The sequence below is a fragment of the Balaenoptera musculus genome, chromosome X (genome assembly GCF_009873245.2).
Source record: "Balaenoptera musculus isolate JJ_BM4_2016_0621 chromosome X, mBalMus1.pri.v3, whole genome shotgun sequence".
In the NCBI taxonomy this organism is placed as follows: Eukaryota; Metazoa; Chordata; class Mammalia; order Artiodactyla; family Balaenopteridae; genus Balaenoptera; species Balaenoptera musculus.
The window spans coordinates 38389669-38461757 of record NC_045806.1 but is presented as its reverse complement, the minus strand read 5'-3'; the positions used below and the strand labels follow the sequence as shown (position 1 = coordinate 38461757).

General features: G+C 41.3%; 1 protein-coding gene across 2 annotated transcripts; it reads left to right on the top strand.

Annotated features, from left to right (window-relative positions):
* Positions 1–41167: 41167 nt before the first annotated feature.
* On the top strand, positions 41168–68733 carry LOC118888668 (norrin cystine knot growth factor NDP). 2 transcript variants are annotated; one of them, XM_036839990.1, is made up of 4 exons: positions 41168–41374; positions 48213–48305; positions 55467–55836; positions 67471–68733. In XM_036839990.1, the coding sequence occupies exons 3-4, from the start codon at positions 55675–55677 to the stop codon at positions 67696–67698; spliced, it is 390 nt and encodes a 129-aa protein (XP_036695885.1). In that variant the 5' UTR covers positions 41168–41374; positions 48213–48305; positions 55467–55674; the 3' UTR covers positions 67699–68733. The 2 variants fall into 2 exon arrangements, with proteins under 2 accessions (XP_036695885.1, XP_036695884.1); XM_036839989.1 differs by lacking the exon at positions 48213–48305.
* Positions 68734–72089: the final 3356 nt, after the last annotated feature.

The window sequence follows — 72089 nt, the reverse complement described above, 5'->3', positions numbered from 1 at the left end:
AATTGTCTGCCCACACTCTGCCCACTTTTCAGGTTTAAATACAAGGCGACATTTGGTATGCATTTCCTGTAATAAAGAAACATGTGATGATTATTCCCAAGATGTTATTTTTAAGACTGTTGTTAACTTTGGTCTGTCTTTGGTTTCTCAGTTAAGGAAAAAGCAACTTGACTCAAAGCATCTTTGATTCAAGCTGGGCAACCCCAGCAGAGCAAATCTCCTGAAAAAACGTGAATGAGGACACATCCCCCGCACCCATTTTGTAGACAGTGAGGTATAAAATAAGCTGGTGACTCCTGGGAGAGATCAAAGCTTACAATGCCATGTACAACATTGGGAATGCAACTAACACATGAGGCTCTCTGTTTCTATAACAGTCATAAATAAATATATAGTTATTTGAATATACCATTTCGAGGATAGGCAGGCACCTGCAGCCTTGGTTTTTCTTGCTTTTTATTTTTATTTTTTTCTTGGTTTCTACTTTTAGTATTAAAAAAATAACTTGAAAATCAATCACGTTGAAAGGTAATAGCTATTTTTTTCTCTCAATATGAAGGAAGGAAAGACAACACAGACTGAAGCCATTAATTGAAAGAATAAGACAATGTTTGCATTTAAATTGGGAAGGGGTTTGTAATAGAAAAGAAGTCTACGGTCATGGAGTCGGAACATAGTTGAGCCTGATTCATGCTTAGGTCTTCTGTCTTGTGCCCAATGCTTGTCTTAAGAGATGGGTGCCAAAATAAGCAACGAGAAGGGTTCAAGTAGAGGCTAACACTCCCTGGGGAATGCTAAGAAATGCCCTGCAGTCTCATTCCCATTAGTAGTGAGGTGGTGCCTAAAGGGTGAAGAAAGACCTGGGCTCACTGCAATTTCCAGGAAGGCTTTGAATCTATGAAAATGATTGCAATCCATTTACTCAGCCCTGGAGTGGACATTCCCAGATAAGTGTGTTGGAGATTAAGTGCAGTTTATTTAAGAAGGTATCTGGCCAAGGTTAAGAGTGAGGCAGGGCCTCTTTAAATCTGTATTGTATCTATAAAATCCAGCCAATGTTCATAATTAGTGTTAGGTTGAACCATATGAAAATGCTGATGGAGATGTCATATGGTTCAACTTAATACTTAAACATTTCTACTTGCTATTTTCGCAAAAGGATACCTTTATGCTGAAAAGGGAAATGTATTTGGATTGTACTCTGTTTCTGCTCCCCCTGTGTTAATTGTGCTGGCAGTAAGGTGAGTAGTTTTTCTCATACAGTCTTATCCTAAGTCTCATATGGTTCTGTGTCACCCTTTCAAGCCATTCTGGTATGTAATGATCAGTTGTAGGATATATCGCAAATAATTTATTGTTAATAATAGCTAAAGTGCTGACATTTGTGGATTTTTAACTTTTTTATTTTTAATAAAATAAACCAGAATTAATGTTATGCCTATAATGATGATACTCTCAACCAATTGCACAACAGGCTTTCTTGAGTGGAGGAGAAAAGGCTACCCGCGGAGTGATGCCCATGGGAGAGAGTCGCACATGTGACCCTCATATGATAAGAGTTATGGCAGAAAAATCTTGGAAACAGTAAGATGCTTGCCCCGGTGGTACAGTGTCAGAGATATAAGTATGATGGTGGTTTGCATTAAGAAGATAGAGATGGGAATGGAGCAAAGAGGCTTGGATTGAAGTCTCTAGAGGTAGACTCTGACATAAGGATTTGTGTGCAAGTGGATTTTTCAGGAAACTCCCAGAAGATGTCAGTAAGGAAGTGGAGGAAATAGGACAGTGGAGAAGCCAAGCGTGGTGGGTTTGTGGGCAAAGTCCCATGGAGAACAGCCGCCCTTGATCCTGTGGGGAGCTCTGACGAGTAGGTTATACCTCAAAGTCGGCTCAGCTCAGGGCAGAGAGGCTGTACTTTCATACTCCCATACCTGTTAGTCTTTGGCTAAGGTCTGGTTGGGCAGGGTGTGGGTTGAAGCTGGGAGGGATGGAAACTCCTAGACACTTCCAGCTGTCGTATTTGGGCAAAGCCCTTCAGTAGCTGGAGGATAGTCCTTTGAAGAAGAGTCACAAGGCCATTATTGGCAAAAGCACAGCACAGCCAGTAGATAGGCACATGGGCATAAGAAAAAGGGCTTGAGGGGATCTCTGATCACCCATAGTGTCTGCTACACATCTGAATTCAGAAATACACCATAAAGAAAAAGGAAAAGGGCACAGCTCTAAGCAGTGTTCTACAATGCCCAGGGTGCTACAGAACTTGTGCTGTGTCAATCATGTCCTCACAGAAAAACAAATATTTTCAGTCAATCCACTTTGCTCCACTGCCATCACTACCTCCTTAATGCAAGCCACTGTCATCTCTCACCCTACCTGGCTGCCAGGCAGCCTACCTGGCTGTTAGGCATCTACTCTTGCCCCCTATGTTCATTCTCTACATGATAGACGTGGTGATTTTAAAAAATACAGTGGTGATGCCTGGGGATGAGAGTGAGTTGAGTTTGAGACATTTTAATCAGCCCATAATCATCACTAAACCTGCCCCCTCTCCACATCCTTTGGTAGACACAGTGGACGTTTTCTCAACTTTATGCAGCGGTATGCAGCTTTATGGCACCTCTCATCTCCCCCCTGCCCACCAACCCTCCTCACCTCCCTCCAAATAACTCCCCTCGGAAGCATCTTACCACTTTCAAATTCTTTCCATGTAGAAATTCTGGAACCACCAAAGTTAAAATGTAAATCTGGTCGTGTGGCTCCCCTACTTAGACCACCTCAGCTGGCTCCTGTCCCTCCAAGGGGTGTTTTTTCCCTTCCACTAATGTGCCAAACTCCCTCTCACCCGACTGTCTCTGCCTTTGCTATTTCCTCTGCCCTGAACTCTCATCCTCTTTCTCCGATTTGGTTTCACCTCAAATGTCCCCTCCTCAGAGAGGTAGTTCTCCATAATCCTTTGACCACTACCTCTGTCCAGCCCCCTTCGAACATGTTACACCATTTGATTTGCTTCACAGAACTTACTGCTAGCTTGCCCATGGATTCGTTGTTTATTGTCTGTCCCCCTGGCTAGAGTGTAAGCTCCAGGGGGCCTTGTCTGCACAAGGTCTGTAGACCTCTATAGTAGCGCCTGGCACAGCTATAATAGGTGCTCACTAAATACTTGCTAAATCTGAAGTCAGGCTACCAAAGAAGCATTTGTTTCTAGGCCTGGGCAAAGATTTCACAAGCTTTATCATCAAATCTGTGAGAAATCATTTTTACCGCAGCATTTCAGATGCAGGTAGATAAAGAAGGATGAGTCCTTCTTAGAAGTCTTTTGACAAAGGTAACTGGACATAATTGGATGCACCAACTTCCACACACCCTACTGGTCTGAGCCTACCTAGAGAATGGTGTTTATTTCCAATGGTCATGCTTTATAATAGGAAAGGTGTCCACAGTCATGTAGCTGAGTAGAGTCAGCCAACAGGCTGTAGCTGCCGCATCTTTAGAATCCACTGCCACATTCACACTCTGGCATGACTGAGCACAGCAGGGGTACTTCAGTTGGGCCGTTTCAGCCTAACATGGGGCATCTCTTACAGGAAAACTTTATTCTAACTCTCTCCATCTGCTGAGACTTTCTCAGAGCTGCGCTGCAGTCTGTGGCTCCTGCTACCCAATATTCCTTCCTTCCCGCTCTCCCTTCATAGGTATAAAACCCGCCTCTTGGTCTAAGCCTCTCCCCACCTACTCCTGTTCCCTTTCCCTTTTTGCTTTCACACAAATTTCCCTCAATAAATCTCTTGCACATCGACTCTTACCTGAGCAGCTGATTCCTGAAGGACTCAAACTGTCATAGATAGCCTAAATCTCATGGAAATATTCCTGCATATGGAATCATCTGTAGAGCTGAAAATATCCATTCGCTTTCTTTTGCTGCATCAATGAAAGTACACTAATATTAAGATCCTTGAAAATCATGGGTCCTAAACCCATTTTTTTCTCCTCTCTGGGATCCCAGTACGGTAGAATTGCTCTAAATTAATTCAGTGAGAATCAATGATTGTTTGGCCAATAGAAAAAGTTGGTTCAATCTGGGAATCCTAAAAATGATTTGTACATTTCTGAAGCTTTTTATTTTAACTCAAAACATATAAATTTGCATCAATCCCCCAATCCTTTGATGAAGGACCAAGGCTTTTTCTTGAGTGTCTCTCTCCTTGCACAAACCACATTCTTCTTTAATCTCCACTTGTTTCTTTAAAGTGAAGCAGGAACTAAAAGATACCTGTCATGCAATCAGAGTGCAAAACTTTTTCGTATTTTCCTTAAATTTCTACAGTTATATAAAAAAATCACGTTGCCTTAAGAATCTGAAGAGACTCCACCTTTGCAACTTTCTTTTTATGCTCATATTTAATCAAATTTTCATGTTTTTAACCAAATCACAGAAATATAATATCCTGACATGAATAGGATGGGCAAGAACCATCACTGAATCTTGGTATGAATCAACTCCATGGGTGGGACCAAAAGTGTGGGATAGTGCTGGGCTCAAGGCTGAGGCAGCAATGAGTGTCTTCTATAGATGAAACAGAGAGCATTGCTTAATTTGGAAAGTTCACTAAGGAGTGGTCGATCAAGAGAACTTTTACTAAATGATGCTTGATATAAAATGCTTTAAATTATTAATGGGGAATTCCCTGGCGGTCCAGTGGTTAGGACTCTGCGCTTTCATTGCCGAGGGTGTGGGTTCAATCCCTGGTTGGGGAACTAAGATCCTGCAAGCCACGTGGCCTGACCAAAAAAAAAAATTATTAATGATATTACTTCTGTAGTTCCTTTGGCTCCCTGAGCTGCCTCCATTAGAGGCGGACAGTGATTGATGCTGAGTCTATGGTACTAGAACATTCTTTTACACTAGTTAGTCTTGTTCTTTTTTGGCTCATGAATTCTGTTGGAAATCTGATGAGTTATAGATCCTCTTCTAAGAAAGATGTACATTCACACACACACATACAAAATTGTAGATGGGGTTTTGTCCCTGAATCTCATTTGAAAACTCCTTACTCATAAATTCCATATGCTATAGACTGAATGTTTTTGTACCACCACCACCCCCAATTCATATGTGGAAAACCTAATCCTCCATATGATAGTACTTTGAGATGGGGCCTTTGGGAAGTGATTAGGTCATGAGGGTGGAGCCCTCATGAATGAGATTAGTGCTCTTATAAAAGAGACTCCAGACGGCTCCCTTGCCCCTTTTGCCATGTGAGGGCACAGTGAGATGGTGCTGTCTGTGAGGAAGCAGGCCCTCAACAGATACCAAATCTTCTGGTGTCTTGATCTTGGACTCTTCAGCTTCCAGAACTGTGAGAAATAAACGTTCGTTGCTTATAAGCCATCCGGTTTATGACATTTTCGTTATAGTAGCCCAAACAGATTAAGACACCATATTGCATTATTAAAACATACAGAATAAAATAGGCAGTACACTAGCTTGTCATTTTCTAGCCGGGGAAATAAAGCATGGACTGTATTTGCCTGATAAGATTGATTCATCGTAAATGTCACTGTCTAACTCTTGGAAAAAGACACACCCACATGCACACTCACATTTGCTTAGTTCCCACAGAGAGTGGCAAGAGTCATGCCAATCTGATTCATCTTTCAGGAAGGAAGAGGGAAGTGCAGTGTAAAGCCACAAGCAAGGCCGCAGAGAAGACTTGGTCCTGGAGAGCAGCAGAGGTTGGGGCCATCCAAGGGCAGAGCAGTGGTTGTCAGTTGAGTAAGACTGTGTCACTGAACCCCAGATGGACACAGCCTAACAGGGCCTTGGAGATCATCCAGGCCAGCTCATTCCATAACTCAGTCCCATCAGATGCAGACTGTTACAGAGTTACAAGCAAGAGACCATTCTCTCAAATCTACTATCAACTCTAGGAGGAGCAAGAATTGCTTTCCTGGCCTTGATTAGCATGCAGGTAGTTGGCGCCAAGTGTCTTCCTCCTTGTCCTGAAGATAAAACTTGAAGGCATCATGGTTAGTGCCTACAAGTTAGTGATAAAAGCTGCGTGGGAACTCAGCCCTTCTCCTTCTCTTTCCATGTTCTTGCTACCAAATCCCACTGCTCCAGGCCTTGAGGATGCTTTTGCAGTTTAGCTAATCTTATTAAAATGATTTGAATGTAAAAACATTTCAAGGACATTCTCATTCCATCCCCACTCTCCTCACTTGTTCCTCTGTTCAGGAACAGCTTTGAGGCCTCAGGCATAACTTCCCAAATCACAAATGACATTACTGCTTCTATTTCGCAGGCCTGACAGATCAATCTGAATGATGTTGAGTTCCATTTCATAAGAGCCGCTACTAACTTTGTACAGAGTGCCAAAACCCCAAAGTCAAGTGGTTAACACTTGCAATCAAGTACAAGGCAGCTTAAAAGTGGTTAGGATTGCCTCCTTCTTTTGCTATCTTTTTCTAGGGCATTGAAGTGTGACTCATTCATTTATAGACTAACTTAAAATGAACAAGCGATTATGTACAAAGTGAGGTGATAATTGGTAGAAAGCTTCTTTCTCAAGTACCAATCCTTGAGCTGAATAAAGACCTGATTTAGGAGTAGGCATAGAGGAAGCCCAGTGGTAGAAGGAAAGCAGACTTTTATTTGTGCTTTTGGCCACAATGGAAGGAGGATAAAAATGGGGGTTGTGGTAGGTAGAATAATGCCTCTCCCAAAGATGTCCATGTCCTAATTCCTAGAACCTGTGAATATGTTATGTTAGATGACAAAGGGGAATTAAGGTTGCAGATAGAATAAAGGTTGCTAATCGGCTGATCTTAAAGTGGAAAGATTATTCTGGTTGGCCCAATGTAATCACAAGGGTCCTTAAAAGTGGAAGAAGTGGGAGGGAGACACAAGAGGGAGGGATATGGCGATATATGTATACGTATAGCTGATTCACTTTGTTATACAGCAGGAACTAACACACCATTGTAAAGCAATTATACTCCAATAAAGATGTTAAAAAAAAAGTGGAAGAGGGAGGCAGAAGGGGAGAGTCAGAGGGAGATGTGACCATGGAAGAGGTCTGAGTGATGTGATGTGAGAAGGACCTGATCTGTAGTTGCCGGAGGAAGGGGCCATAGACCTAGGAATGTGGGTGGCCTCTAGAAGCGAGAAAAGACAAGGGAATATATTTTTGCCCTAGAACCTCTAGAATGAATGCAGGGCTGGTCACATCTTGATTTTAGCCGTGAGACCCATGTCAGACTTCTAGCCTATAGAACTGTAAGAAGAAATTTGTGTTGTTTTAAGTCACTAAGTTTGTGGTAATTTGTTACAGCCGCAGTTAGAAAAGTAACGTGGAAGTGATGAAAGTAAGGGTGAAGGAGATGTTCCTGTTTTAAGTATGTTTCAGGCAGGCTGCTGCCCCCAAGAGAACTGAGGAGGATATACCAAGAGTTGAGGGCCCACAGGCAAGGGTGGCTATGAGGCTAGAAAACTGGGAGGAGAGACGCAGAAGGAGCTTGGGATAGGGGGCAACCCTTGGAGATTCAAGGACCCTAATCAGGAGTGACCTCCAATGACCAGGGAACAGCTAAATAGATATGGAAACCAGCAGATATAATGATTCTTATGTGCTACTAATTCACTTCTTTCTCTCACTTTGGTTAAGAATCAACATGCAAAGTAGAAATAGCCCTGACCTTAATATTCTCTTGCCAAAGAGTTACACAAGAAACAATATACTTTTACAAGCATAAAAACACGAACTGAGGAGTACCAGTTACACAGGGTGGAAGAGATGGTTAGTTGTCCCCCATATTTGTTTTTCTCTTCTTCCATCCTAATACAGTTTTTAAGCTGGCACAGGGTGACCCAGGCTTACTTGCTTAGGGGTACAGCCGTGTGACTAAGTTGTAGCCAATGGCATGTGAATTGGTGTGACAAGTGGACACTTGTAAAAAGAAGAGTTGTACCTGTCACTTTTCCTCCTGTCCACTGGCTGAAACGAGGATGTGGTGGCGAGTTGTCTTGGACCCTTCAATGAGGGCAACACCTGGAAATGGTGAGGCAACGAGACAGAAGAAACCTGGACCCTGACGGCTTCTCACAGAGAGCCCCCTATGTACTTAGGTTTTATATGAGAGAGAAATAAAATTGTCTCTTGTTGGATCCACTATTATTGTGGGTCTCAGTTTCCATGCCCTAAACAATACCGAATATTTCCCCAGATAAGTTGGGTTGAGGTTCTTTCAAGTCAAAATCACTGTGATTCTCTCTGCTTTGCCCAGAGGTAACTTAGACTTTCATAGGCTCTGACTTGACAAAAGAGTTTTGCCACTGTTAGTTTTCTATGGCTGTTGTAACAAATTACCACAAGTAGTGGCTTAAAGCAACACACATAAATTACCTTACAGTTATGTAGGTTAGACATCCGACTTGGGTCTTACTGGGTTAAATCAAGATGTTGGCAGAGATGTATTCCTCTCTGGAGGCTATAGAGGAGACTGTGTCCTTGCCTTGCCAGCATTTAGAAGCCATCCACTTTCTTTGGCTTGTGGAACCCTTCCTCTACTTTCAAAGCCAGCAATGTCAGGCTAAATCCCTCCAATGCTTCCATCTCTCTTCTGCCTCCCTCTTTGCTTCGAAGGATTCTTGCGATTACATTAAGCCAACTTATCAATCCAGGATCATCTCTCCACCTGAAGGTCAGCTGATTAGCAACCTTAATTCCATTTGTAGCTTTAATTTCTCTTTGCCATGTGACCCACGATATTTAGTTTCTGATGATTAGGTCATGGACATCTTTGGCAGACCGTTATTCTGCCCATCTCGGTCTTTTTTCTTTTTTCTTCTGTGCATTCTCCAACCTCCAAAAATTCTGTTTTATGTATATATATGTATGTTCATATGTATATACATACATCTATTTGCTTCCTCTGTCCAATGAGAGGGTCTAGAAGCAATGACACTGTAGTAGCAATTGAGTATACCTTGCATGAGAGCTTTGGTTTCTATCTCCAAAAAAGAAATCTGGACCCCTTGAAGAAATAGGTGATTCCAGGGTGGAGCAGAGAAAGTACAAGATGAGTCTGGAACATCTTATTATGCCAGAAAGTAACAAAGTGCTCAAAGAGCTGTGGAGACAGGTCAAGAGGACATAAGAACTACCTGGAAAGGCCTACCATTAGCTAATCTGAGACAATTTGAGCTTAAAATAAACAATGATAATAAAGGCTTATAAACCATTAAATAAAATAAGAATCCATGTGTCCATGTGTCTAGGAAAAACTCTCTGTTTTCCTTCATTCTCACACTGAATATTTCTGACACCAGATGTGTGAGGGTTTTCCCACACTGACCAATTCTCTGACATCAGCTGGGTGCCCTAAAATTCAATTCAGTTCTGACCCTAATCAGAGTTAGTACAGACCCCGCAGGTTAAGGGCTCAGTTCCACAAGACTGCCCCCCACTCCAGATGCCAATTGATAGTCCCACCTCGTCACCTGTACTTCTGACTAACCAGCTACAAAGCAGAGGTTTCCATGACCCCTTCTCGGGTTTGATAACTTGCTAGATTGGCTCAGAGAATTCAGGAAAACTGTTTACTTACTACTGCCAATTTGTTACAAAGGATATTTTAAAGGATGAAAAGAGCAGCCAGATGAAAAGATACATAGAGTGAGGTCCAGAAGGGTCCCAAGCACAGAAGCTTCTGTGCCTGCGGAGTTGAGGTATGCCACTCTCCTAGCACATGAAAGTGTTCACCCACCTGGAAGCTCTCCTGACTCCATACTTTTGGAGTTTTTATGGAGGCTTCATCTCATAGGCATGATAGATCATTAACTCAATCTCCAGCCCCTCTCACCTTCCCAGAAGATGGAGGGTGGGGTTGGAAGTCCCAAGCATCTAATCATGGCTTGGTTTTTCTGGTAACCTGTCCCTATCCTGAACCCAAAGCAATCTACAGATTTAATGCAATCCCTGTCAAAATGCCCATGACATTTTTCACAGAACTAGAGCAAATAATCCTAAAATTCACATGGAACCACAAAATGCCCCAAAATGCCAAAGCAATCTTGAGAAAAAAGAACAGTGTTGGAGGTATAACCCTCCCAGACTTCAGACTATACTACAAAGCTGCAGTAATCAAAACAGTGTGGTGCTGGCCCAACAACAGACACAGATCAATGGAACAGAATAGAGAGTCCAGATATAAACCCACACACCTATGGTCCATTAATCTATGACAAAGGAGGCAAGAATATACAGTGGAGAAAAGACATTCTCTTTGACAAGTCGTACTGGGGAAAACTGGACAGCCACATGTAAAACAATGAGATTAGAATATTTCCTCACACTATATAAAAAAATTAACTCAAAATGGTTTAAAGACCTAACTGCAAGAATGGAAACCATAAAACTCCTATAATAGAACATAGGCAGAACATTCTTTGACATAAATCATAGCAATATTTTTTTGTATCAGCCTCCTAAGGCAAAAGAAATAAAAGCAAAAATAAACAAATGGGACCTAGTTAAACTTACAAGCTTTTGCATGGCAAAGGAAATCATCAACAAAAGGAAAAGATAACCTATGGAATGGGACAAAATATTTGCAAATGATGCCACTGACAAGGGGTTAATATCCAAAATATTCAAACAGCTCATATAGAACTCAATATTAAAAAACCAAACAACCCAATCAGAAAATGGGCAAAAGACCTGAATAGATATCTTTTCCAAAGAAGACATACAGATGTTTAACAGACAAATGAAAAAATGCTCAACATTGCTAATTATTAAAGAAACACAAATCAAAACAACAGTGAGCTATTATCTCACACCTGTCAGAATGGCTGTCACTAAAAAGTCTACAAGTAAGAAATGTTGGTGAGAATGTGGAGAAAAGGGAACCCTTGTACACTTGGTGGGAGTGTAAATTGGTGCAGCCATGATGGAAAATGATATGGAGGTTCCTCAAAAGACTAAAAATAGAGCTACCATATGATCCAGCAATTCCACTCCTGGGTATCTATCCATAAAAACTGAAAACGCTAATTTGAAAAGTACATGCACCCCAATGTTCATAGCAGCACTATTTATAATAGCAAAGACATGGAAGCAACCTAAGTGCCCATCAACAGACGAATGGATAAAGAAGATGAGGCACATATATATACAATGGAATGGTACTCAGCCATAAAAAGAAGAGTAAAATAATGCCATTTGCAGCAACATGGATGGAACTAGAGAATATTATGCTTAGTGAAATAAGTCAGATAAAGACAAATACTGTATGATGTCACTTATATGTGGAATCTAAAAAATAATACAAATAAATGTATATGCAAAACAGAAACAGACTCACAGATAAAGAAAACAAACTTGTGGTTACCAAAGGGGAGAGGGAAAGCGGGGAGAGACAAATTAGGGGTATGGGATTAAGAGATACAAACTACTATGTATAAAATAGATAAGCAACAAGAATATACTGTATAACACAGGTAATTACAGCCATTATCTTGTAGTAACTTATAATGCAATGTAATCTGCAAAAATACTGAATCACTATGCTGTACACCTGCAACTAATATTGTAAATCAACTATACTTCAATTTTTTAAAAAAGAATGCAGCAGAATAATATTCATAGCGGCATTATTCACAATAGCCAAAGGGAGGAAAGAGATGTCCATCAATGAATAAATAGATAAACAAAATGTGGTATATACATGCAATGGAATATTATTCAGCCTTACAAAGGAATGAAATTCTGACACATGCCGCCACATAGATGAACCCTGAAGACGTTATGCTGAGTGAAATAAGCCAGTCACAAAGGACAAATACTGTATGATTCCACTTATGAGGTACCTAGAATAGTCAAATTCATAGAAACAGAAAGTAGAATGGTGGTTGCCAGGGGCTGTGGGAGGGGATAATAGGGAGTTAGTGTTTAATGCGTAGCGTTTCAATTTGGAAAAAGTTCTGGAGATGGATGGTTGTGATGACTGCAGAACACTGTGAATGTACTTAATGCTAATGTACTTAATGCAATGTACTTAACTATATACTTAAAAATGGTTAACATGGTAAATTTTATGTTACGCATATTTTATCACAATAATTAAAAAATAAGTAAAAGGAATAAAAGAGCCTTTCTCACTGAAGCCCTCAGTGGCTGGTCAAGAGCTTAGCATCCAACAAGACCGGAGGCACAAGAGGTGCTCAGGGAATCTGTGTTAGGTGCACAAGTCAGTGGTGTCACAATATGTCTATTCTCGTTTGTATTTCAAAGGAACAATCATTTCCTGAATTAGCAAACATTTTGTACTATTTACAATGCTCCCTCTTTCGTAATTTTGGACATTTGAGGATGATGTGCAAAGCTTATTGGACAGAACATTCTAATTGTAATTGTGATTGCAATAGTGGCCCTGAATAAACCACGCCTCCCTGTACTCTTGCCTTGTGTAGTCCCTTTCACATTGACCCTGGGCTTCAGCATATGACTTGCTTTGGTCAGGAGGATATTGTCAAGCTCTACACAGGCAGAGGCTTGATAAATGGTTGCACACTGAGGCTTTTCTACTTGGAAAGCTCGCTCTAAGAGCCAACCGACCACCATGTAAGAAGTCTGACTATCCTGAGATCACTATGCTTTCAGGAAGCTGGCCATGTGGAGCAGCCAAGGTACTCACTGTGTTAAACAAAATAATGGCCCCTGAGGAGGTCCAGGTCCTAATCTTTGGAACCCGGGAATATGTTAAACTACGTGTAATGTTACATGTTATGTTCCATGTTAATGTCATACAGCCTATCCGCTGTGCTGGTAAGAACAAAATGTATACATGTGTAACAGGCTGTAAAATATGAATAGAGTAATATTACTGAGTTTTCATATGAATTAAGTGCTCTTGTATGTGCATTAAAAACTGGTATTGCGCAGTATAAAGATAAATGGTGAAATTCATATCAGTAATTTAAATTTTAATTTTTTGTGACAGATCTTTTGATGGCAAGTAGCAGAAAATTACATAAACTATCTTAGGTTTAAAAAAAATGCATGAGGAGGATTTATTATAACAATACAGAGGCATCTCAGAAACCAAGAAACCAAGGCAGAGTACAGGAGGCCCTTGAACCAGGACCTGAAAAGCCATCAGAAGCACAGCAGGGCTCCTCCATCCCTCCAGGGCCACATGCTCTCTTAAACCTGCTTCATTTTATCTGCTTTGTCTCTGTCTCTGTCTCTGTCTCTCTTTCTCTCTCTCTCTCCCTCTCCAGGATGACTTTCTCTGCTTTTTCAGACATTCTGGGTCAAATAGGATAGTCCTAGCCCAACCTTTTCTTCGTTTGCAGTCTTAGCTCCCAGTACAATGGCCAGTACCTCTGAGTCTCAATTCTAAATTCCTTGGAGAAAGAAAGTGGTCCAGGTGGGTCAATTATGCAGCCCTGGTCCAATCAGCAGTGGCCAGGAGGGCAGGCTCAGCTAGAATAAACATGGCCAATAGGGCTAGTGTGTGTATGTGGGGGGGGGGAGGGAGGGGGCACCTACATGTGTGGCTGTGTGCGCATGCATGAGCATGATGGCATTTTGAGGCAGGCAGATACGCTAGAGATGTTCCTATAACCCAGCTCGTCTAGGCGATAGGAATCTATTTGTTCCTGGGGCTGTAACTTTGAAGAAAGTCAGAAGAGCAGGGCAGGTGGTCCCAGATGCCAAAGCCAGGAATTCTGGGAGTATAGAGCCAGATACTTGTCCAGGGAAAGCCTGAGTCAGAGCATGGGCTCCTGGGATGCTGCTTCCTGGAACTCTCATACGCCACCCACTCACTCTCAGCTCGGGGAAGTCCAGACCAGTGGGACATCTGGGGCATGGGCATTCAGGAAGCTGAATGTGTGGTGTGGGTGGTGAAGAAACAGACAGCCTGTCTGTGTTTAATCTGTCTCTAGACAACATGCTCTTCTTTGTTTCTCCACCTTTCCTAACGCATGTCTCCATTTGAGGAATCAAAACTCCCACGCCTTTTTAATTGTGATTACATCTTCAAAGTGAATTAATTATTGTGATTCAAATCAAATCTGTAATGAGTATATGGATCATTCATTTCTAAATAAACATCCCTCCAGGAGATTTTGAAGCATCTCTTTGGGAGAATGGAACGCTCTGTCCCCTGCCCCACACCAACTGTATCCCACCCCTGGTTGAGAATAACTGATTTCAATCATAAAATAGTCAATTCCATTCCACAGGCATTCTTATTCGTGGTAATTATTATTAAATCAACACTTTTGGGATCTAAGAAATGGCCTTAGGGTGAAGATTCATGGGGATACATTTCCTTGCAATGAAGAGATAGCTTTGAGCCATTTCATTTTATTAAATTGCCCTTGTATTGGACATTTTTATATCTGCTGTTAAAAAGTCAGCTATTTGAGATATGCCCACACTCTGTGTCATATTTTCTGATGTATATATAAAATGCAGTTTGTGCAAATGAATAAAATCTCAAATTATATGGCTAGCTGATCTATTTATGGCTGGGATAATAAGTTTTCCTAGTACGGTACTCCCGCCTACAAACCAAGTGGTAGTCAAGAGCGTCATTGTCTTTATTATTCTAACATCTCATCATTTATTTAGAATTGGGTTTATTAAGGCCACCTATTATTGCCTTGAGTATTATCAAAAGACTTCAGAAATCATGTTATTTCAGCTTGAAGGCTAAGTGGTCTTCAGCAAATACTGAGAAAAAGTTGTTGTGTAAAAATCTTTTTCCTAGAACAATTAAAACAAGAATGCGTTGGGGTGTTCTCTTCTTGCAAAGGTCTAGAGTATTATTTCCCAAAACGGGTTCTGTGTGGTGTTATCAGATATGATGCAGAGAGCAGGGAATGAGGGTCTTTGTTCAAGCAAACACTAAGAGCTTTACCGCAGGACAATTCAGAGACTTTAATACACTAATGCAGAGAAGGATAGCCAAGAAGAGGACACACGTGCACTGCTTCAAAACAAATTGGATCACGGAAGTCCTTTTTGAGGACCATGCTGGGAAACTCTAATTCCATGAGATATAAGTTTGAAGAAGCTCATCTATTGTATGGTGGCTTTTTCAATAATTGAGGTGAAATTCACGTAACATAAACCATTTTCAACCGAACAATTCAGTGGCATTTAGTACATTTACATTGTTGTGCCACCACCACTTTCATCTAGCTCCAAAACATTTTCAACATTCCCCAAAGAAAACCCTGTACCCATTAAGCAACCTTTCCCTATTCCCGCCTCCCCCAAGCCTCTGGCAACAACCAATCTGTTATTTCTACAGGTTTAATATGGTGGTTTTATTTTTTAATAGACTTTATTTTTAAAAGAGGTTTTAGGTTCACAGCAAAATTGAACAGAAGGAACAGAGAGAGTTCCCATACACCCCCTGTCCCCACACACGCACAACTATCAACATCCTCCACCAAGTGGTACCTTTGTCACAATCATATGTCGGCTTTTTAATGGGATTTTTTTTAATTTATTTTTTTGTTTGTTTTTTTAAAAAATTTTGTTGTAGTATAGTTGAATTACAATGTGGTGTTAATTTCTGCTGTACAGCAAAGTGACTTGGTTATACATATATTTATTCTTTTTCATATTCTTTTCCATTATGGTTTATCACAGGATATTGAATATAGTTCCCTGTGCTATACAGTAGGACCTTGTTGTTTATCCATCTTATATATAATAGTTTGCATCTGCTAATCCCAAACTCCCAATCCATCCCTCCCCCCTCCCACAAGCCTGTTCTCTATGTCTGTTAGTTTGTTTCTGATTTGTAGGTAGGTTCATATGTGTTGTATTTTAGGTTCCATATCTAAATGATATCATATGGTATTTGTCTTTCTCTTCCTGACTTACTTCGCTTAGTATAATAATCTCTAGGTCCATCCATGTTGCTGCAATTAATGGGATATTTTAAATGGTTCTTTAAAGCCTTGTTTTCACAGCTCAGATATTTTTATCAGCAGATATGCATGACAGATTTCTACAGAATTGTACTATAGTTCCACTTTTAATGCTATTGTCCTCTATTCCGCTAATGATGACTACCTGAGCTTTTTTTCCCTACTCATCTGCATCAAAAATTCTAATTCATGACTGTGAAGATGAACTGAAAAGATATTTCCTTACAGGTACTCAGATAACCCTTTGTTGTTGGGTCCCTTCATCTCTCCAAGGTTGGCATTATGGCTTCCATAAAAGTAGAAGACTAAGCATATGCTACACCTCCTCACCTCCCTGAAACAAGAAGTCTGCTTTTTGAGTAGAATAATGAATGGGTTGTAAGAAAAAGGGAGAACATCCAATTTTAAAATGTAGTCCTCTTTATCTTTGTGTGAAATGCAAAACTTCAGGCCGTTGTTGTTTTCATCTTAAAATAGCCACTAACTGAAAATTTCAAATTATTTAATTGATCATTCAGCCATTCAAAGGTTATTTGGCAGCCATCACCAAGTCTTCTAGATGCTTTCTAGGAAAACAAACAAAATAAAATTTTAAAGAAGATACCTGTCTTAGTTTGAGAGATGTTGCATAGTAGTTAGTAAAGTTCTTTAGGCTTGATTAAGCCCAAGTACCCAAAACATGCAACTTGTATTGATTTACTGTAGTTTTCCAAACCTCTTTTCTATAACTGCTCTCTCTAGCTTTCACCCTGCTTGGTAAAAGAAACTCAACTGTAGTTAGTTTTGCATAAATTTAGTCAATCGAGGGTTTTCTTGATCATTTCAAAGCTTTCCCTCTCTGTCCTTGTCTTTGGCGTAGTAGCTAAGTTCCAACAGGCTCAGTAGGAGGCCAGGTTGGGGGAAAGAACTTCAGCAGAGGAACCAGTGTGGGCCTGCTCCTACTGGTCTCTGCACATCATTGGCATTTGCACTCACTGGCACCTGCCCAGATATTTCCATCTGGCCTCTGGTCAATGGTGTCTGCTGGTCACTTGTCTTCATCTTTATCCAAACTGGGAATACTGAAGTTCCACCATTATTCTCTCAGCTACCCCTACCCTTGGGAAAACCTAGCATGGCTTCTTGTGCCATGCTGGAGTGCATGGGGTCCCCCAGGTCTCCCTTAGGTCCTTCTGCCTGGACCTCTCAACCTTCAAGAGCCACTGTCACTTGTCTATCCTCACTCCACAGAGGAGGGCTTGGGGAACCTCCTTGCAAGAGTTTACTCCAACTGGAAGGGGAGTGCCCGTTCCCATACTCATCTCTCACTCCCTGCAAAAGCCCCTCCTCCGATCTGAATCTCTTTGCTTTGCCCAGTCCAGGTCATTGTGATCTCTTCTCCAGGCTGGTCCTACCGTCCGTCCACTTCTTTTGTTTAGCATAGACTTTGTGCCCTGAGATGCCTTGGCTTTTAAAACAGAAAAAGACCATACTCTTGGAAGTCAAATCTTTTGCTCTCAAACCATTGTCTCTGCCACAAGTTTCAAAAGCTGATTTTTAAATTAAAACCCAAAACTGAGTACATTTTGCCCCTTTACTCTGCTCTAACAATTCATTCTTTCCTGAGTTGATGATGCCTGTCACTGGAAGGGCAAGGGGAAGGACCCTCAGATCGTATTTCAAATTGGTAACTTGTTTCTCTCTCTGTGTCTCAGCAGAGTGTGTTTCTCTCTCTAAGAAGAGTGTAAAGATTAACTAAAATATAAGGCTACATTACAAAAGATGTCACAGAGCCGTATTTGGTTATTGACCAAAATGGTATAAATACTGTGCAGTCAGTGGCAGGTCAAATCAATATGGGATGGTCTCAGGGGTTTTCAAAGAGGAGAGGAGGATTGATTGGTTTGTGATATGTAAATCAGTGGAAAGGAACATCTAGTGGATTCCATGTTGAACCACAGAAATGGAAATATACAAAATGTGGTGTTACAGAAGCTGGGGGAGAAGATTTCAAAGAGGAAATGGTCAACTGTATTAAAAGCTATAGGGGAGTAAAAGAAAATACTTATTGAGAAAAGGCAATGGTGTTAGTTGGAAAGTTCCCATGCACTGGTGTTGGAAGGGCATCCAGTAACATTCCCTGATATTTCAAAGTTATTGAATTCTCAACAGAGCTGGATATATGGAGATTGTAGTAATGGACAAAGAAGGGCAAGACATGTTGGAGTCATGTTGGAAAATGGTCCCTGACCCAGAAGACTGCCAGAGCCCACTTCCACTGGTCCCTGGGGCTCTGTACCCATAATCACATACCCCGGCGGGGAAGGGATCTATTTGACTTATAATAAGCATGCAAATGAAAAGAAAGGAGTAATAATATTAGTGTCTGAATACAAACTGGCAAGGTAGTATGTGTAAAATCAACCTTACTTTAATCTATGCTTATAACTGGGAGTTCTATCAGCTGTGCTCAACCATTATTTATTTATTAGTATTCTAGATGGGCTCTCAAAGCCATATGTCTGCAGCAGAAATGCACAAAAGGATTAGCAGAGAACCAAGCTGCAGTATTAAATTTTAAATTGCATGGCATATTCATAATATTCTTGGATCTCCTTTTTTTCTTTTTAAAGAATTCCTTTCTGTTCAACTTATTTGAAAAGAAAAATGACTTTCACTAGATTATTTTAAAATGAGCTTTGGTTTAACTAGAATGAATATCTTGAAGCCATTTTAGTCTTGTCTTTGTACTGTACATAAAGTGAATACAGAAATCTGCTCAAAATCATGAGTTTGAAAAATCTATAGCTTTAAAGGGCCAATCTATTTTAATTTACTTACTGAATGATCAGCTGGATATGTGATGGAACCGTAAATAACATCCATTTTGAAGTAACTACATGGTGGACATTTTCTGCTAACCAAATAAGCATTTTGGGGACTTAGTGATAAGAATAAAATCTTGCTCTGAGTCAGGACACTATTAGAGCTGAGTTAAGTGCCTGCCTGCCCAAGAGCTGGATAACAGCTCCATGGGGTGATTGGGAGTTAGACCTCATGGCAAAATGAGGCGGTGTGTCCTCAGTGACAGAAAGAGGAGTGTGAAAAAAAAAAAAAAGAAAGAGGAGGAGTGTGTAATTGAATGAGTGAACTCGAATGATTGATGGATGACTGTGGAGACATGAAGAGAATGAAATTTATTTAGAGAAGTTCTCAGGTACAAACTTCCATCTACACATGACCATGGGGGTCATAGTCTTTCTGCTTACTTTCCCTATGCTAAGCGCTGACTTGGCGGCCACACTCCTTCATACATTTCACCAAGATCAGGCAGTGACCTAGAAGTTTGAGAGGCATCAGGAAGTTTCAGGAAGGGGAAAAGAGTCTGAAAAGTACAGAGAATGAGTATCATGAAGCACACCTTTACCAAAATAAAGTATGAATTCTGAAAGTTTTTTCTATTCTCATCACCAGGCTTTCTGGATTCATGTATCTGTGATTGAAGATGTTTTTATTGAAGTATAGTTGATTCACAATGTTCCAGGTGTACAGCAAAGTAATTCAGATTTTATATATATATATATATATATGTATATATATATATGTATGTATATATTCTTTTAGATTCTTTTCCACTGTAGGTTATTACAAGATATTGAATATAGTTCCCTGTGCTATACAGTAGGTCTTTGTGGGTTATCTATGTTATATATAGTAGTGTGTATCTGTTAATCCCAAATTCCCAATTTATCCCTCCCCCCCTTCCCCTTTGGTAACCATAAGTTTGTTTTCTATGTCTGTGAGTCTATTTCTGTTTTGTAACTAAGTTCATTTGTGTCATATTTTAGATTCCACATATAAGTGCTATCATATGGCATTTGTCTTTCTCTGTCCGACTTACTTCACTTAGTATGATAATCTCTAGGTCCATCCATGTTGCTGCAAATGGCATTATTTCATTCTTTTTTATGGCTGAGTAATATTCCAGTGTTTGTGTGCGTGTACATATATATATATGCCATATCTTCTTTATCCATTCATCTGTCAATGGACATTTAGGTTGCTTCCATGTCTCGGCTATTGTAAATAGTGCTGCTATGAATATTGGGGTGCATGTATCTTTTTGAATTAGAGTTTCATCTTTTCTGGATATATGCTCAGGAGTGGGATTTCTGGATCATGTGGTAGCTCTACTTTTAGTTTTTTAAGGAACCTTCATACTATTCTCCATAGTGGCTGTACCAATTTACATTCCCACCAACGGTATAGGAGGGTTCCCTTGAAAAGATTTTTTATAATGGAGGACTCGATTAAGAAATCAGGTCAGTTATAAGTGACAGAGTCCACATTGGGACTGAGGACTCATTACACTTCACCACACCTGTTCGAACACAAGTGACGGAAGAATCTCAGTGGGTTCTGATGTCTGTTGCCATTGCCTCCTTATAGGACCCATTCACCCTCACTTGATTCTTGAATTCTCAAAGCAGCTCAATCCCTCTCTGCCCTGGACCTGCATGTGTGTTGTCCCTCTACCTGGGATGCTTTCCCCTCTTCACAGGCCACTTCCGTCTCATCCTTCAGGTTATAGCTTAAACTGGGCTTCCCCACAGCAGTCTTTCCTGAGGACTCAATGTGGACAGTCCACAATTTGTAACTATTTTTTGTTTGTGCTTATTTGCTCCTTATCCTCTTGCCGGCAGGTGATTTCTTTGCTAGGAGCGCTGCAACAAAGTACCACAGATCGGATAGCGTCAGCAACAAAAACTTACTGTCTCACAGTTCTGGAGGCTGGGAAGTCCTATATCTAGGTATAGGCAAGGCTGGTTTCTTCTCAGGATTATGAGGGAAGGATCTGTTCCAGGACTCTCTCCTTGGCTTGTAGATGACCTTCTTCTCCCTGTGGCTTCACATTGTTTTTCCTCTATGGATGTCTGTGTCCAAATTTCCCCCTTTTCTATGAACACCAGTCATATTGGATCAGGGCCCACACTAATGACCTCATCTTAATTTGATTATTTCTGTAAAGACCCTATCTCCAAATACAGTCACATTCTGAGGTACTGGGGAATTAGGACTCCAACATATGAATTTGGGGGAGGGGGTGAGGAAACACAATTCAGCCCATAACGCAGGAATTGTGTAATTTTCTCATTATTCACTCTATGGCTGCTCAGCACCTAGAACAGTATCTGGCACATAACAGACCTCAGCTAATGTTAGTTGATTGAACGAATGACCTACTCTTCCCAGTTGTTTAAGGGATGAGTTACCCTGCAGGTCTAGCACTGAACTTTCTCTTCTGGGCCCTGTGGTTCTTGTATGCTGGGGAATTCTCTTATTGCTTCAGGGTCCTTAGTGGGTATAGTCGTTACTTTATACAGACCCTGCATCTTTCCTGGAAACACGTCAGCTGACTTATTGGAATGCACAAACTACAAGATGACAATGTTTTAAGTGGAACAATTGCATGTCACATAGGTTCATACCCTTGTTTACAGAGGTGGACATAGGTTGTCTCCAAGCTTTCTAGTTTACATGGTTCATAGGGTCCATCAGATAAAAACAGGTCAACTGCTCAGGACAAGAGCAATTACCACTGGCTGTTGGTGTTAAGAATGGACAAGAATTTCTCCTGGGTGATACCCTGAAGGTGGCATTGTGTATCATGACAAACTTTAATGCATTTATAATTTCTTTTTTCTTCTGTTTGGTTTTTTTTTCTTTAATTTTTATTTTATATTGGAGTACGGTTGATTTACAATGTAGTGTTAGTTTCAGGTGTACAGCTAAGTAATTCAGTCATACATATACATATATCCATTTTTTTTCAGATTCTTTTCCCATATAGGTTATTACAGAATACTGAGTAGAGTTCTCTGTGCTATACAGTAGGCCCTTGTTGATTAACCATTTTATATATAGTAGTGTGTATATGCTAATCTCAAACTCCTAATTTATCCCTCCTCCCCTCCACATTTCCCCTTTGGTAACCTTAAGTTTGTTTTCGAAGTCTGTGAGCCTGTTTCTGTTTTGTAAATAAGTTCATTTGTATCTTTTTTTTTTTTTTTGAGATTCCACATGTAAGTGATATCATATGATATTTGTCTTTCTCTGTCTGACTTACTTCACTTAGTATGATAATCTCTAGGTCCATTTATGTTGCTGCAAATGGTATTTATAATTTCTGATTATATTAGAGTACATTTTCATTGAAGAAAATATGAAACTTGCAGGTAAGCACAAAAAAGGCATTATAAATAACCCAAAGTCCCAGCATCTAGGAAAAAACCATTGTTAACATTCTGGCGCGTGTTCTCCTGTTTTATGTTATGCATGAATAAAATTTTTAACAAACGTTTCAAGCTGCATATTACTTTTCAATCTGTTTTTAATTAAACTATATTTCATGCACATTTTCCCAAGCCATTAAATATTCTTTAAAAATATTTTTAATAGCCTCTATGTATTTCATTAAAGGCATTTATTTATTGAGCCAATCTTCTATTGTTGGATAATTAATTGGTTTCCAAGATTGGCTACCATAAGAAATGATGCTGTGGACATACTTATAGGTAAGTCATTGCAAAAATTTATAATTATTTCCTTAGGGCAAACTCCCAGAAGACCAGTGGTCAACATTTAAAAGTTTTTAAACATAACTGACCACTTTTCTGTATGAACTTCATAAAATTTACACTCTGGCCAGCTGTGTTCAAGGGTACCAGTTGCTTACACACGTGACAAAACTTTGTGTACTATAATTCTATTTAATTCTTGTCAGTTTGATACACAAAAGGTGATATATACCCCGTTGTTTTAATTTGTACTTTATTATTAAAGAAGCTAAAATTTTCTTAAAAATAAAATGATTAGCTCTGCAATTTTGTGAATTACACTTTCATGGCCTTTGCCAATTTTAATTGTTTTTGATTTCTGAAAGCTCTTTATTGTATATATTTACTTTTAAACTTCATGTGTAGCAGTGATGTGTTCCCAATTTTGTTTATGCTATTCCAATAGAAAAGCACAATATGCTTAAACTTTTAATATATACTGCTTTTCCTTTATGCATAGGAGTGTAACATTTTTATATAGTCAAATAGACCATTTTTTAAAATGATGTTGCTTTCAGTGTCATGATTAGAAAAGCTTGCTGCACTCCAAGATTAGATAAATGTGTATCTATATTCTCTTCTGGAACGTTCATGTTTTTATCTTAAAAATTTACATTCTTAGCCCAGCTATTCTGGAATATAATGAAGTTAACTTAATTTTTTCCACAAGTATTTAGTCAAATTATATAATAAATATGATTTAAATGACACTACTATCCTATGCTAAATTCTTTTTGTTTTGTTTTGTTTTTTTTGTTTTTTTAAACATCTTTATTGGAGTATAATTGCTTTACAATGGCGTGTTAGTTTCTGCTTTATAACAAAGTGAATCAGTTCTTAAACATTCCTGCATTTGTTCTGGACTTTCTATTTTTCTTACCTTGAATTGTTCATCTAGTCCTGTGCCCATACCACATTGCTCAAATTGTTGTGGCTTTATAATATATTTCAACATTTGGTTTCAGATTCCTTCTCATTTTTCTTTTAAAAATTTTCTTGGTTATTCTTTCATGTCTATTCTTCTGGATAAACTTTGAAAGCATTTTGTCAAGTTGCAAGAATGTTCAGTTGGTATTGGATTAGATTAGAAATGTATCACATTTATAAAGCAAACTGGGAAGAATTAACACTTTAATAATAATGGATTTTCCTATCCAGAAATACAGTGTCTTTCTCCATTTTAAACTCTTGTTAAAGTATTTTTTGATTTTCTTTACACAGTATAGCACATTTTGAAACTATGGTATATTTTTTGCTTCTTTTGTAGATGAAATATTTATTTTTTAATATGTAAAAGTCATTGACACTTGTATACTTATGTTCTTATCCACCACTTCCTAGTAGTTTTAACATTTTCATGAATGATTTTCTTGAGGTTTCAAAGTAGGTTAAAAAGAATGAAAATAGCGTTAGTTTTGTTCCCTTTCTAATATTTATACCTCCTATTCCTCTTCTTGTTTTATTATATTGTTTGGAACTCACAAGAAATAAAAAAGAATAGTGATTATTTTAAGCATCTTTATGTTATTCCTGACCTCAGTTGAACAGCCTGTCAGAATTATGTAAAGTGTTGGTTTGCAAAATATGCCACTTATCATTTTAAGAAAGTTTTCTTCTAGTCCTAGTTTACTACACATGTTTATGATTAATGGATATTTAATTTTATCATCTATTAATTAATTGGGGACATCTACTGAAATTCTGGGTCTTCTCTTCTTGATGTGATAAATTATGTTAGTAGATTTTAAAATATTAAATAATCCTTGCATTCCTGGTATAAACTCTTTTTCATTGTGGTGTACTATTCTTTTATTTTCATGCTGGATTCAGTTTGCCAATGCTATGTTTAAAGATTTTTGTTTCTGTATATTCACTAGATTATTTAATAAGCTTTCTCTCTGAGTGTTTAATCTTTATCAGGTTTTAATATTGGGTTTTGCTAACTTCATAAAATGAATTGGAAGCTTTCCATCATTTTCCCTACTTTGGAATTATTTAAATAGCATTGGAATATTATAAAAATGAAAATAATGCAATAATTCATTTTTGACAAGGTTTGTGATTTCTTCCAGTTTCCGGTCTATTCCAATGTCTTACTTCTTGAACCAGTTCACAGGACTCTTTCTCAGAAAAGTGCTTCTGGAACGTTAACGTGCATACAGATCTACTAGGGATCTCATTGGTATGTAGATTCTGATTCATTAAAACTGTACCAGGTAGTTCAAGTATCCCACTCTCTAGAGAGTCACTTTAATTCACAGAAAGATAGAAGAATATCTAAGGAGAAGGATTATGTCTTAGGTCTTGTTCTCTAGAAGCAGACGCTAATTTGAGGACTCATGTACATGTGATTTATTTAAAAAGTGTTCCCAGGAGAAACTGGCATGGGAGTGAGGGGAACAGGATAGAGGAGAGGAAGAAGCTGAGCAAGGGTGTGTGTTCAGGTGATGCCCCAGCCTCAGCTTGATCCCGCAGGGAGCTCTGGAGGAGGAATTACAAGTTTGTCCGGACTCCGGGCAAAGGAACTGTGCTTTAGTTCCCCTGCACCGGCTAAGGGCTGTGGGGTCCAAGGGTAAGGTGGGAGTGATGTAAACTTCCTGGTAATTCCTGCTCTAATGCCTGTGGGCAAAGTGGTTCGGGTGGCCTGAGGTCAGTCCTCACAAAAAGAGTTGCAAAAGTTGTGGGAGGGGTTGCACACTGTTAAAAGGTATCCAAGGGGATGTGGGCAGAGCAATGACAGTACTGGCTTGCTACAGGGTGGATTCCGTATCCCTCAAGTAATCCTGCTAGACACTGTTTATTTCAGACAAATATTCAGTTTAAAATAGGGCAACAGAGAGTTTAAGACTGTGCTCTCTGATAAGTTGTGACGCTTAGTCCTCCCATACTGGAATACTTTGGCAGAGATCAATTGATCAATCGCCTGGGAGTAGGGTTGATATCCTTCTGTGAAAAACGAGGAACCATCTAACAAGAATGTGTGCCTACATGGAAAGCCATAGTAACTTTGCTTTAAGGTGAGACGTGGGAAAACCATGGGCAAGGCCAAGATTCTCCTAGAAAATTGTTTTTCATTTACTATGGTGCATAGACACACGGACAATAAGAGCCTGAAGCTCTACTTCTTATAATTTAACAAGAATATCTTTAGCCTGGAATTTTTCAAGGCTTTGGACATTAAAAATATCTCAGTAAAGGACCCAAATTATTTCCAACAATACAAGATAACTAAATAAAATAATGGTTATGGAAATTTAATCTATATACTAGTTTGTAATTTGAGGAAAGTCTACCAAAAATCATGTCTTTAATTTTAGAAAAGATTATCTGTTGCATCTCTTCTTTATACAGTTATTAGCTAGAGTTTCAGCCATCTGTTCAAACCATAATATCTGTATATGAGAATATATTTGTTATTCTCATCTCTATAGTAGGAGGGCATACAGCTTGTCCAAAAGTAGTATCTGAGCCTTAACAAACAACCATTTGCACTATGGCAGATTATACTTTCCAAAGATGGCTGCTATTTATGTGTATATATACATATATACATCTATATCTTTATCTGTATCTATATTTATATCTATCTATATCTATATCTATATCCCATTCGTTGTGCCCTTCTACAATATGCTATTGACACTTCTCCATCAAGAGGTGACGTCTGTGTTCCCTGCCTCAAGCTTTACCTGTGTTCTCACAGGTGTGAGACTGTGTGACTTCAGAGTCTAGGTCACAATAGGCAATATAGCTCTTTTTCTTGCTGCATTTACCCTTAAACCCAGCCACCATGTTGCAGGGATGTCCAGGCTATGTGAGAGGCCACATGTGGGTGTTGCAGCTGACAGTCCCAACTAGGCCCCCTGCCCATGGCCACCATCGTCAGCCTCAGACATGCAAGTGAATGAACCTTTAGAAGACTCCAGCCCTCAGCCTTTGAGCTGCCCAGCTGAGGCCCTAGACATCATGCATGATGTGGAGACAAGCTTTTTCTGTGATGTTCTGTCGGAATTCCTGACCCACCAAATCTACAAGAGATGACAAATGATTGTTGTCGTTTTAAACCACTAAATTTTGGGTTAATTTGGTTAACTGAGACATGTACCGGTAATCCATCTTTCCCCACTGATTTAAGACATTGTCACATATTAACCTTCCAAATAGACATGGGTCTATTTATGAACCCTTTTATATTTCACTGATCTGTTTAGTCATATTTTTGAGGAAAGTTTCTTTTTGTATCAGTGTATACGTATATAATGCTATGGCAAAACAAAACCCCCCTAAATCTCTATGGTTTAATATATCAGACTTATTGCACATTCACACGAATTCCACTGTGGGTCAGGCAACTCTCCAGTCCAGTTGTCTTCCATTTGGAGATTCAGTGGCACAGGCTGCTTCCCTGTTGTGATGCCACAATCTCAATATATGGCCTCCAGGTCACTGAAGCATGGGAAGACAGAAGTGAAGAGTGTGGATCAGGATGTTAAATGGTTTGACCCAGAAGTGACACCTTTTCGGCCCATTGGCCAGAACTAGTCACACAGTCCCATGCACAGCAAGGGGGCTGAGAAATGTGGACGAGTACATGAACATGGGGTGAGTAATAGATGTTTTGCCACACCCTTTATTATTCATTGTTTATTTTTCCAGAAATTTCTTGGCTATTCTCACGCATATATAGTTCCTGACAAATTTTGAAATCCAATATATTAGGTTCTAGTTGTTTTTATAAAAAATCAGCTCTTTCTATTTTGGGGGGAAGGAATAAGCTAAAACAAAGAGGGACAAGAAAGGTTCCCTATTTTTACTGTTGGACATTTGTTGCTCCCTTCCTACCAACCAAGACTCTTTCGGTTCCTGATTAAGCATTACTAATCATGATTTAATGTCTAGTTCATTTAGCATAGGCCATAACCAATTCCTGGTTCTAGATCCAAAAGTTGAGGAAAGGTCAATGCCATTTTCAAATTTCCTTGATGATTTGCTGAGTAACTGAAACACTGGTCCTAGAAACCTAGACTTGAAACAGAAAATACACATATCATGTGAGGGGAATGCCCAATAATTTAATAGTTCTATAGTTTTGGGGGAGAAGAGAGTAAAATACAGCCCTATTAAAGATAGGATAAAATGTTGCATTCAAAAGAAAAACAAACCTTGCTCAAAAAGCTTTGGAATAATTATATGATTTTAATTGAGGTCTCTGAAAGAGCAAGCAAAGTATGGAATTTTGTCAATTTTATATTTAAATGACAGGTAATTCTCCTTAGCTGAGTGAGGGAAAAACCATGCTTTTAAAATATTATGTTCGTCATGTTTTGTATGTGTAGAAATATTCCCCCTTTACCTTGGAAAATGACACTTCAGATCTATCTCAGACCTGCCTTATGCGGTAAATTGCAGGTATTATTTTTAGATTACATTGCGCTTGAATGTTCCTTCTTTTTTTTTTTTTGCTGTAGGCAACCAAGAGTCTGCCTGGAGAAGCAGACATTAGGCCTGCTCCAGGCTTCTAAATATTGACATAACCCAGGCAGGGTTCAGTTTGCCAGTTTGCATTCCTTTTTTCTCTTACATTTGCTCCTAAATTGATCCAGTCCCATGGCTTTGTAACAGAGAACAAACCTGACTCCATATTGGATCTATTCCTTCAGCTCTAACCCTTGTGCTATGTTGCCTGTGCTGGCTTTACACCGTTGTAAAAGAATGTTGCCTAGAGCCTGAAATGTACAGGATAGCCCATTCTCGGGGCTCTGACCTTTAAAGGTATAACAATTTTTCATTCATACAGAGATTAAAAGTTGCAGAACAGAAAATAACAATTGTCTCGTTGGAGGTTTATAGGAACATTGTGATCAGACCTACATGGACAGCTGCCAGAACAAAGGATTCCTGTACCAAGAAGTTTGCAGCGACTAGCCACACCCCCTCCCCTTTTAGAACAAAAGGAGCCTGAATGCTGACTTTGGGACACTAGTCCACCATCTCCGTCTGCTGGCTTTCGAAATAAAGTCACTATTCCTTGCCCCGACAACTCATCTTTTGACTCATTGGCCTGTCGTGCGGTGAGCAATGTGAGCTTGGACTCAGTAACAGCTTTAAAAGGCACCTACATCCTGGCGACTCCAAAATTTATATCCTCCATCCAGATCTCTTCCCCGAACTCCAAGTGTTGTCCGCCTCTCTGCTTGGCTGTCTATTAGGCATTTCCAAATCAGAACTCTTGATTTCACTTCCACCCCACTACCCGTTCCTTCAACCTTCCTTATTTCTGTCAGTGTTCCGTTGTTCAGGATAAAAACCTATACATACTTCTTGACTGCTCTTTTTCTCTTTGAATAATAAAGTCAATCCACCAGCAAGTTCTTTGGGAAATCTAAACTCAGAGTATTTCTAGAATCCAATCACATTTCACCGCTCCACTACTACCAACTCAATCCAAGTTTTTATGAAGAGGTAAGTGTTAATTTGCTCATGAATTATCCCCTGTAGAGAAGGAATTGGCCTCCTGAAAATCTCCATAGAAATTGGCTAAGACTAGCGCTTAAGGCAATCAATCCTGGTCAACAACAAGCCTTGGACCACAGCCCTCCCTGCATGCCCTGAAAGAGGCTGGTACTTTTCCAGTCATGAGCACTGATGAGGCAAATCCCGCTGTTAGCCTGTCTTTATCATACAGCTGCAACAGGTACCTTGGATCCTTCTCTTACTTCAACAACATCAGAAGAGGAGCTGTCAGGACAGGGATGGAAAAAAGTTCTGCTGTATCCAATTGCCACTGTATCCTGGTCCCTGATCACCCCAAAGGAGGAACTGGCAGGATAGAGATGGAGCATGGTTCTACTGTGTTATATTGTTATTACATCCTGGCCCCTCATTATATCAGGGAAGAACCTGTTTCTTCCTTAACCATTCAACTTAAAAGCCCCACATCCCAAAAGTCACATCCCTCTCCCACATCTGGCATCTGTGGTGAAGCTACCCCAGAGTGTGAGGGGCAGCAGGGAATTCACATATCTGCCCTGGTCCTGTCTTCTTGAGTTTTTCCTGATGAATGATGTTCCTACAGGTCTGATCTACGTGCCAGCAGATCATTTGTACTTGTTGCACAATAGGTGCTCTGTTCTGTCCAAATCAGAGCTCCTGATTCTGCACTCCCATCCACTGTATTCCTCCTCTAATCTTCCCTATTTCAATTAAATGAAGAACATCAATCAATCACCAGTTCATACCAAAAACCTAAGTGTCATCGTCAGTTCCTCTTTTATATCCGTACCATAAATCCGATCCATTATCAAGTTCTGCAAGAGCTCTATGCTCAGAATATAGTCAGAATTCAACCATGTTTCACTGCATTGGCCTCCTAATCCGACTGCCTATTTCCACAAAAGACCCAAGGTCATCTTTCATAAACTTGAATCAGGTCATGTCACCATCTGGTTCTAACCTCCCCAGTGGCCTCCCATTCCATTTAGAATACACTCTACATGTCCTGTCGTGGCTACGAGGCTCTACATGATTTGGCCTTTATCTCATTTTCTTCTACTCTTGCTCTTGTTCACTCTGCTCCAGCCACAGTGGCCTCCTTTCTTCATCGTGAACATGCTAAGCTTGCTCCCATCCCAAGGCTGTCCCTCTGCCTGGAATGGTCTTCCCCTAGCCCTTGCATGACTTACTTCACCCATATCTCTGAGTTCAAATACCACTTCCTCCTGGGTGCATTTCCTGACCACCCAATCTAAAGTAGCATTTTCCTTCATGCTAGATCCCCTTATCCTGTCTGATTTTTGTTCTTGCACTTATCATCACCTGAAAGTATATTATATATTTCTTTATGAGATTGCCTGTCTCCCTAATAGATTTTCAGCTTCATGAGAGCTGGGACCTTGTCCGTCTTGTTTGCTACTCTATCTCCAAGGCCTAAAACAGGGCTTGGCACTGCTCAAAAATTATTTGTTGAATGAATGAATGAGTGGGACTAAAAAAGTTCTGAAAATCATTTCTCAGATATCTGGGAAAATCGGAGGATCTTTCTGAAAATATAATGATTCATCAATTAGGTAAGGAAAGGCAGGGTTTTCTGTACTCAGTAAGTGTTTAATAAATACAGATTGAATAAGTAAATGGATAAAATGAAGCTGCCTTTATTCATTGCAGAGAACAACTATGGAATACCTCTAAGCCTGTTATTTTTTCTTGACTCAAACCACCAAATATGTTTTTTAAATTAAGTTTTAATTGAAAAAGTCATACTTTTGGGGAAGACGAACTGTTCAATATGTGAAAAAATTCTTTTGGGAAAGATAAAGAAGTGTCAGATATGATGAGTAGTATCATGTATTTGTGTGTAGGGGGAAGATCAAAAAATCTTTCTTTGAACATCCAGTCAATGACTGTTCATCCTTTCAAAAGCATACATTAATTACAAGCTGTCAGTACAAACTCTTATAATAATTCTTTCTCTGTGAAACTGACCTTAAATAGGATTAAAACTGACCTAACATGAATTTGTTGAGCTACTAGTGAATGTAGTTTGTCCACGATCACTGAGACATGCAAAGTTAATGAAAAATCCCTTATTTCTAAATGAAGGCCACATTTTATACAAAAGGAAGGGAATATTTTTCAGTCTTGTGAAATTTAAGAATTTGAGAAAGTTAAGATTTGACAGTAGAGTCTATTATTTTATAGCAAGAACATAAGAAATTGAAGTTCCAATATAACTGAAACCATTCTGTTTCACTATGGAGAAAGTTATTACTTCCCAGCCTGCCAGTAGTTTTATAGGCATCATAATATGGGAGTCGAAGACCTTGGTCCTGTTTATAGCTGGAACTGAGTTCACCATTTCCTTAGGTGTTCTCCAGCAGGGCCTTGCCTAACAACGACACAGAGCGATAATCTTTGAAATCTAAAGCAGTGTCAGTTCAATGTCTCAAATAACCTTCACACCGAGCCTCTTAAATTGTTTTTCTTTACCCATAAAACAGATGAAGTGAGTTTGTAAGAAGCTAACAACTTTCTCCAAATTACAGAGCTAATAAGATTTTCCAGGCTGGGGCAACTGTGGTGCAATTGAGTTAAGGATGCAAAACATGGAGCAACATGAAAGGAGATGATAATCAATTGGACTTAGTAACCCAGTGAGAGGTGCCAATGAAATATTTAAATGGTGAGTTCTCGGGAATAAGTGGAAATTCTTGTTCTGAAGTTCAGAAAGTAGACTAAGAACAGAAATGGACCTTGAGGTAATATTTGAGCCATGAACTAGATAAATCACTCAGGTGGGTTAGAAGAGAATTGAGGCCATGAAGGAAAGGATGCCATGGTAGGAGTGGATCCTATCACAGGATGAAGACTAAGAGGAGGATGAATTTTAAGGAAGAGTCGCTCATTTGTGTCAGATACTATTGAGGGGTTCTATGGGGTGAGGGGAATAAGGTCTTTGAAATAAAATGGACATTGAGGTCCTTACCTCTAGCAAGGAGCCCCAGCGATTTGGCAGGGTACTGATGATTTTAATAGCCCTATTTCTCACCTAATTAAAGAAGGGCTAATTTTAGAACCATAACGAAGCAAGACAACACATTTTGTTAGAGGATTTGTTTCCTCCTTAAATATAAGTCCTTTTTTTCTCAAATGTTCTTTGGACTGCTTTGAATCCTTGCATTTTTAATTTTGGGTATAAAATAATTTTTCATTATCCTTATGGAGTAACTCATGGACAGAAAGATGTATTTTAAAAGAAAAGGGCTAGATAAACATCTTAGTTTTTCTATGACACTAACTATGTGGCTCTTAAAGTGATTTTTATAAAGTTCAAAAGGTGCTTAAATTTAGAGCTGAGAGTCTTTTTTCTCTCGTCGTCTTTTTATAAACCAAAGATTGTCTCGAGTTATGCCTTTGATGAGATGTACAGTATGTTGTAAGAAAAGATGTCCTCTCAACGCTTTGAAGATGCTCATAAAATGGTGGAAAAGATGCCAAAAAAGATTATTCACTAAAATTAGCATATATCTAGTGGTTCATTAGCTTGAATTTACATTATAAAATGGTTTATTGAATTGATTGACTGGGTACTTTTATAATGGCTAAAGACTGGTTCTTGACTCTAACTGAGCTTTAGAATTGCCTGGGGAGTTGTTGTTGTTTTGTTTTTTTTTTTCCTGAAGCTGTCTCCTTTAATTGGGTAATATTTTTGCAGAAAGAAGGGAGCATGCCATATTGTTGTTTTTTATTAAAAAAACAGACTTAATTTTTAAAGCAGTTTTAAGTTCACAGCAAAATTAAGTGGTAAGTACAGAGTTCCCATATTTTCCCTGTCCCTACACATGCAGAACATCCCCCAATATCAATATCCTGCACTAGAGGGTACATCGGTTACAACTGATGAACCAACATTGACACCATTATCATTCAAAGTCTATAGCGTACATTAGGGTTCACTTTTGGAGTTGTACATTCTATGGATTTAGACAAATGTATCATGACATGTATCTGTCATTATAATATCATACAGAGTATTTTGACTGCCCTAAAAATCCTCTGTGTTCCACCTATTCATCCCTTCCCCTCCCCAACCCTTGGCAAATACTTATCTTTTTGCTGTCTCCATAGTTGTGCCTTTTCAATAATGTCATATATTTTTGGAATCATACAGTATGTAACCTTTTAGTTTGACTTCTTTCACTTAGTAAGATGCATTTTTTAAAAATTCAGCTTTACTGAGATGTAATTGACATATAAAATTGTAAAGAAATACACATTGAAGATTCTCCATGTCTTTTCGAGACTTGATAGTTCATTTCCTTTTAGCAGTGAATAATATTCCATTGTTCGGATGTACCACAGTTTATCTATTCACCTACTGAAGGACATCTTGGTTGATTCCAAGTTTTTGGCAATTATGAATAAAGCCGCTCTAAATATCTGTGTGGACATAAGTTTTCAGCTCCTTTGGATAAATACCAAGGATCGCAATTGCTGGATCACATGGTTAGGGTATGTTTCGTTTTGTAAGAAACTGCCACACTGCCTTCCAAAGTGGCTATACTATTTTGCATTCCCACCCATAATAAATCAGAGTTTCTGTCGCTCTCACCAATATTTGGTGTTGTCAGTGTTCTGGATTGTGGCTATTTTAATAGACATGTAACGGTATCTCATTGTTTTAATTTCCATTTCCCTGATGACATATAATGTGGAGCATCTTTTCATATACTTATTTGCCATCTGTGTATCTTCTTTAATGAGGTATCTCTTCAGGTCTTTTGCCCATTTTTTAATCAGGTTGTTTGTTTTCTTACTGTTGAGTTTAAGATTTCTTTGTATATTCTGGGTAATCGTCCTTTATCTGATGTGCCCTTTGCATATATTTTCTCCCAGTCCATGGCTTTTTTCTTTTCATTCTCTTAACATTGCCTTTGCAGAGCAGGAGTTTTAATTTTAATGAAGTCCAACTCATAAATTAATTATTTAATGGATTGTGCCTTTGATGTTGTAAGAGGAGCTTTATTTATGTATTTATGTATTTATTTATATTCCTCATCTTCCTTTTGTTTTTCCCCCTAGCTTTTTGAGATATAATTCACATATAACATTGCGTAAGTTTAAGGTGCACAATATGTTGATTTGATATGATGTATATTTCAAAATGATTATCACCATAGCATTAACTAACATCTCCATCCTGTCACATAATTACCATTTCTTTTTCATGGTGAGAACGTTTAAGGTCTACTCTCCTTGCCACTTTCAAGTATATAATACAATATTGTTAACTATAATCACCATGCTGTACATTAGATCCCCAGAACTTATTCATTTTACAAGTGGAAGTTTGTACTGTCTGACCAATATCTTTTTATTTCCCCAAACCCTCAGCCTCTGATAACCACCACTCTATTCTCTGTTTCTAAGAGTTTGGCTTTTTTAGATTCCACATATACATGAGATTATACACTATTTGTCTTTCTATGTCAGACATATTTCACTTAGCATAATGCCCTTAAGTTTCATCAATTCATCCCAAATGGCAAGATTTCTTTCTTTCTCACAGCTGAGTAATATTCCATTGTGTGTGTGCGTGTGTGAGTATATAAATATATATATATATATATATATATATATATATATATATATATATATATAAATATATATCTCACATCTTCTTTATCCATTCATCTATTGGTGGACTCTTAAGGTGCTTCCATATCTTGGCTATTGTGAATAATGCTACAGTGAACATGAGGGTACACATATCTCTTTGAAGGTCCTGTTTTTATTTCCTTTGGATAAATACCCAGGAGTGGGATTGCCAGATCATATGGTAGTCCTATTTTTAATTTTTTGAGGAAGAGAGGAGAGCTTTTAAAAATATCAAATGCCCAGTCTCCAGCCCTAAAGAGTCTGTTTTGGTTAACCTGAGCGAGGCCTGGGCATCAGCATTTTAATGCTCTCTAGTTAATTCTAAATTTGAGAAGCAGAGGTCTAATGCCATAGTTTCCTTTCTCTACTTTTAGGTAACAACTTTCTATACTTAGAAAACAGACAAACGAAACTTATTATTTGTTTTTCTGGAGATGGCCCAATATCCTAATTTTCCGCTTACCGCTCTGATCTCTTCTTTTCAATCTCACTCAACATAGGTGACCTCCAGAGCTCTATCCTAGTTCCCCATCTCTCTTTAGCTAGATTCTCTTCCTCAGCATCTCCATCAGCTGCATAGCTATAAATACCCTCCATAGGTTGACCATGTCCAAATGTCTTTTCTCCAGCTCTGAAACTGCCCCTGAAATCCAAACTTGTATATCACATTATCTTTTCTGCATTCCAACTTGGATGTCTTATAAGAATGTTAAACAGAACCTGTTCCAAACTGAATTATATGCTTCCAGCCCCAACCTTCACAAAACCTGTGCTTCCCTTAGTCCACCATGGGGCAAGAATCAGATTGAAGTTTCCTCTTTTTGTCTTCTCCCACAAACAATTCAGAAGTAAGTCTTGTATATTCTACACACACCCCCAAGTACATCCAAAATCTGTCCACTCCACTCCTCCTGAACTACTTCAACCATAGTGCAAGCCACTGCCTTCTCTTCCTTGGGAGACTTCAGTGACCTCCCTCCTTCCACTCTTTGTCACTTCCCACTTCCTCATCTGCCCGTGATCCATCTCTACATGTGAACCAGAGTGAGTTTCTAAAAAAAATGTAAATCATTGCTTTAAAACCCACCAATGAATTGCCATCCTTTTGCAAACAAAACTGTGTTTGTTTCCAAGGACTGCCATATCAAAGTACCAAAACCTGGGTGGGTTAAACAACAGAACTGTGTTGTCCCACAGTTCTGGGGGCCATAAGTCTGAAATCAAGGTGTCAGCAGGGCCATGTTTTCTCTGATGGCTTCAGGGGAGAATACTTCCTTGTCTCTTCTAGCTTCCGGTGTTTGTTGGCAAACTTTGGTCTTCCTTGGCTTATGATGCATTACTCCAGTCACACGGCCATCTTCTCCCTGTGTGTCTTCACATCTTCCCTCTGTGTATGTCTGTTTCTGTGTCTAAAATTCCCCTTTTTATAAGAACACCGGTCATATCAGATTAGGACCCACCTTAATGACCTCACTAATTTATCTTTATAAAAACCCTATTTTCAAGTGATGTTGCATTCTAAGGTACTGGGGGTTAGGACTTCAAAATATTTTATTTTGGGGAGACAATTCAACCAGGAACAAAAACCCAAACCGCCTACAATCAAGCTTTACATGATATATATGGCCCTTGCTTTCATCTCTGACCACATCTCCTACCACTTGCCCATCTCACTCTGTTCCAGCCACCTTGGCATTTCTGCTTGCCAACTGTGCTCTTAGCATTTACATTCAAATGTCATGTCCACAGAGAAACCAACTCTGGTCGCTCTATTAACTCACCCCTCTTCCTGCACCACTTCAGTTACTCTCTAGCTCATTACTATTTCATTTTCCTCATAGCATTTGTCACACTCTGAAGTCACCTGGTGTTTATATTGTCTCTCTCACTGTGGCAGATACTACTGGTTATCTACTCCTACCGTTCCTCCTCTTTCATCACCAAGAATCTGACTATGTCTAGTCTGCTATGCACCCAGCTCTAGGGCGTGGATCATGATTGGGTCAGACTAGTCATGGCAATTGTGCTTCCCTTTGCAGAGATTACTGTTGGAGTGGGAATGTGGCCGGGTTCTGGTCAATGGGATGCAAGGGGAAGCCCTTGGGGTTTCTGGAAAGACTTTCCTCCTGATTGAAGAAGCAGACAAAAAACAAGCTCTTCTCTCCTTCTGTCTTGACTCCTGAATTTCAATGTGATTTCTAGAGTTCCACCAGCCATCTTGCGTCCATGAATTGATCTGCTAGAGGAGAACAGAAGCCAACAATGTTGAGGAAGTGGGAGGAGCTTGAGTTTTTGATGATACCATGGCTACTGTACCAACCCTAAAACTATTACTTCCTGATTGAGCGCCATAAATTTCCCTATGTTTTAAGCCATCGATATTCAAGTTTTTTGTTACTTGCCTTGAAAGTGCCCTTGCTGACATACTCCTAGACCATTGCCATAGATACTTTGTCTGTCTTATCCAATGCCGGACCCCAATGAGAATGACATCTGGCAGGTACGAAACACTGAAAGAATATTTGTTGAATGAATGTATGAATGAATGAAAGTACCTATTGGCATCCCTGCCATGCTACTTATCTTTGCTCCTCTGACTCAGTCTTCTTCCACTTACAAAACCTCTCCTTTTTCTCAGACTGCCTTCCTATTCTATTCTCTCTTTTTTAACCTCATCTGGCCCCAGCTCCTAGCCTGGTTCCTCCTCTGCTCCCCACATCCTCCTGGCTCACCACAGTATAGGTTTAGGCCCAGCCAAAAGTCGGACTGTGTGTCACTCCACAAACTCATCTTCATCCTCTGGTTCCCACCCTGTGGCTTCAAAGCCAAGACCCAGGGGTGTCGTCTTGGATGAACCATCCTGATCACGTTATACCCTGCAGTGTCTTCATAAGTGAAAGTTTCTTTCTTCCTTACAGTATCACAAACACCTTCAGAACTGGATCTATGTCCTACTTTTAGTCGCATCTCCCACAAATAATAGAGCATTACTGTAAAAGCACAGTTCAGTGAATTTCTGTTGAATAGGGGCAGCGTGGCATAGTGGTTAAGTCCTGGCCTTTTAAAGACAGCAAAGCCAGGGCTCCTATCTGCTATTTGCTTGCTTGGTCAACCTCAGGGAAATCACCTGTCCACTCAGAGCTTCAGTTTCTCCACTTACAAAATAAAGAATAATAGTATCTACCTTATAGGATTACTGTGTATCTCTCTAAAAGAGATAATGCATATAGATATTTGGCACAAAGCCCAGTAGAGAGTAAACACCCATTAAATAGTTGCTATTATTATTAATAGATATGTTTGAATGAATACTATTATATTCATGAGCATGGTAAAGACAAGTGTTCTCATAGATAATTGTAAATCATGCCTAGCAGACTGTGCTGGTGTGTTGGGATTTTACACACACACACACACACACACACACACACACACACATCCCCGCCACACCCCTATCTGTATCCATGTAGATATGATATCAAATGTTATTGGCTTTTGGTGGGTGTCTTGATAAGTACATATTATATATATATATATCTTGTTATGTATCCACCTAGAAATTTTCTACTTTCAAAATGTTGTAGCAGAGACTACAGCAGACTGACAATGAATCTGAGACCATTTGTTTGTTTGGAAAAGTAGCTAGGAAGAAGGAGAGGCTACATTTCCATTTGTATGTTAATGATGTTAATTTACCTAAATCTGGAAAATGCAGTGTTCAGGTCAGGACTCCTGGTTGCCAACCTCAAAAACTGTCTCTAGCTAATTAAAGCAGAAAGGAACTTATTGGCAGGATTTGTGGGTGTGGTGATGGGGGGCACTTCACAGAATCACCAGGAAAGCTGGAGATCCAGGCTCATAAAATGGTGACAAACACGGATGCAACCCAAAAGACCAGAATGCTCCAAATGCCATCATGGGTGGACCCTGTGTCCCTGGAACACCCTTTGTCACATGGCTGGGCTCTCTTGCACTTGACATTGGCTGCCGTAACCTCTGGGCTCTTGATTCCAGTGCGCCCATAGGGAATAACCTCTGAATGTCTGCAGGTCTTGGCCACTCCTCCTGAATGGCACATCTGGTGAGCCAGGCTTGGGCACGCCTGGCTCTCCAGCTGCTCTGAGGAAGGGAGAGGAAACACCTGCTCCCTTCAGATCCTGCCTCCCACCTGCCTTGGGAGTCCCCATCCCTTCGGGGGTATTTGGACGCTGGGCAATTCCTGTAAATATCCACTAGAGCTACCAGGAAAGAGAGAGGCAACCTAAAAGCAGAGCCAGAAATAAAAGGCTCAGGAGGGTCCCTTAAAGAATTTCCCATCCAGCTGATAGACATCTTCTTCTCCAAACTCTTCCCATCCTGAGTGCATATGAAATAACAGCAGGAGTATTTTCATCCCCTTTGGCGTAGATAGAAATGTAAAGAGAGTCCTTCTTTCTCAGGAACGTTAATGATGACTGGTAAAGTAACCACATGTGGCACAGTGACCTTTCTGAAAAGCATGGTGATGTGATGAAAAGAGTTGCTGGTGCCAGATACCCATTGATAGGCTCAGAAACAGGTCCTCCGGAGCCCAAGAGGCAGAGGCAAGCCTCCCTCTTGAAAGGGGCAGCAGATGGTATTCTTCGCCACCCCTGACAGAATAACGGCTGGAGGGAGCAGTGGGGCCCCATCTGGGAGAGAGCCTGTCTTCTGTGGCCAAGCAATCAATGTGTTTGCAATTTTTACACTTTCTGTGGTGCCTTGCAGAAGGGCAGCTTGTAGGAGGCTGGAAAATTCCAACCAGGAAGAACCACACCTTTTCATGTTACTTCAGAGCAGATAGAGTGGTTCTGAGAACCCAAAGGCAAAAGATAGCAGAGTGGAGTGGTGAACATATGTTGAGAGAAAAACACGAATTATCAGGAGAAATGAAAATGTTGATGGACGTCAAGCTCTGATATTTGAAAATGTTGGTGGCCAAAGGATTTATCCACCCTCTCGATCTGACCCACAAAATTGAGCCAGAAAATGTGTTCATGACTATTTCCATGGCTCTTACTCAGCTACAAGTCATTTCCCCTTTCAGATTATTTCCATTTTTAAGCTCCAATTTCCATTTGCTTTTTGATCTTCTGCTTTTAAGACATTTCAGCCAATATCATCATTGGCCAAGTGCCAGGTTTTCTTTCAAGGCTTTGAACTTGTCATTTATCCTTTATCCTTGTAGGTGGATTCTGTTTTGTGACTGGCTGGTCCCAGGTAGACAGGGTTTTCCTGGTAAAGCAAAAGAAAAGGGGCTTCTTACTAAAGGGTGGAGATCAAACTGAAAAATTGAAGACACCTCCTGTAAACATCAGTGACTGAAGTAAAGGTTCTGTGGAAAAGTAATAATGTGATTACCAGTTTATGAATGAATAATAAATGACATGATCTAGCTGAACCTGACAGTTTCAGCATCAATAATTAAGTTTTATGACATATTTATCACTTTTTTATATTCTCAGTTTAATTCTTCATCAGTGTTCATTAAAAAAAAACGTTCTGGAGCTGGGTTCATCTGACATAAAAAAAAAAATTATAAATGGTTCAATGGTTCATTGTGTTTTCCACAGAAGTTGCTGATGGCTTTCTGTCTTCATTTTCAGCTTTTAAGGGCAAGAATTAGGAAATAGTTCCCTTTGTATTCCTACAGCTCATAACAGTATTATCCAGCTAGCAGGCATTTAGCCCACACACGTAGTTACCTTTGTCATTTTTCTACTAGTTGTGGTGCCGTGGGTTGGCTTTACCTGTTATTCTCACACTCACATAACTCGAGGAGTCAAGGACTCCCACTTTGTCATTGTGTCTAAATCAGATGTAGTGTTTTATTCTAAATGATGCCAAAGAAGGCGCTGATTTCAGTACTGTTGTGGATTTAATCATGGATCTGCTGCTAAAAATCATTCACTGGATGAACAGCTCAGAAAAGAACTCACACCACCCACCCACACCGTAATAAAACAGGGCAGAGTTTTGCACTTGCTTCCACAGCATTGCCCGAGAAAGAGTTCTGATTCCCATGTTTCTCCTCTCTTACTGAGAATTTCAACTTCATCCCGGTCAGCTGCTGAATCATTAAGCAGAATGCCACTCTGTATTTCCGTGTCTTTCGTGCGGACGGCACCTCTTTAGGGCGGCCGCATGCTTGCCAGAGAACTGAATCCCGAAGATCATTTAGCCCCTTATTATTTCCATAACACCACAAAAGAAGAAGAAGAAGACGAAGAAGAAGGGGGTGGGGGACTTCCTCGCCCTTGTTACTCCTATGCCGTTCCCATCGTAAGATGCTCCGTGGAAGGGAGCTTAGCGGTGGGCAGCGGCTGCGAGTCCCCGATACCGGGCGCCTCACATTTCCGTGGCATTCCCATTTGCTAGTGCGCTGCTGCGGCCGCACGCCTGATTGATATATGACTGCAATGGCACTTTTCCATTTGACATTCTCTCTCTCTCTCCCTCTCTCTCTGCCTCTCTCTCTCTCTCTCTCTCCCTGTGTCGCTTAAACAACAGTCCTAACTTTTGTGTGTTGCAAATATAAAAGGCAAGCCATGTGACAGAGGGACAGAAGAACAAAAGCATTTGGAAGTAACAGGACCTCTTTCTAGCTCTCAGAAAAGTCTGGGGAGAAAGGAGCCCTGCGTTTTCCCCCAAGGTAAGCAGGAAAACAGCGCTGACGGCTTGCCTAGGAAATTACTTCTTTCCAAAAGGAGCATTTCATCCTCCTCTCAGACAAAGAGACAACCTTTAAATACCACTTAAATTTGCATTAATTGAATTTGCATTAATCTGTAGTGGGCTAGCATTGTGTTTTGTAAACGAACGGGTCTTTGAAGTCGGTGACAGGGCAGCGGAGCCTCACAGAGAGGCTGGAAAATCTCTTTGGGTTTGACTGAAAGAGATTGGATTTTCAAACTCTGCGTAGTTAGATGTAACTTTGTAATGGTTCTTATATTTGACCCCGTGAAAGGAGACTGAGAAGCAGCTACTCGCCGACATGGATTCCTGGAGCCCCAGTATCTTCCCCGCCGCCCTCATCCCTCTTAGAACGGGGGCACTATGAACGCGGGCAAGACTGCAAGTTTAAAAGCGCACTGTTTACTTTTATTACTACTTATGTATGCTGCTGATCTCCTGCCAGGGCTCTGCCGGAGCGCTTAGAATGACTTCAAACAATAGGCAACATTTATTTCTAGCTTTCTGTGTCACGCTTTACAGGAATCCTGTTCCTTTGCACCTTTCTCCCAACTTGCAACATCTTCAATTCCATAGATGCAGTCAGGAGCGCCGGGGAGAGAGGAGGATGGATTTACTATAGGATTTTGATTGGGCAAAAAGTCCGAGGAAATGCATGCTGTTTGCCTTGGCCTTATTGCAAAGGGTTATTTTTAGTAATCAGCTCGTCCCTGCAGCCGACCGATGCTCCCCAGTCCAAGCAGTGACCGGGAAAGGATGCTCGCGACCAGCACAGGGACCGGGACCTGTAGGAATGACTCCTACAAACACCTGAGGAATATTCGGAGGGTTCTTGCAAGCTCCTGAATACAAGTTCTCTCTTTAAATGAACAATTGGGCTGTAGGAGGCCTGGGCATAACTCTTTCTTGGGGGACGGGAAGTTTGACTGTGTACAGAATGTTAATGACTCAGAACACCCTGTAACTGAGGCTCATTGTGATCGAGGAGGCGAGATAAACCTGCATGAAAGAGGTAGACTCCCTCCTCTGCTGAGGTTCAGGTGCAGAGAAGGAAGCTATTTGGCAAGACGGGAGTCCCGCGTTCTATGCTCTGTAACTGTCATGAATAGCAGATATGGATGCTGTGAAACATGTCTCTTTTCATGTATGATATTAGTGTATTTTAATTACAAGGAGCCGGCGTTGGCAGATTGCTCCAACACATAACATTAAATACCAGGTGCATTTGAAAATGTAGACATGCCTAAAATGCAGAGTTGGCTCTAGGTGTCTATCAAATGCAGTGGGGACTACAAGATGCTTCTCAATTGTTTCGACCAAATGCAAATATCTGCCCTTTTTTTTTTTTTTTTTTTTTTTCTTACCAGTCTGGCTTCTGAAAGTAAACTCTTAGCTTCCTAGAGACCAATATTCATCGTGGAACGGGAACTTGGTTTATGGGGGAACTCCTCTGATTTTCTCTAATAACTAACCTAACAAGCGTTGTTGAATGAGAATCTGGCTTTTGAATGAGGTAATTTACAACCCTGGGATAGTCATTATTTATTTGAGAAAGCCTGAAAAGATACCATGGATTCTATTGCTGTACAATTTTAAGCTACTGCTGGTAACAAAGCATTTAGCCGATCCAAAACAGTTTTCTTAAACTATGATTCAGACCATTATATGAGAGGGTCTGAGCACAAAATGCAATGTTTTGCATCATTTACTTTAAAATACATTTAGTTCAGGTAAAAGGAGTGCTGGCTGAAGCCTTCTTGATGACCATGTACCAAGCAGCTGACACCCACAGATGGAAACACGCCTGTGGAGTTTTCAATCTTAATTCATGTTCCAATGACACTGTCAAGGGGAAAATAAATCATTTTTCAATACATTTAACAATTTCCAACTCATTTATTTTCCTCGGCCCTTGAAAAATGTGGCGAGTTTCTCGGAATTATAGCCACCAGTGGTGGCTGGCAATTTTTACTGTATTTTAAGAACTCACAATTCGAGCACTATTATTCTTATTGGTTAATTATTCATGCCATCATTCTTTCAATAACTTATGCTAGTCCTGATGGATGCAAAGGTGAACGAGACATTGTCCTGCGCCCTAATTCTCAGTCTGTATGCCATCTCCAGTTAGATTTTGGAACAGAAATAGACTTGGCCAGTGGGTAGACTGGTCAATGAGTTCCTTGTTAGAAAGAACTATTTCAAATATCTGCTGGTACCCAGATTTACTGGAAATGATTGTCGCTTATCGGTGGGTTTTCTTTCCATTTATGATAAAGGGGTTCCCCTTAGGCCTTTATCACCAGATCCTGGGGACACGTCACTCACAGCTAGCACAGCCTGGATCTTTCCTTCCTGGGCAGGAGAAGCCTAGAAAAGGGGCAGTTTATCCTTTCTCTGCTCCCTTGAGCCCCCTTTGGAAAGGACCACGTGCTGTCTGTATCGGGGATGGCTGTGAGTCACCTACTCAGCGACTGACATCAGGGCCACTTGATGAATCATTGAATTAGAAACATGCATGGAGGAAGATGTAGTCACTATCTCCCACCACTTACTTGTCCCACCCCCAGGATCGAAACCAGTGACCTCTGGGCCTGGCCTAAATTCAAGAGGACCCTGGGAAGGAGTTGCCAGAAGTTGTTCCCCAAACCCAGGTCTCCGTCAGAGCCACTAACAGTGTTGCTTTCAAATAACCCGATCTTGTGTTTTCTGCCTCGGATAGGTTACTGGGGGGAAATACCCTGAAGACAGCATCACCAGAGTCCTTGATTTGGTCCTTATCAGCAGATAATCCCCTGTGGTTGGATTAAAATGCCTCTGACTCCCTGGGGGGCCTGACTCACCCTAGCCAGCCCTCAGCTTCTTGGCCAGCGGCCTTCCAGGCCATCCTCACCTCCTCCCATGACAGTCAGCTAAGGCGACTTTGTCCGGGCCCCCTGCCTGAGCCGGTGGGAGCAGGAGGGATGGGACGGCAGGTGGCAGAACGGAGAAGGGCTAAAGCAGAAGAGGGAAGCTGGGCCATGGGAGGGTGGGTGAGCTCCGAGGCCCAGATTGCTGTGGCCTGCCCTGGCTGTGATCAGCTGTCATTTCCTCTTCGTGTATGACACTGTGGAACATATTAAAATTTCTCTGGGATGGTATGTTTGGAATTCCTCTGATGCCCCACCTCACCAACTTACCCGGACAATAAAAGCAAGGTTGTAAGCCTTTGAACAGCTGGCAGGCTATATATTTCCCCTCTTTCTTTCGCATAATCTAATTCAGAAAAGAATCCAGCTAGACTGGCAGTGCCATGTCTGGGTACTTGTTTCCTGCAAGTCCTTCCTCCACCACCTCCTCCCGCCCTCCCTGGAATCTTCCTGGGTGGCATGTGGCTTTTCTTTGCTTTTGCTCTCCACCACTCCCACCCCGCCCCCTTTTCCCCTCGCCTGAGCTCCTTCCATTGTGAGCTCGCTCTTTGCTCTGCCTGTTTTCCAGACAGCCTGGGTCCTGTTCCATCTGGGGACAACAGCCCATGAGGTCTCCCCATCTCCATAGTATTCCCAGGATGTCATTCTTGGCAGCAGCTCTGCCGGGCTGATAGGATCGGGGGTCCTTTCGGAGCGCCCCGAGCCTGAACCCACTCGCAGAGAAGAGCAGCCTCATGGCTCGGGCTGCCCTTTAGGCTGCTGGGAGCAGGGCTGGAGTGAACCGGGTTGGCAGGGACAAACATACCATCACAGTGACCCGCACATCTCCGGCAAAGGGCCGGGGGTGGGAGTGCTATGGGAACGCCTGGATGCACTTCGGCCTACATTAAGAGAAATGTGGTTATTCTCTGTTTCAAGGGAGAGAGACAAGTGACTTGAAACAAAGCTCCCTGGATCCTTGGGCCGCGCCCTGCCCCCTTTCTCTGTCCTTCCCACATCCTTCCCTTCCCAAGGAAAGAGAAGGACAGACGGGACTTTTAATTTGGCTAGCGCGGGCCTGAATGTCTTTATGAAACCCGTTTTGTGAAAGGGAGAGGGGAGAAATGGATCCTGGGTTGAACCGAACCCAGCATGGGGCTGGGGAGATGGGGAGGATTTTTTTCTTTTTTTTCTTTCTTTTAACAGCCGAACAACAGATCGGTTTATGAGTTGCAAATGGAAGGAACTGGACTTCTCAATTAGACATTCCCATTTAAGAGCTTCGTGTCACCCCCTGTGTGCAACATCCTTAAAAGATGCTGCTAATGTCCTCGGGGCCAAAAGGTATTAAGGAGCGCTCTACAATGCAGGTTCCTAGCCCTTTTCTTTTCCTGGGGGCTTTGGTAGTCTTTTCCGAATTAGCTAAAGTTCATTAAGAGACCCAAAAGGAAAAATTGAACACAGCTGAATTAAAATGAGTCTTTTCCTGTTAGCTTGACAAGAAGGGGGAAAAAAAAGAAAGGAAAGAAAAGAAAGAGAAGAAAGAACCAACTCCCCTCCTCTGCCACTTCTTGGGTTTTAATATGAATTATTCCATACAAGTCCCTAGGCTAGAGAATCTATTTAAAGACGCCTGGCAGCATGAAGAGAGAGGGTAAAAATACAACCACTCTTTTGTCCATCAAAGGTTTTCTTTGGGAGGACATTAAGAGCCTTCCTATTTTCCTGTCTGCCCCTGCCAGTGGCAACATTCCAGCTGGTAGTACCCACTCCTCACCCTTCAGATCAGCAACCATAGAACTTCTCTGTTTGCGTCCAGGAGAAAACAAAGGGTGGCGAATCCTGCTGAAACCCCCGTGCATGTGCAGTGGGGTGGGCGAGGCAGGGACTGGCTTGGCTGCGCAGGTTGCGTGCTGCAAATTCACACACCCACACATTTGAGTTTTTGAGGAAGATTGCGCCGATGGCATTCTTTCTGATGCCAGATGCTCTCACATCTGCAAAGCTTTCTTCTTGTGTGTCTGGCAATAGCTTGCTTGGTCCCCCTTCGCGCTTACTGTGCCCCTCATCAGAGGGTCTCAGAGTCTGATGGGTGAGCCTATAATTGCTGAGAGTCACACCCCCAGACCCATTTTCCATAGTCCGAATGTAACACCCTGGATGGGGTTCACAGTCTGGGACAACCACTTTCTTGTTAGAAAGACTGCTGACTCAGAAAATGCAAAGAATGGGTAACTTTAGGAGGCAATATATCCCTCATGCTTAGAATCAGGAATTCATCCAATCAGAATCCATTTCACCCTCATGTCCAAATCTGCACACGAACATGGACTATATAGCTTTAAACTCAGTTCTATAAGATTTGCAGTAGATATGTTTTTCTTTTTGTTTCTCTACAAAAGCTAAGAATTTTTTCATACCATTTTCTCTCCTCCAAGGCCGGGCTCAATCCCAACTTTTTCTTTTAAGCTGTGATCCAACCAATTGCCAGATTCTTTAAAAATGAAAGGGCAACAGGTTAATACATTCAAGAAAGTTGATGAGGTGTCAGAAAATTCTCAGGGGCGACCCTTCTGCAGTGCCACCAACCAACAATAGCCCTAAAGATCGAGTCTCCTCCCATCCTCCCATCAATAGGGAATAAAAATAGGCAAAGAGCAGACCATGGAGAAGCAAAGAGAAGGAGGAAGGATTATTTCTGATGTTTAAAATCTGCCACTGGAGATTTTCAAATAGCACAATTTCAGAAAGGGAAGCTTCCCTTAATTTCACCTACTCCCTCCCAGGAAGAGGGGTTTGAACTCTGAAGTTGCCTTCTTTACTTGACATTAGAAAAGGAAGTCAACTCCTACAGTGAAGAAAATATCTCCCTTCCTTAACTCGAAGTAAAATGTAGGCACACACATTCTTAATATGGATGTGAAGAGTCCAAGAAATCCAGTTCTTAAAATCCAATTTTTCTTTAAAGCGCGAGGCAATATTCAAGGACTTCATACATTTCTGTGATTCACCCCCAGATTACGGAAAATGACTTTTTTTCAGAATTAAAATGTTTCTGTTGAGGTTTGAAATCCAAAGGCAGCAGAATGGAAGTGTCACAGGGGAACCGGCAATCAAAAGACGTAGCCAGAGTGTGTGTGGTTTAAGCAAAGCAAACTACGAACAGAAAACCAAAAGCCCAATAAATTCAGGGTGATTAGCAATAAGGGAAACATATTTTTATGTGATTGGCTTTTTTTTCATTTTTTAAAAAATTTGTATTGGAGTATACGTTAATTTACAATGTTGTGTTAGTTTCAGGTGTACAGCAAAGTGAATCAGTTATATATATATATATATATATATATGTATATATATATATATATATATATATATATATATATATATATATATATACACACATTCTTTTTCAGATTCTTTTTCCATATAGGTTATTACAAAACATTGAGTAGAGTTCCCCGTGCTTTTAACCTTGCCCCTTTGACATGAGTCTGTGTCCACAAGTGTTGCTTCCAAATTGCCACCGGATTGAATCCAGTATTCAAGTCCCCTCATTGGGCAGAAAAGGCAAATTGAATGGGGAATGGAAATACTGAGTTGCTCTATTGTTTATGCCCAATTTCTAACTAAGGGCTCTACAGCTGTTAGGTGAGATCACTACCCATCATTCCAAAGTGTGGGTGAGGAGATTCAAATGCAGCTTTGGAAACACTTTGTTGGACACTTTGAAGAAAAGCCAACATACTCATTTGGCTCCAGGGTAAAAGGGAGCTTGTACCCTGAGCTAACATTGGTTATCTCTCTTCTCCTAAGGCCATACCACAGCCAGCAGCCCAGTGGCAGAGCAAGTGTCAAATTAACTCAGCACCAGGGTCCCCAGAACACCAGGGCACCTTTTCTTTTCCACAGGGAGAGTGTACATTCATGTGTTGGCGAGACCAAGTGCCCTGGGTTGGGTGTCTCAGAACTTTCCTGCTTTCCTTCCAAAGGGTCTTACACAAGGTAAGTGGTAGAGTGTTTCTCATTCCTCATGTGAAACCCCCTTCCTGGGGGGGAGTGGGTGAAATGAAGGGAACCTTCCCTTTCTGGAATTTTGCTATTTGAAATCATTGAAAGGGTAGTGGCAGATTTGAAACATAAAAATAATCCTTCTTCCGTCTCTTCTGTTACCTCTTTTGTGGCTTTCTCTCTCCCTATTATTGGTGAAAGGATGGAAGGGGACTCCATGTTTAGGGCTATTGTTGATTTTTGGCACCCCAGAAAGCCCACCCCTAAGCCTCTTCTGACAGCTCGTCACCATATCAGTCACAGCTTTTAGTGGAGTGGTAGATTTACAGAAATAATCCAAACCCCCAGAGGAGAAGACTTCAGCCGTATCCTGCTTCTTGACACATGGGTAATCAGACTCGGTCATTTCCAATTTATGCAAGGTTTGTTCTCTAAAAGTCAGTTATGTCAACTGTTAAGAACTCAGAATGAGTCTTTCCACAGAAACTGTAGAAGCCCGCAGAAGCCCAGCACAGGAAACAAGACCCGTACCCAATGGGCAACTCTTTTCAACCCAAGTCCCAGCCTAGAGCTTCAGGTACCCTAGCACAAAGGTTCCATAGATGCTTTACTAAGCGGACTGCCTTGCTCTTAACCACATCTGCAGAGAAGAAAACTCTTCTAACCAATCTTCCTCTTCTATCCTGAACCAGAGCATCATAAATGGCCCCACTAGGGCATGAGGACCTGCGGCTCAATCTGTTAGGAATAAGGGTCATTCCTAGGAAAGGTGCAAGAGGGTTGAACTCAGCCTATATCCTCATCATCACCAATTGAAAGAAGTTTAATTCTACCATGATTGACTACTATTTGCTTTCTCCTCTCCCCATTTGGTAGAGACTGGAAAGAAACACTACAAATTTTAAGACAGCTTTAAGAGAAATAAGAACTGGTTAAGTATCCTCGCTAACTGCTTCCTATTATTAACAACATGTTATTAATTTATAAACCGTATTTGGTACATTCAAACACCAAGTCAACTGGTTATGATGGGCTATTTTTATTTTGGGCCACCAATACAGCCTCACCAAGGGGCTTAGGCACCACATTAGAACTTGTTTGGACTTTTCTGTGATCATTAACTTCTTGAGTAAGCAAGGAACTCTTTGTGTCATATTTCTTTGGGGAACATGTAGCCCCAAAGCAGGCAAGTACTCTGAGAAGCTTGGGTAGAGTTAGAGAATGTTAGAAATGGATAGAACCATAGAAACATCTCGAACAATCCATACATTTTGTGAATGAGCAAACTGAGTCCAGAGAAGGCAAGTGACTTGCTCAAGATCACACAGCCAATGACGGGAAGGGAGGGCTCAGAGCTTGCGGCTCCTCAGATCAGCCTTCCTTCCACCAGAGCAGACAGCAGTAGAATGCTCTTCTGGTTTCAGAAGGTTGCGGAATAGTTATCCAATGTTTCTGGCAAATGAATGCAAAACACCGGGACATGGAACACAGGCTAGAAATGGGTTGGGGAGGAAGAGATGAAACCTGTAGGGAAGTGGGAGTTTGGATCACAATGAGAGGTTTCTCTGGATTTCCTGAAAAAATCAGGATTTGAAGTTTCAGTCAGTCTCTAGGTCCAGTCCTCCCACACCAGTCTTGCCCCAGACAGTAAAACTATTCAATCCAAGGACACACACACAGATGGGGCCACTTGACAGTTGACCAGAAATTACTTCTATTCCTAATCCTTCTTTTTCACACCCTTCTTTACCCCAGGCTTGTGATTTATTGCTTCTTCCCTGGGCTCTATTTCTCCTTCCCTTTTGCTTCTCCCATCTCTTTTCTTCCTCCATCACCATCACCGCTGAGTTTGGCCATGCCTGCCTAGTAATGCAGGCTGGGAGAAAACAGACCATCCCAGACTGGAGAACTGTGGTTTAATCCCAAGGATGTCCTCTTTCTCCTAAGATGGCTCTATGGGGGCAGGCATTGCCTCCTACGCTCTGCCACCTCTAACTGTAGAACAGACACCATGAGATGACAGGGGCAGGAGCTGCTCCCTCCCCACTGACCTTGTAGCTGCCCATCCTTGGAGATACCAGGGGCTGGCAGGCTGGAGGGCTGGCAGCGTGTGTGGTCAGGACGGCTGCCTCTGGGGCAGCCCAAGCTTGGCTTCTTGGCCACTACTGATGTGCTGCCAGATAGGAATAATATCAAAAACCATTCATTGAGCACATGAGATGCTTTATAAAATCCAACAGGCTGTTTACAGTTTATAAATTAAGTGCCTTCGGAAGAGGCATCTGACTTATTCTCCAAGGCATCTAGTTGACTAGTTCCAATTGGAATTCTTTGAGTTCCTGGGAAGGGGCTACTTAGCACTTCACACTCTCTGATGAGACTTTGAGTTTCTTGCTTTTCTAATCCCAGTATGAAGTGTTACCTAGTGGCAAGCTTTCTTCCACATTTAAATCTCTGATTTTTTTTTTTTTTGCAATTCCTTTGAGAGAGGCTTTATGTTCTGCCATCTTTACCTTACTCATGCCTGATATGATAGTTTTAAATGATAGTAAATATCAAATAATTCTGTCTGGCACACTGATGGCATTCCAAAGTCACTATATTTCATCTGCTTAGCTTGATCTTCTTAGAAATGAAGCAAAGGATGTTGCATATGAATTAGATGTTAAATGAGTTCATCAGCGTGTCTAAAAAAATTGCCCAGGAAAACAGCGGGCCAAGACTCTTTGCTTGTGGATGCAGTGAGCTGGAAGAGGGAACTAGAATAGGACCTATTTTCTCCCCTGACCCTTGAGTCTCATCTGTTAGAGCAAAAGGAAACACATAGTAGGTGCTCAGTGAATATGTGTTAAATATATATTTGTAGAAAGAAGCCACGGGAGGCAATACCTGCATGTATTATACTGTAAACAGCCCCCGGGGGAAATACGGATACTGAGCACGGCCCTCCCTTGTCTGGCAAGCAGGGCGAGAATAAGGCCACTCTTGGCACATGCCACTTGTCTTAGCCAGTTGCTGGAATAACTTGTGTGAAACCAGCACTTTACCCTTTGCCAGGCAGAAGGTCAGCCCAAGAGTGAGCTGATCTGTAGATACAACACCATCTCTCACCCAGGAGGCTGGGTCTGCTGTAAGCTCTGCTATATTATTTCGCTGAGAATGACAGGTGGGGAAATCTGGGCACCAGTTGTTCTTTTCCACTGGTATCGTTTGGAGGGTAGCTCCAAAGTCGGGCACGCCAGCCTACGTGCCTCTCCTCCAGCAGAGGCTCCACATTGGAGCTATTAGAATGTGGGCTCTGTACATCGGCCAAGTCCATGTCTCAGAGAGACTGTACCCAGAGCACGGAGCAGCCCAGGTCTACTGAGTTCAACAAGAGAGTCGCTTTCTCATTCAATCCATCACTGGCTGGGCTGAGGTTCTAAGTCTTGATAGGCAGCATTTGATTTTTATGCTACATGGCTTTCACAAAATTAAAGCAAGTTAGAATTAATTTAATTTTGAGAAAAATGACAGAAGCTCCTACAAGACAGACGAAGATACCCCTAGGCTGCCATAAAATTGGGATCTCGAGTGATGAAAACTTCCTTCATTCTTGATTTTCCCCTTTGTGAGTGCTTCCCTGGGCACTCTGCACAACCTCACCTGTGCACATCCGGACCAACACAATGTTAAGGCAACTTGACTTAATTAACATCACTCTTTTCTTGAGCATTCTGTTCATTTCTTCTTCAACACAACAGTGTTGGTTCATTCAATTTGAGCACAAGGCAAAAATCTCAGTGTTATGTTGCAAGGATCATACCTTTATGCTTCGAGGGTTCTGTGAGCTCTGTGGCATATTTACACTGTTGCTGGCATTCTCATTTCAGAGTTTAATATAACAACTGAACAAAAAGTATCATGCTTTATGAGCGTGTTGAAATGAAAAATCTATTTCTTATTAGTGGTGAAGCAATATTTCTTCTGTCATTCTTTTATACTTTATCACTACTTCTGGGTTCAGCTTATCATCTTTAAAGAGAAAATCAGATAATAAAGTTACATTCTGTGTGACATTAACTAGCTCTTTATCAGTATAAATGTCATAACATTTGCTTGCAAAATTATTTTATTCACCTTTCAGGAAAAAAAAAAATTTTTAACTGTGCTTGCAATTCAGAACGTTGCTACTAGGTGGCAGTAGTGCACAAGAACAAAATGGTCCACCTGGAAGAATATTTGACTAAGAGACTAGCATGTCTTCCCATATTTATCAGGAATAAAAGTTTAATACTATTAAAATACTCAAACTGGCACAAACTTTAAACATCCATTAACTTAATTACTATTTTTAAGCCAAGCTTTGATTTGAAAAGAGAAAGTATTATTTGTTAATGAAATTCTGGATAGGCAATACATTCACAAGTTCAGACATCTACAACTTTAAAAAAGTTATACAACGAAAAGTCTTTCTCCCGTGCCTGTCCTCCAACTCCCACAGGTAACTAACTGTACAGTTTCTTGAGTATCCTTCCAGAGCTTCTCTATGTAAATACAAATTAACACAAATATATATTCTTATCCCTCCTTGTTTTAACACAAATCAGTAGAGCTTCTGCATTCTTCCTTATAGAGTTGCATGGTATTCGACTGTATGAACGTTGTGTAATATATTTAACCAGTCCCCTACTAATGGAAATTTTGTGCTGTTTCCAATTTTATGCCATGACAACCAATGCTGTAGTGAATAACCATATGCTTGTGTGATCTCACATGTACGATAGTTCTCCGAAGTGAAATTGCTGGGTCTAAATTATACAGATTTTCAATTTTAATAGATATTGCCAAATTGGCCTCTACAGAATTTGTACCAATTTTTACTGTACTTTCTCCAAAATAGACCTGTTTTCCCACAGCCTTGCCAACAGGGTGCATGATCAGACTTCTGACTGGTTGAACAAAGTGTCTCAAAGTGCTTTAATTTTCATTTCTCTTAGGTGAGTGAGGGTGCCCATCTTCTACATTTAAGGGCCGATTATATTTCCTTTTCTGTGGAATAAATGCAAATGCCAACACGTATATAGGGTTTTGTTGTCAATGTCATTGCTTGTTTCTACCAGCATGCTATGCATGCTTTTCTTTCATTTGCGTTGCTCATTTAACCATATCTCCTGGCCATGGCTCCAAAAAGAAGTTGCTGGCAGTGGAGAGGGAAGGTCAGGACTGGAATGTCTGCTTTTCCCCTTCATCCTCTTGCCATTGACTCCTGGGGGAAATATCTGTGAACTGGAATGGTGAAAGGAGAAATCTAATAAATTCTCTTTCGGAGACTAATTAAGGCTTCAAAGAGACAGTTAACCATTTGGGAAAATACAGTCATATTGAAACTCAGGAAATGGTCAGCAATACTGTAGCCTCTGAACATGGAACCCAAGAAAGCTCTGGCTCTTTGAGCTGAAGTCTTGCTGAGTTTCAATGTAATGTGCAGAGGAAAACCTAGAATATGCAGCTGAAATGAAAACAAAAAATGCTCTTCTGCATCCTCTGCTGATTTGGAGCTTTAGGCTCAGGTTTGATCAATTTTAATGAAATATTGCCATTAGCATGCACATAAAGGAAAGTGGTGCAAAGTTGCATGAAAATATGGTATCCTCAACTTTAGGATTATCTTCTGCATATGGACATGGCAGTAACTGAATCCATAAGTATCTAAAATGTTGGCATTTTAGAGCAAGAGAGGGTTGCAGATGCCATTTTTCCCACTCCCCTATTCTACAAATGAGGAAACTGGGGCTGGAACAGCTTAAATGACCTGTACCAGGTCCCCCAGCTAATCAATGGAAGTGCTAGAGTCCAGGTGGGTCCCCTCATTACTGTTCCCTGCTCTTCCTGCAATTTACAGGGCTTCCCTGAAACACACGTGCTGAAGTTTTGCCATTGCCAGGGATGCTCCACTCTGAAACAGCCCTGTGTCACACACTCTTTTCCTCCTGGGGTCCCCTGCCCCACTCTCGCAAGACAGCTAAACTGAGGTTAAGGGGGTCTGGGGCCACTATATTAGAGCAAATCTAATTGACTTATATGGACTTGAACTTCGTCATCTTATCAGTGCTTTGCTCTGTTTATTCAGACTGTCCATGCATAGCAAGCTTAAAAAAAAGGTTGTACTATGAAGCAAAATAATCAAACTTTTATCTGAAATAACTTTGAAAGTTTTTCTGAAGGTTTAATTATTGTGTTCCTTTTGCTTTAGATGTAATGTCAAGTCCCCCAATCTTCCTAAATGTTTGAAAATATTTTTGATGCTCTCTGTTTGCTGGTGTGATAGTGTTGGCCATGCCTTGGGGGGTGGGGTTAGTGAGGTGATTTGAGGAGATTCTGGACCCAAGTCCTTTGTCCAAGAGGTATATGCTTAAAAGAACAAGGCAAATTTCAGATATGGCATGATCCCACTTTAATGATAAGTCTCTGCTCCAGCAACCACTTACTTTTTCAAATTATACGTGTGCTTGGGCTACAAAGGCTCTTCAGAAATGCGTGAGTCTGTTGGCAAATACACATGTGTTGCCTTAACCGCACTGGAGGCCAGTTAGCGTAATGTGTATTTCCGATGCAGCTTATCATTGGTGCTGGGTGGCACGGGGCTTCACACAAAAACAGGATGAGCCCAGAGCATAGAAGTGGAAAACTAGGTGGATGGGTGGGTTGGACTTGGACATGGAAAATGTACTTCCTTCCTGTGGGACGTGGCGTGTGCTTGTTAGCGCTGACCTGCCTTCTCTCTAGCCCTGTAAGCTGACATTGACATCAAAGCTTACCGAGAAACTGAATAGACCCTCTCGTCCCCACCAGCCAGGGATAAGGATGAAAGCACCCAATCGAGTTATGCTCTGGCCAGAACCACTTGACTATGGGGTCAAACTATCCTCCAGCAATTAAAGTCAACAAGCGCTTCCATTAAACCATTGTGTCCACTTCCAAATGATTATAAATATGTACCGTAAGCTATGGGGGAGGGGTGTGAAATGGATGATAGCTTATGCTAATGACACTCTAGAAACCAATATTCTCCACTCAAAATGACATGGAAAAATTCTACTCAATACCTCCAGGGTTCCATTAGTTTTTCTGGGTAAACGTTTCTGGGGAAAATAATTTCTGTTTTCATTCCAGCTGTGCCTCAGATACAGTGATGATGGATTGCGAGTGCAAACTGTAAGACGAAAACTCCGGCATACAAAGAACAATGACAACCAGAAAGCTCCAACCGGATCCTGCCCTTTCCTTGAAAGGAACTGGAGCCTAGGAGGTGAAGGCATTTCCAATTTTTAGTCCTTTGCCTCCCTCTGCTGTTCCTCTTGAGAAGTTTTCCCTTACAACAATGAGAAATCATGTACTAGCTGCATCCTTTTCTATGCTCTCCCTGCTGGCGCTGATGGGAGATACAGACAGCTCATTCATGATGGACTCCGATCCTCGACGCTGCATGAGACACCACTATGTCGATTCTATCAGTCACCCGTTGTACAAGTGTAGCTCCAAGGTAAGCTCGAGATCTCTGTGAGAGTAGCCTTACTCCCAGAAACAGGAGACAAGCCCTATTCCTTTGACAAGGGACAGAGAACTATATGGCTGACCCACAGGGCTTGCCAGAGAATCATCCTTTTAGGGTTTCCCACCGTGCTTTGAACTTTTGTCAGTAAAGCTGCCTAATTGACCATGTACACACCCAGCCAGCTTCTCTCCTTTCAGCCTGCTCAAAGTCAATAGGAAAGGCTGGAAGTTTCTCACAATAAAATTGTTGCTAGGCACAAGGTTGGAGGGGTGTGTGTCGTCCCTGGCTGTGAAAGTGGTGGAGCAGTGGTGTCTTTTTTCAAGAAAGAAAATGGTGTCTACAGGTTATCGTAACTCTTTCTATCTCCACCAGCAATAAAGAGGAAGGGAATACAAGAAATATGATTGAGCAGTGAAACGTACTTCTTGGCGGGGGGGGGCTCTTCAAAGTGTTTCCTGGTCCATGCCTTTCTCTACCTGCCATGTTTATGTTAAAATGGTTTCAAAACAGAAATGGCATTTTGATAAGTTATCATGTTTACCTTGCTCAGCCACGTCATTCTTGTTTGGAGTAGGTTGTGTGTCTTTTTGCACAGGCAAAAGTGATGTCTCAGTGTTGAGACGGGGTGTATGAAGGAATACTATGCTTCCAAGGCCACCTGGACCACCCAGAAGGGAGGCACATAGTAGGGAAAAATAGACCCAGAAGCAGACTTCTCACGACTCTCACTGCCCCCAGTCATACGAATGAAATTTGCCCACATTTGGTAAATAAGAATTTGTTTAGCCCAACCTCAGAGATTTTCACTTCCAGTCCTAAGACTAAAACCACTTAAATATTCTCACATGGCAAGTATTTTTTTAAATTACCGGTATAATTAAGAACTTTTGGTAGTATCAACCACTAAACTTGAGACCATATAAGTTAATGGCTCTACCCTCCGTTTAAAAACATTACGATTTCTGTCTGCCTTTAAAATTTCCATAACTTCTCTGATTATAGCTCAATGATGATGGCTTGTTTTAGTTTAGGGAGATCAGAATTTGGGTTAACTCACTTTAACCCAAACTTCCTGGCTCTTATTTGTACTTGTCGAACCAAAAAAAAAGAGTAAATAGATAAATTTTTGCAAGCCTGCAATCCCTTCTTAGGACAAAATATAAAACAAACTGAGAAAAAAAGATAGGACATGTTTTTCTAACTGATTGCTCAGAAACTGTAGGCCTGAGGTAAGGTTGACTAGAGCAATTATTAGTTTCTCCTCCACTCCCCCTATAGAGAGCACTCGTATTTAGTGTTTCTTATTCCACGGATGATTTCTCCCTCTGCTGAGTTGTCCTCCATAATCATGATTCTTTAAAAAAAGAAAGGAAATAAAATTATTTCAGGGACTTCCCTGGCGGCCCAGTGGTTAAGACTCTTCACTTCAAAAACACAGAAAAAAAGACTCCGCACTTCACTTCGAGTGCAGGGGGCACGGGTTTGATCCCTGATCGGGGAACTAAGACCCCACATGCCGCGCGGCCTGGCCAAAAATAAATAAAATGTTTAAAAAAGAAAGGAAATAAAATTATTTCAAAGAAAGTGTTCATGTGATGATAGGAAGGAACAGGAAAATTGGAGCATCTCTGAAAACTAAAGAACAATCTGGAAAGATTTGATGAAAAGATGGAGGAGCGCCTTAGCAATTATCACATTAGTTAAGGAAAGGTCAAAGAAGATATAGCCTTAACTCAAACGCAACAAACCCACAGTGCTTGAGCATGAGTCCTACAAACAGACTTTAGTTTACCTTTGTTCACCTCTGTTTCTTCCAGAATACCATGATAAATAGAGCAAAATTGTGATTGTAGAGAAATGTTTGTAATTTCATGGGAACAATCTGTTTTCAAACATCCCAAACTATCCCAAATATAGCAATAGTTTTATGTAAATGGTGCTTGCAATTATAAACCTTTCTTCCCTGGCCATAAAATATGCCTGGCAGAATCTCAACTACCCAGACCTTTTCTGGATTAGATTTTCTCTATGTAGCCGGGAACAAAAACTGTTTTTCATTTTGAGATATTCTATAATTCTTAATTCTCACAGACTCAGGCTGGTTTTCTCTCTAATGGGTTTCACTTAGAAAAATTGTTCATCTTTACAGACTTGGGATATAAAACATGTAGCCTGTGCCTCAGAAACGACCAATGGGGTTTTTTGCAAAGAGGAGACTAGGGTAGATTTTTCCTCTCTGCAAAAATTCTCCCCTCAACGTGAGGTTCAAAGCCCATTATTTACTACTGTTTGCCTGTCAGTTGTTAATGCTTCCCGACTCCCATTTATCCAGTGTCTGGTCTCGGGAAGACAGATAAAGGCGAGAACGTGACCCAGGCTCAGGGAAGGGAAAGCATCTGCTTGAACACGTAATAGGTGTCAGGCACCTCATACTATATGATCTAGTCGTTGCTGACAAACCTGTGATGGAAAGCGTTATCATTCCCGTTTTATTGGTAAGGAAAACTGAAACCTGAAAGAAGAATTAAGTAGATTGTTCGATGTCATTTAGCCCAGGAGCGGCAATGTCTGCCTCAGAGCATGCATCTTTCAATTCATCTTTCATTCATTTCATTCAATTCATTCATCTTTCACTTGGCTCTTCCTACTGGAGGAATGCAAATAGAATGTAGGAGCCATCACTTATTTTTTATTATGATTTTTTAAAATTTTATTGAAGTATAGTTGATTTACAATGTTGTGTTAATTTCTTCTGTATGGCAAAGTGACTCAGTTATACACATATATATATATATATATATTCTTTTCCACTATGGTTTATCACAGGATATTAAATATAGTTCCCTGTGCTATACAGTAGGACCTTGTTGTTTATCCATTCTATATATAATGGTTTGCCTCTGCTAACCCCAAACTCCCAATCCTTCCCTACCCCAACCCCCTCCCCCTTGGCTACCACAAGTCTGTTCTTATATCTGAGTCTGTTTCTGTTTTCATAGATGTGTTCCTTTGTCGTATTTAAGATTCCACATATAAGTGATATCATATGATATTTGTCTTTCTCTTTCTGACTTACATCACTTAATATGATAATCTCTAGGTCCATTCATGTTGCTGCAAATGGGAGCCACTATTTAGAAGTTGAGGCTCAACTTCCAGTCTGTTGAAAAATCATGATTTACACTCAGCAATCTTTGTAGAAAAATAAAAATAGTAGTGAAAGCTTTTCTGGGAGCCTTCCATGAGACTCTCTGAACTTGCATCTGGCCAGACCCGGGGACCTGTCGCCCATCTCCCAGCAATTCAGGAAAGGGCTGAGATGGAGTCAGGCAGAAAAGACTGGCCACAGTGGTCCACGAAGGAGGTCAGTGTGGCCACAGATTAGGATGCGCCTGGTGGCTTTCAGTGGTAACACCTCCTAGGAGTGGGTACAAAAGATTCTGGGAGTGGCAGCTTCATTGACAATCTTCACTGAATTTTTTAGTAAAGGTGGTAAAGCAAACAAGCAAAGGGTCAGTGGTTAGTGGAAATGAGATATCTGGGGAATCTTCAAGGGAACTGAGATCCCAGGCTTTGAAGTGAGAGAGACCTGGTTTCAAATTCCAGCCCCACAGTTGGCCAAATGGGTGACTTAGGGGGAAGTGAAGTCATTCTTTAGTGCCTCAGTTTCTTCCCATGTGAAATGGAGCTAATGCTGTCTCCCTAAAAGTGTGGGTATGGGTATTGGTGATAATATTTGTAACGCATCCAGCCTAGTGTTCGGCATATAATAGACATTAATAGATGATAGTATGATCTTGATGATGAAGTTATAAAGTGGACAGGTGTTTAGACTCACTTTTCTATTTTAGTCAACCACTGAAACCTCAATAACTATTGGGATCTCCTATAGCCTTAAAGGATTAGGAAAATGAACCTCACTGAGGTTCTCGTTAAACACAGAAACCTGGCAGGGCTGGGGGAGCACGCAGAAGGGCAAAGTAAATGTAAGCCACTGTGCTGGGTGCTAAAAGGGGGGGATCAAAGGCAGAGAGAAACAGATCCTGCTGTCTGACCTCCCTTCCCACGTGAGAGGAGGAAGGAGGGATTGGAGGGGGTGCGTTCTGGATTCAGGCCAAGGAGGGGTTTTCAGGAACCGAGACTGGGAAAGTGAGCCAGCTGGGCAGGCCTGTGAAGTCTGAGTTGGGTGAGGAGTAGCAGATGGTGGCCCCGAGCCAGGAGAGCGAAGAACCAAGGCATACGGTTGTCTGAACCCTGAAGGGCCACAGGAGCAGCTAGGGGGATGGCCCCAGAGGAGAAGGAGGAAGAGGGTTCGGGGCACAAAGCCTGGGGAAATTCCCTGAGGAAAGGGGACCTGTCATGCGCAGGGCTGCCCCCGAAGCTCACAGCATGGTAGGAGAAACGAGGGGAGTCGGGAGTATTGAGTTTATAACACAATTGACTAGTGGGCAGATATGACTTGATATTTTTTTAAAAAAGGAACAAATGTATACTGTGGTGGGCAGTTGAGGCACAAAAGTAGAAGAAAACACAGACTACGTTTCTGCCCTCATAATGATTACAAGTAAATGGAGGAGAGAGGGAAGGGAAGCATTCTGGGTGCAAAGGTCTCTTCAGGTCAGTTTGAGTTGTAACCAGAGTGAAGGGACCGGCTTCTAGCTGCAGGTTGACCTGGCTCTCTGGAGATGATCTGAACAGTCATTTATTGAGGGTGCTGGTGAAGTGAGGAATGGGAGAAGCAGAGGTGAATCATGTTCCTGAGGAGAAAGGGGGGGTGCTTCAAGGGGTGCCATGGAATAAGGGATGCACAGTATTCACTGTTGAGAAAAAGGCAAAATATGTTTCTCACTCGATTGAGGTAAAATAGCCAAAGCTCTATTCTAGGATGGGACAGGTGGGTCTTTATTCTGATATGGATGGAGACCATGGCCTGAGCCAGGAATTCACAGAGGCCCCACGTGACAGGAAAGGAAAGTGGCTTTGGAGATGGCAAGTCTTTCAACAAGGGGTGATGAAAACCATCTGTGTTTGGATTTTCTCTCACTCAGAAGACAGTTGTGTATTGCATCAAAAGGCCTAACCGTCTAAGAACTGTGGTAGGTCCCCAGAGAGAGAAGGAGCCTGAGGTCTCCGGGTGCAGTCCTTGGTCTGGACCCAGGAATCACAGCTGGCTACAACCCTCACAGTGTAGCCTGAACTTGCCCTTGACCGACTTTAGCATCTTATGAAACTCGAAGGCTTGAAAGGCTGACTCTCATGGCCTAATAGTATAGCACCGTGGTTAGGAGAGAGAGCTCAGGAATCTGGCTGTCTCGGTTCAGAATCCTGGCCCTCCATTGTACAGCTATGTGACTTTAGGCCGGTAACTTATCCTCTGCCTTTGAATTTCTTAATTTGTAAAGTGGGGAGAGTTTACCTTTTGAAACAGTTGTTAAGTATTAACTTGCCTGTGAAGGGCTTGGCACAGTGCCTGGAGCCTAGTAAACGTTCAATACATGTTACGTATCATCATCATTACTATTCCTTAATTATTACCCAAGGACCTTCCATTACTCTTAACCTCAGCACATGGAAATCAGATTGAACGTGAAAGAATCTATCCTTGAGCTAATACCCTGAACCCAGCAGCTCTGTTCGTGTTAGAAGGAACTAGGTATCACATCCAGCTGGAGCCAAGTGACTCCAGGGTTGGGGGGATACAAAAGGGCTGCTGGAGAAGTTGCCTAGCTTCCTAACATCAAGCCAGTTGTTGGGGGGGAACATAAGATAGCAAAAATTAAACTGGACCAAAAGCAGATAATGTGTATCTGTCACCCACCTGAGTCGTGAAAAGTCAATAGGTTTTTTTTGGTTTTTTTTTTCTATTTCTTTATTTTATTTATTTATTTATTTATTTATTTATGGCTGCGTTGGGTCTTCGTTGCTGCACACGGGCTTTCTCTAGTTGCGGCGAGTGGGGCCACTCCTCGTTGCGGTGCACGGGCTTCTCATCATGGTGGCTTCTCTTGTTGTGGAGCACGGGCTCTAGGCACGCAGGCTTCAGTAGTTGCAGCACGCGGGCTCAGTAGTTGTGGCTCACGGGCTCTAGAGCGCAGACTCAACAGCCATGGCGCACGAGCTTAGTTGCTCCATGGCATGTGGGATCTTCCCGGACCAGGGCTCGAACCCGTGTCCTCTGCATTGGCAGGCGGATTCTTAACCACTGCACCACCAGGGAAGCCCCTCAATAGAAGTTTGTATGAGCAATAACCACCTATTGAACACACTCTTTTAGTGGTGCAGCTCCATGTGGGTTCTTTGTCCAAAAAAATTCATTTCTTGATTGGATAGTGGAGTAGCGTGTATGCTCTTCATTAAGAGCAGTTAAGCGCAGTGCAAAATGCAGAGCAGCTAATAAAATACAACCAAGTCACCCACGTATGAGGAATGTGCATTGACCATAAACTGGGGGCCAATGTGTTTTGGCAGGTGAACAGATGTCTGAAGGTGTCAAAGTTTTATTGAACTGAAGGATGAATTGGTTAAGGAGTTAGAGAGTATGTGGTATCATCCAATGAACTGCTGGGAGTCCCTGGGAGTCCTCAGATCCCTGGGGGATGGAGCAACGGGCGAGGGTCTTGACAGTGGAGGAGATATTATTTAGGACTGCCATGGTTCTTAGAAGATTCAGCTCTGCTTAAGTTTGGAGGTGGTGATGATGTGTCCCAAGAAGCCCGTAAGAAAAGGGTCAGACTCGTGTGGTTATGATATGGTTACAACTCCCAGAGGCAGGTCAAAGAAGATTAGAGTAGGGTGTGAGTTGGCACATGCCTCAGGCAAGCACCTTAATATCAGGAAGCAGGACATTATAGTGGTTTAGACCAGGGGTTTGGTTTTAGACAGACCTGGGTTTGATTTCAGTGTTGTGTTTTACCAGATACGTGAGTTTGGGCAATTTACTCAAATTCTCTAAAGCCTCAGTTTCCTCATCTGTAATAACAGTACAGATAATAATTGTACCTTTCACATAGGATTGTTATGAGAATTAAGTGAGATTAAATGTTGTAAGCACTCAATAAATGTTGGCTGCCATCATTATTATTAGCGAAATGATCACTATCTAGTGATGTATCTAGAGCAGAGCCTCTCAAACTTTCACAGGTCCAGAGCCTTGCTACTCAAAGTGTGGACGTTAGCACAGCAGTACCGACATCAACCAGAATCTTACAAGAAACGCAGAATCTCTGGCCTCACTCAGAACTAGTCAAGCACAATCTGCATTTTAACAAGATCCTCAGCTGATTTACATGCCCATTACAGTTTGAGAAGCTCTGGTCTGGAAGAGGTCAGAAGTTGTTCATTAAATCTGTAATACAGGTGAGGCATGGCCAAGACTAAAATGTGAATATCAAGAGTGAATCTGGGGACTTCCCTGGTGGCGCAGTGGTTGGGAGTCCACCTGTCGATGCAGGGGACACTGGTTCGAGCCCCGCTCTAGGAAGATCCCATATGCCGTGGAGCAACTTAAGCCCTTGTGCCACAACTAGTGAGCCTTCACTCTAGAGCCCACGAGCCACAGCTACTGAGCCCACGTGCCTAGAGCCCATGCTCCACAACAAGAGAAGCCACCACGATGAGAAGCCCATGCACCGCAATGAAGAGTAGCCCCCGCTCACCGCAACTAGAGAAAGCCTGCGTGCAGCAGCAAAGACACAACGCAGCCAAAAATAAATTAATAATTAATTTTTTTAAATGATTCATATATATGTATGGATACATTTTTTAAAAAAAGAGTGAATCTGGGAAGCAGGTATTTATACCTTCCATTCCTAACGACACTCATTCATGGATCTTTATCTTCCAAACTCCCTGCTTGACTCCTGCAACACACACACACACAAAACAGGGCTAGATAGAGATGGCATCTATATACAGCTGAACTTTGAACAACATGGCTTTGAACTGCACAGGTCCACTTACATGCGGATTTTTTTTCAATAGGAAATATTACCACAGTACACAATCTGTGGCTGGTTGAATCCTCGGATGTGGAACCGCAGATAGGGACGGCCAAGTGTAAATTATATGCAGATTTGAGAATACACGGAGGGTTGGTGCCCTTGACTCCCCATGTTATTCAAGGGTCAACTGTACTGGGAATCTCCCAGAGAGGGGATTTGCATGTATGTTGAGAACGTCAAGGGCCAGATAATCATTTCATGGTGTCTTCTTGGAGGAGAAGGCATTTGAATTTGGCAATGGAGGATAGTTGGTATTTCATTAAGTACAGCCAGGAGAAAAAGACATTCCTGAGAGAGGAAAGGCAAAGGCAAGAGGCAGGGAAATTCAGGGCAGTTCCATGGACTCCTAAGTAATTAAGCTTGATCCAAATAGAGAGTGGGTGATGAGAATGAGAACAGTTGTTGGTGAGATTGGAAAGATACGTGAAATCCAGGTCATGGAGGGCCTTGAGGCCTGTCCAGGATTTAGGATTTTATTCTGAAGGCTGGTGGCAGCCACTGAAGGTGTTTATTGTACATGTCTCTGCATTCTCCTTGCCCAGAAAGTCCAGCTCCTGAGGAAGAGGGACCCACTGGAGGTGGCCCCAGAGTCTTCAGTGCTGGAGTTCTTGTCCTTCAGGATGAGCTGAAGGCAGAGCTTGAGACCTTGAAGACTTTTAGTGAAATCACTAGTAGGTTAGTTCTACAAATGGCCCTAGATTGCTGACTTGGTCATATTATGGACAGTGCTAGTTGCCTGGTCATTCAAGGTCAGCATTTGGTTCACCTGTACGTGTATCATTTGGGTACGATGCACTGCCATGTCTCTGCCCTTCTGAATGAAGTCTGTTGGCACAGGTTAGCTATACCCATCCAGACTGAAATTGAATCTCTAAAGACTCCATTTGGGGAGGTGATTCTTTGAAGAACCGCTTAATCTGCCTAATAGATAATCCACATTAGAGATGAGCAAATTTAACATTACTCCAAAGTGAGATGTCACGGAACTATTCCCACGTACTAGAAAGGGTGAGAAGGGACTGGGAAGACCTCGAACTCTCTCTCTCATTAGAGGGATGGGGCGGGCACCAAGAACTGGCCTGTGTAATATAGACCTATGGCATAATCTCTCAAAACCCATTTCAGATCATGTCTGTTTTCCCTATCAATGTGAAGGGCAGGCAGGATAGAATTGAAGCTTTAATAAAATCAAAATGACTTACAGCTACCATTTTCTCCCTGCCTCTGTGGCCTCTCAGAGAAAATAAATCAGTAGGTCTAGTCCAACTTATTCTTCACCAAGCCCGGCTAGTCGTTTCCTAATATCTCATATTGTCTTGTTTGTTGTTAAGAGATTGTTGGATTCATTCCAGCATCTTTTCAGATAATGATGTTAATGATCTATAATTACCAGAAGTCATCTTCTCTTCCTTTTGGAAAGATGGGCAGGCCATTTCCTACTTTTAATTCTTGGGCATTAAATTCTATCCTATAGGATGATATCAGACTTAATAGCTGGTGAGTTTCAATAATAATTGCTAATTCCTAAAATACCATGAGGTAAATGTCAAACAGTTTCATGCATATTTATGTATCTTTTAATCTTTTATTTGAGTAGTTCTACTTTTTATGTTCTTGTTGTGGGTTCTGGAATTATAGGGCAACTTTTTCTCTATCACTTAATATGAAGTTCACCAAGCAAGACCCTCCCACATAAACATACACCAATAACCTCAGGTTTCCCCCCACCTTCTGTGCCTCAATGTATAGGGTTGTATAGCTTAATGAATCAAGCTGCCCACCCTACCCCCCCATGACTGCCACTCCCAGGATACCATTTATGGATGGGATGCATAAATGAGCCTCTGCTCCATCCCTTTAATCTATATGCAAAATATAAAGTGTGTGCTTATGTCCATTGTTTGGGGGATACCTTTGGTAGTTTGCACCAGATTCTTAAAGGATCTGTTTACTAAAGCCACACTAAGAGCCACTATAAAGAACATGCAACCTCTGCTACTTCAACCCAAGCTTTATTATCATCCTAACTTACATTTGGAAATGGAGATGGTCAGAAGGAATGCATCCTAGTATTTGCCCTAAATGACTGAAAACTCAATTGCACAAATCTCAGGATCCTTCAGTGTATAAGCCCAGAAGTGTGATTCCAGGTCCCAAAACATACCCTTTTTCTATTTCACTCTCTTGTTTCAAGTTGTGGTGCCCAGAATATTTCTTCCTAAGTATCACTAACTTATCCTCTTTTTCTTCTTCAGAAACCATATTCCTTTTCTTTAGTAATTCTCTGCACATAGCAAATTCCTTTTCTCTGTAGTCATTCTTTATTTACCCCCTGATGGCAATTTGGAATGACTTTCTACATTTTCAGACTAATAGAACTGGCATGGGTCCAACGGTAGACTACCACCTGTCAGTAGAAATTTCTTTTGTTCTTTGGTTTTTATTTGCACATCATGGTGGTGGGCCGTGTCCAGTGGTTCTAAACCCTCAGCACACTTTGGAATCACCTAAAGAGCTTGGAAAACCACGAAAGCCTGGGCTCAACTCCAAAGGATTTTAACTCACTTGGTCTGAGATGGGGCCTGGGTGTTGACATTTTAAAAGCGAATTTGCAGCAATGTAGGTGATGCTATAGTACTTTATATTTTTGCTTATAATGACAGCTACCAATTCTTTTTCACTTAAGTTGGGAAATTTCATTTAATGGCAGCTGAAGGGCCATTTTCAACTGGAAAAATTTATTTATATCTGTGGTAAACTTTATCTTGATAAAAATTTGCACTAGTATTTTACCACCAGATGGAAAAACAGATGAGCATCATTTAAAAATTAATGTATTTGGGCTTCCCTGGTGGCGCAGTGGTTGAGAATCTGCCTGCCAATGCAGGGGACACGAGTTTGAGCCCTGGTCTGGGAAGATCCCACATGCCACGGAGCAACTAGGCCCGTGAGCCACAACTACTGAGCCTGCGCGTCTGGAGCCTGTGCTCGGCAACAAGAGAGGCCGCGATAGTGAGAGGCCCGCGCACCGCGATGAAGAGTGGACCCCGCTTGCCGCAACTGGAGAAAGTCCTCGCACAGAAAAAACGAAGACCCAACACAGCCATAAATAATAAATAAATTAATTAATTTTTTTAAAAAATTAATGTATTTAAAATAAAGTACAGAGAAAAACATGTTTATATTATATCAGGCTTTGTTTTGAATGAATCTTTTTCTCCAATCCTTACTGTAAAGATCTTGTGCTATAACTTTTAAAGCCATACAAATAAGAGTGCTAAACTGTGGACTTAAAAGTAGGTGTATAAATATTCTTAAGCGGTATTACTTGGAAAATAAAATATAACAACCACATAAAATAAACCAATATCATATTTTCTTTACCTGTTAAATATTGAGAGACATTTACCTTTTTAAAGTAAACTTTAAAATCATGGAAAAAAAGAAAAGAAAAGCAAATTTGCCAGGTGATTCCAATGTGTGACCAGGGTTGAGAGCCACTGGTCTTCTCCAGCAGGAACTCATCCAGCCGGGAGTGTTAGGGCCTTTTAAAGGATGCTGCGGGACCTGGCTGAAGTTTTGGCTTCCCCAGCGGGGGTAACCACTTCTTTTCTCTCCCCAGATGGTACTCCTGGCCCGGTGCGAGGGGCACTGCAGCCAGGCGTCACGCTCCGAGCCCTTGGTCTCCTTCAGCACTGTCCTCAAGCAGCCCTTCCGTTCCTCCTGTCACTGCTGCCGGCCCCAGACGTCCAAGCTGAAGGCACTGCGGCTGCGCTGCTCTGGGGGCATGCGACTCACGGCCACCTACCGGTACATCCTCTCCTGTCACTGCGAGGAGTGCAGCTCCTGAGGCCTGCTGTTGAGTGGCTTCTGGATGGGACAGTCCCTCCCCCTCGCTGAAGCAGTTCAACCAGCCAGGGAAGGACTGGCAAGGGAAGAGTTAAGGCAAAAAAAAAAAATAATGTAGCAATTCCCACGGGATTCTGCGTATTCTAGTAATAAAGACTCTACATGCTTGTTGACAGAGATACTCTGGGAACTTGTTTTCCATTCCCATCTCCTTTCCCTGGTACAATTTCTTTTGGTTCCTTTTCAGATTCAGGCAATTTCCCCCTTGGCACTGAATGCTGTTTGGGTTTCCAACAATTCAGCATTAGTGGGAAAAGTAGGCCCCCATGCAAGAGTGGGTCAGGCTGTCACTGTTTGGTGCAGATTAGGGAAGCATTTGCTTTCGAAAGCAGGAAAGCCCAATTCTTTCTGGGACATCCTCTGGCTTTTTTTTTTTTTTTTTTTTTTGTCATTTGGTCTAAGGTTGCCATTGTTGCTAAAGGTTACCAATTTCAAATTCCAGGCACCAAGCATGTGGATATGTTTAGCCAGGTTCATTCACAGCCAGCTAACTGACATTAAAATCACTAACAAACAGATTCTCCTATGTGATGCTGGAACTCCTGATAGCCATCATTATTATTCAGAAATGACTTTGGGGAAGTAAAAGTGGCTTAAAGAATTTGTCATCTTGAGGCTCTCTCAGATAAATTATGTTAACATGTTGTAAGGGAGCAGACTTTTAAAGACCTGCACAAATACGGATCCTGCACTGACTTTGAAAAAGGCATATATGTACTAGTGGCATGGAGAATGCTCTATACTCATGCATGCAAATTAGACAACCAAGTACGAATCTATTTGTGGGTGTGCTATAGCTTTAGCCATGTCGTGGGCATCATTCTCTAATATCCACTCGTCCGTGGGAAGCTTGCTGCCGAAAATGGTGGCCTGGCTCATCTTCTGAACATTTGATTCAAATATATTTTGGTCCTTGAGGCTCAAAATTTGAGTTATTCCCATGTTTTGAAATAAAAAGAGAGTATCTTCAAAATTTTGACGGTGTAAGGATTGTTTTTTCCTACTCAACATCCTACCAGAGCGCATCCCCTATGGTGTGTGTGTGGGGGGATCCAGAAATACAGGGAGATCGGGTTTCAGAATGCACGGTGGAGGCATTTTTTTGAAATCAATGTACTAGGGTGGGGGGGGCGCTTATGAAATGTGGCCTTTAGTCTCAGAATTCAGCTTGCTGAATGAGCACAAAATCTGATGCATTCTGGCTCCCTTAGCCACTATTCTCAGAAGAAAATAAGTATCCATAAATGAAGTCTGAAGAACCAGAAGGAAAACAAATAGTTCACAAACAATGGTTTCTGTGTCATTGACCGTCCAGCGATCCAGGGCCAATGGTATGCATGAGCATTTGCAAGAATACTCATGGTGCTAGCATAGTGCTATATCCACTTCAGGCATCTCAACACTAACCCAGACTGGCAACTCAGTTTCCAAGGCAACCTTGACACCATGCTGTCTTGGTTCACCAGAGGTGATGGTGCACCCCACTGTTAGTACAGCCAACCTGTGGGAAATTAATTCACACACCATCATCTCTGGGGTTAAATTTATATTTGTGGCTTTGGAATGCAATGAAACTAATACTATTAAACCTTGACCTTGATCTTAACCTTCATAATGACAGAGCCAGCCAGTCCACTAAATTGGAAGTTCTCCCCATTCTGAAGGCAAATGTGAAATGGTAATTTGGACCATTACATGAAGAGAAATTTTGCCATAAAAAAAAGAATTAAATTTAATAACCTAAAGTTAAATGGTTATAGTTCTTAACCAATAATGAAAGTATTAACTGCTGGTCACATTCATAGCTATTCTTTCATGTCACTAATCAAAAAGTGAAAATAATACTTCTAGTCTTAAAATATCTCTTCCTGGCTTTGAAAACTCAATTTGCTTTGAGAGTCATATGCCCCAAACTCCAGTCTTTATTTCCTTACTACCAATTTGGGACTGGAGGGGGGCAGTTATATGAGTCATTATTTTCCAAATTCTCTTGAAGCCATAGAAAGTGTTCCCTTCAAATTCTTTTATGTGGTCTATTGTCAAAGTTTCCCCCATGGCAAAAAGTAGAATATGCTTGGAACATTAGAGAATCATAGAATGGTGGCATTGGGAGGGCCATTAAAAAGCTTCCAAAAAAAAAAACAAAACAAAACAAACAAAAAAAAGCTTCCATTCTCCTCTCTCGCTAAATAGATGAGCAAATGTAGACCTGCAGAAATCCAGGAACTTGCCCAGAGTCACACACGTCATCTTGGCTTTGGAACTAGAACCCAGACTTCCTGCTCTCTGCAGCCATGGGTTCTTCCCTTCCCCTTGCCAGTGAAAGGAGCCCCGCTTTTCTCAGGATCTTCCATGCTGATTATGGTGAATGGGCTGGAAAAGAGTACAGTAAGAGAGAGTAAAATTTAATGGGGGCAGGGCTTCCCTGATGACGCAGTGGTTGAGAATCTGCCTGCCAATGCAGGGGACACGGGTTTGATCCCTGGTCTGGGAAGATCCCACAGGCCGTGGAGCAGCTAAGCCCGTGCGCCACAACTACTGAACCTGCGCTCTAGAGCCAGTGAGCCACAACTACTGAGCCCACGAGCCACAACTACTGAAGCCCGTGCACCTAGAGCCCGTGCTCCGCAACAAGAGAAGCCACCGCAATGAGAAGCCCGCGCACTGCAACGAAGAGTAGCCCCCGCTCACCACAACTAGAGGAAGCCCGTGCCCAGCAATGAAGACCCAAAGCAGCCAAAAATAAGTAAATAAATTTATTTTTAAAAAAATTTAATGGGGGCATATCAAGGCTGAGATGGAGGAAAAAGAGTTATAGTTTTCCTAAAGACCTAAAAATAGCCCTGGGAACTGAGAGAATTTAGACATTATTGGATATTAAGTTACTATGGAATTTGCATTATATCTTTAAAAAATTAAACATATTTAGCCTTATGTTAATGTCTACCCCTAAGGATTGAGAGAGAACCAAATGAAAACATTGATCATTTAAAAACACTACTTGTGGAATGCCTAAGGAATGTCTTCCCCCTTTGCTCTGTATGAATAAAGGGAAATTAAAATATTTTATAATCTCAGTAGCTTACATCTTAAAAATCTGTGTGATAATCCACAATGGTGCAGGGCAAGCCTCTTGTAAACTGATCTTGCTCTCATAATTCATAGGCATTTAATAATAATGAGTTAATAGTATAGTGGAAAATGGAGAAGTTTATGGACTGAACTGATTTTCTTGGGATCTCAGTTTCCCAGACCAATCACTTCAGTTTTATTCATGTAACCTCCTGAACTTTCCCCAGAAGTTTAGAATGAAGGACAAATCAACTGTGCCTGGTCCTGAGGAAATAGCAGTTGGCTTTCTGCTAAACTCAAGTGTTTGCTAATCCACTCAACACATTATTTTGTATTAGGTAGAACAGGCTGCCTACACATTATGACTGGGGAACTGTTTGAGGAAGTTGATTTCTTCTTTGTGACGTTGGAGAAATTAAGGTACAGATTTGCTTTTGGTCGCTTCTTCAGGCCCCGTTGAAACATACACACTCGAGCAAGAGAGCTACCCAAGATGGAACGCCAAATGCCTGGGGGACAGGGGTTTGGGAAGGCTTAGATGGGAAAGGGAAGCCATATCCTGCTGATGCCGCCTTCTTCATGACCCCAGGGCAGAGCCACATCCTGGTAGACAGACAAGCCCATTCCCTTCCTGAGCTAGAATAATGGAGAGACTTGGATCTGGGAAGAGAGGTTCTGCCCATAGCTGTATCATTACACCCCAGGAGGACGATTTGCACATTGAAACAGGCATTACTAAGCCTGTTTCAGTGTGCTAACAGGTACCCAGCAACTACTTGCTGAAGGACAATAGTTCATGAGAAAATGACATCATATGCCAACATATCAATGTTTGCCCGTAAGTCTTCACTATATTAATGAAATATTTTGGTATATTCTACCATAAATCTATGAAAACGTGGGTAATTTCTTTAACTCAATTATGAATGTAATTCCAAATTTCTCATTGATTAAAGACATGCTGTGCCCTCAAATATTAATGCCATCTTCTCACGTGGTAGACAGAACATTTAAAATCTGGCGACCATGGTGAACATGGACATGCCTGCACCAGGGAAGGATTTGTTGCCTCAGCTGTCAATCCTTTCCAGGTCTGCCTCAGCTGCAGAGTCACCTTGCCCAAGGGCATCCTCTTCCAGGGGTGGCTCTCACATCCAATGACTGATATGTAGGTGGGGTAATAAGAGGCTGGCTATCTTAGTCTGATGAAAGACAACTCTAGCGGGCAATTCTCTCTCCAGAGCCATCCAACTGGGTTGG

Bases quoted from the DNA above. Each gene is read 5' to 3' on its own strand.
- LOC118888668 (XM_036839989.1), top strand. From the start codon at position 55,675: ATGAGAAATCATGTACTAGCTGCATCCTTTTCTATGCTCTCCCTGCTG. The intron at 55,837-67,470 runs GTAAGCTCGAGA...TTCTCTCCCCAG, and splicing joins TGTACAAGTGTAGCTCCAAG to ATGGTACTCCTGGCCCGGTG.